The sequence below is a fragment of the Squalius cephalus genome (assembly GCF_949319135.1).
Source record: "Squalius cephalus genome assembly, chromosome: 1".
Taxonomy (NCBI): Eukaryota; Metazoa; Chordata; class Actinopteri; order Cypriniformes; family Leuciscidae; genus Squalius; species Squalius cephalus.
The window spans coordinates 22,134,360-22,206,448 of NC_137122.1; the positions used below are offsets into that span (position 1 = coordinate 22,134,360).

At 39.9% G+C, this 72,089-nt stretch overlaps 2 protein-coding genes across 3 annotated transcripts; one reads left to right on the plus strand and one right to left on the minus strand.

Annotated features, from left to right (window-relative positions):
* Positions 1 to 8,798: 8,798 nt before the first annotated feature.
* LOC307164890 (uncharacterized protein) lies at positions 8,799 to 14,720 on the minus strand. 2 transcript variants are annotated; one of them, XR_013822354.1, is made up of 6 exons: positions 14,440 to 14,720; positions 14,026 to 14,079; positions 9,416 to 9,480; positions 9,256 to 9,315; positions 9,077 to 9,174; positions 8,799 to 8,862 (listed from the first exon to the last, which is right to left on the minus strand). XR_013822354.1 is itself a non-coding variant. In XM_079882101.1 (6 exons), the coding sequence occupies exons 1-6, from the start codon at positions 14,347 to 14,349 to the stop codon at positions 8,831 to 8,833; spliced, it is 333 nt and encodes a 110-aa protein (XP_079738227.1). In that variant the 5' UTR covers positions 14,350 to 14,387; the 3' UTR covers positions 8,799 to 8,830. The 2 variants fall into 2 exon arrangements, 1 of the variants encoding a protein (XP_079738227.1); XM_079882101.1 differs by lacking the exon at positions 14,440 to 14,720 and adding an exon at positions 14,326 to 14,387.
* An 18,075-nt stretch (positions 14,721 to 32,795) lies between these two features.
* Positions 32,796 to 45,577, plus strand: LOC307171309 (E3 ubiquitin-protein ligase TRIM39-like; the record flags this gene model as incomplete). Its single annotated transcript, XM_079892850.1, has 8 exons — positions 32,796 to 33,653; positions 34,183 to 34,253; positions 38,516 to 38,645; positions 38,839 to 38,934; positions 39,147 to 39,377; positions 39,448 to 39,470; positions 39,552 to 39,670; positions 44,758 to 45,577. The coding sequence occupies 8 exons, from the start codon at positions 32,796 to 32,798 to the stop codon at positions 45,270 to 45,272; spliced, it is 2,043 nt and encodes a 680-aa protein (XP_079748976.1). The 3' UTR covers positions 45,273 to 45,577.
* Between the last annotated feature and the right edge of the window lie 26,512 nt (positions 45,578 to 72,089).

The following is a 72,089-nucleotide window of genomic DNA, read 5'->3' on the forward strand; positions in this document are numbered from 1 at the left end:
TGTGTTAAAAAACAACACACAAGATGTGTTGATAGCATTTTGACATGTGTGTTAAAATGTAACTCTGGATAGAATAGCACTGGGTGGAGGGCAGTTTTTATGAAAAAAAATTATAGGTATATTTTATTTGGTATCCCATAAAATGCTCTAAAATAAATAAAGCAATATATTCAAATAAATAAATTAAATCTTAATTCATGAAAACTTAAAGATTAACGGTTGTTTTTTTGCAGCCAATCACACCATGCCTCTTTTTCAATGTCTTTTTCAAATGCTGCTTTCACTTGTTATTAATAACCAGATTGACTTTATTTCTGTCAGACTCTACAGAAGCTCTTATTGAGAATTAACAGGTTTTGGTGTTGACGATTCATTGAATGTTTCATTTAAAGTCACCAGAATCGTGATTAGTGTCAGCTTTATTTGGGCTCTTTACCCTAGACTATTTAACATTAGTTTTCTCTGATTGCTGTAAATGTGTATTTAATTTAACACATTTGAAACAGCAAAAATAAACACGAGAAAAATATGCTCCGATGATAATATTATCATCATGAACATGTAAAATTGTTCAGCTGAAGCTCAGAAAGAGTTTTATATTTGAAAGAAGAGTGTAATACATAATAGATTAGCATAATGCGATTATCTTAAAATTAATTAATAAATACACAGTTCGTACTGAATTTTACAGTGTAAGGTATCAAACAGACATCAAGAATCAGCGTATGAATCTCAACAATGGTGACAAACAAAATGCTTCATGCAGCAATGCATGCTGGGTGCCACAATAGTGCAAATCTCATCCATGACTCCCAGCATGCATTGCGGCATGAAGCTTTTCATTTGTTACCATTGTTGAGATTCATACGCTGATTCTTGAGGTCTGTGTTTGACTAGTTTCTGCTGCAGATTAAAATTTTCAGAAAACATTTATTTTATTATTCTGCACTACTGGATAGCATGATGTCGTGTCACAGGATAATTATAACTAACAGCACATAAATAAATTAAATGCACACCATCCATTTACTCATAAACCTGATCAGATCTGCACTTGTTGATTATGACATCATCAAGAAACATCTGATCATATTTTCACTCGCCATAACAAATGTATTTGATTAAAATACAGTTAAAGCAGCCAGAGAAACACTAAAAGAAGAGTAAAGGGTCAAGAGCTCAAATAAAGGAGCCATTAATCACGATTCTGGTGACTTCAAATAAAACATTCAGTGAAACATCAACATCTAAACCTCTGTTAATTCTCAATAAGAGCTTGTCTATGTAGATTCATGATGTCTAAAACATCCAAATGTCCAAACAAACTCTTTATTAAACGTCACTGGACTCCATAAACACAAGTTAACAATACGTTTCAGTGTTCGTCCAAACACTCAGTTGTAAAAACACAGGAAGTAACTCTGGCAAATACACACCGACTACAGTCACATGTGACACATATCTGACACAAGTTGTGTAACTATAACACATTAGTGTGTAAAAGGTTTCAACACACTTCTGTGTAAGAGGAATAACACATTAGTTGTGTTAAAGGTAACACAAAATGTGTAGTCCTTATAAACACAGAGATGTGTTAAGAATCGACACAGGTTGTGTGTTAAATTTGACACAACATGTGTTGTCCCTGAGCACACTCACTACATGTGTTAAAATCTACACAACATGTGTTAAAATCTACACAACATGTGTTGTCCCTGAGCACACACACCACATGTGTTAAAACTGACACAACATGTGTCATTTTTAACATCTCTTTCTACAGGTTGTGTTGTTTTCAACTCCTCATTTTGAGCGCCGACACTCACCATCACTGTGAATGGTATGCAGTGTTTGCTATGTTCTCAAACAAACAGGCCAGTGGAAATACAAGTTATTTATATACATATATTTTGTCAGTTGCTACATTTTAATAAAATTCAAAGTGCAAACTCGGTTAACCTTTATGTCTTCATGAACTTTTGTCAAAAGCAGCATTATCAATTAGGGGTTGAAGCGTGAATAACTGAATAATGTCCAGTACAGTGAGTCTGTCCAGTCATTGAGCTTGAAATATTGTGTTGTACTTTGTGTGCACATGCATTCTGTACTCGACTATTGATTAAACGGTTAATATTGTTGCATCTGGCCCTTTCGCTTTATTTTTTAAAATGACACAATTTGTGTGTTAAAATGACTTACACATTTATTGTGTTAAATTTGACACAACATGTGTTGTCCCTGAGCACACTCACCACATGTGTTAAAACTGACACAACATGTGTCATTTTTAACACATCTCTTTTTAGAGTGAAAGATATCAACTTAAACCAGCTGAAACCAGTCAAGATGGTTTTCAGTAGTTGAGAATTATCTAAAAAGTTTAATGGCTTTAATGTTGATAGATCACTTCTGAAAGATTTTTATTCATCCTTTGTTGAGTCAATTTTAACCTTTGCTATGATCTGTTGGTTTGGCAATTTGAGTGTAACTAACAGAAACAGTAAGCATATGTCGGAAAATAATTGGCACTGATCTCAACAGCATTCAGCATGTACGAGGCCAGAGCTACACAGAGGGCAATGGCCATTTTGGCTAACATCACTCACCCACTACATTCTGAGTTTTGCCTCCTACCATCAGGAAGGAGGTATACCTACCGAAAACTTGCCAGGTCCAACAGATATTTGAGATCATTTGTACCGTTAGCTGTTGGGTTTTTCAACAAACTATAGGTACATGTGTATTTATGTTTTTATCTATTTATTTCTCATGGTTGTATGTGCTTCTGTGTGAATGTATGTGTATGTGTTGGCTACTTGTTGTGAACCAAATTGCCCCTTGGGGACATTAAAGATATTTCAATTCAATAAATGATTATCTAGATTCATTGTGACCACTGGTAAAGCATCTACTCTAATACTTTTATTTGCAATTCAAATATTTGCGATAAGAATAAATCACAGATCTTGAGGATCAAGTCAGAGAATGTGAAAGTAATTGTGTTGCTCATTGTGACTTTAGCACAAACTCAGTGCAGAAGTGGAACTGATGGTTGAGGTGAATGTGTGGAGGAGGCGGAGCATTACTGACACTGACAGTCAATGACAGAAAACACACTTTTACAGCAAGGGTGACTGAACTTCATCTCTTCATTTGTCTTCCATCACAAGATGCATCTCCACGTGTCCATTGCTCTTCTCTTCAGTATTCTCAATGAAGGTACAGAAAACATAAAGAGTTAAATATATGAATATTTAAGATATTTGGGATGTCAATAGGTCATTGAATGTTTATTTCTATTTTAATTTCAGGATTCTCTCTGGATTATAATATTTTTGATTATAATTATAATTATAATCTCTCTGATTATAATGATTATGAGCAAGATTTGACATTTAACAGAAAAATGAGATGTTACGATGAAGAGAGCAGGTATGCGAGTTCAAGAAGAGTAGAATATATAGGTAAGTCAAGGGTGCACATTTACTTTTGTTGACCTTGAAAATACTTCTTAAATGATTGGAAAATCTTATTTTAAATAGTTTTAGAAGGTTATGTGTTATAACGCTATGTGTTATGTCAAACAACATTTTTACAAAGTATTTCCAATTAGTTACCAATTTTAGAGGTATACTGATAAAAACATTTGGAGTCACAATTTATGTGCAAAAATGTATATATATGTATGTGTGTGTGTATTTTATCCTGAAAAAAATAATTCATTGGATTTACTCAATTGAATAGTGGACATTGGTTGCACACAAATTGTTTGCTTTGATAGCCACTAACACAATAGTGTTCCACCAACACAGATTATTCATGTTAAAACAACACAAACAATTCACGTTCAAACAACAGACTATTCACTTTCAAACAAATTAGATGAACACAGACTATTCATGTTCAATTAACAAAGTAAATTTTACTAAATATAAATTAATAAATCTTTCCGGTGCATGAACCAATCTTAAATGTTAAGTGTACACACTCTTTCAACCATAGCATTTATTATTAGTGTTAGCTGAATCAGTCCACAACCTAACCAAATGCTCCACTCTTCTCCACAATGGTAACCCTCTGTAATTTAAATGGTTCTAAAAATTTGAATGTAATTGAACATTAAACACAATTACACTCTATCAAGTCTTTCCCTTTTCTAATTTTCTCAAAAACACATAAAATAACACTTAATTTCAACATTTATTCTCTCTTAATTCAGCCATATGCAAAGCATGCTGGGAACTAACAAGCACCGCCCAGTTTCAGTTAATGCAACACAAATCATTCATGTAATCCAACACAAATGGATTAAGTAAACTTACATTTTACCTATATTTAAGCAGATTGAACACAATCAAATTAAGTATGAACAAAATGTAAAGCAATTGTGTTGCTTAAGCTCATTTTAATCAAGTAATTTGAACAAGCAGCAAAAATCATTTTTTTCAGTGTAGTGTAAAATGTTAGTGCAAAATCAGTTTTTGTGTGTGTTTTTAGTAATTGTTGGTTTGGTGTGTTTGAGTGCTCATTGTTACAATTACACAGCAAAAGTTCAGTGACGGACGGACAGTTCTCTCTTCTCGCAGTGGATCTGACGCCTATGAGATCAAAGATGGATATCGCGGGATTCACAGGATTCATTCATTGCTCGTGCACATTGTTGCTAATAAACTGGATGTAATTTAAGTTCTGTTGGTTTTATATGAAAATAATTATAATGAACAAGACACCCATTTAATTACATACCAAAGACGTGTTTATCAATCATTTTTACTTTAATTATATATATTTTTACAAATATGACTATATGATGTTATAAAAAACAATCAAATAACCCATAGATCACACTGTCCGAGAGTTTGGGAATATTAACACATAATTTATACACATAAAAACATGAGATGAGAGTTTTAAAATCAAACAGTTTAAAGAGAGTAACACATCACGGTTGTTTAAACCAATGAGCATTAAGCTGTGTCGTCAGCAAGTTGTTTCCCATCATGCTTTTGATCAGCGCAGTCGATGGAGAGCAACTGCGCTCGACTTCAGAATTCGACACGTGCGCCTTGCGCTCGCGAGAGTTTTTTGACATACGTCAGCATGACATCAGAGCAAGGCGGACCGCACTCGGACACATTTCTAACCGGCATGCATCTCGCGCTGATCACCGGTGATCAGTTCTGTGCAGATTTTGCTCATCTCAAACAAGCCTATTGAGGTCAAGCGCTATACTTGCAGAGTCTGAAACATGCTAGATTGAATGTATGTTTAGTCCAGTATTGACTGAGTTCAGAGGCTGTCATATGTGGATCAACTTACTTTGTTGTGTATTTTCAACAGTTTCAATATGAAAAATAACTTTTATATTGATTCAATGGATTAATTGCATTTTGAAAAAAAAAAAGGTGTCATGATAATTGTGGTTTTCATCTTGCCACTTTCTTGATAAAGAAAACACATTTTTACTTAAATTAATCAGAACGGATTTATCACGTTCTGGAACCAAACTCTAATATTCAGAAGTAAACAGTGTAGCTGACAGAGTGTTTATGTCAGAATGTTTATTTTTAAACCACAACCTTCTTGGGGCTTCTTTTACTGATATATTTAACGAAATATTTTGCATTTCACATCCAAACAACGTCAAACTTGGCACTGCACTTAGCCTACTCGTGCCCATAGCGAGACACCTGTCGAGTTTGACTAGTGGTTCGAGAGATATGCGAATAACAGACATACAGACACACACACACACAGTATTCAGGATATAAACTATAGAACTTGGATTTGTAAAAGTCTTCTGAAAAATGTCTCTTTTTGGGTTTTTTAATGAATGTAGTTCATTACAAAAACAATAAACTTTAAATAAAGTTGGTATCACATTTGTGTAATAACTTCATTCTTTTGTTTCCTGTTTTGTATTTAGCTGGTGTAAAGCATGAAACTATTAAAGAAGAGTGTGTTAGAGCAAGTGAATGTAACAGCTGGTCTATTACTGCAACACCCATCAGAATTGAACATTCAGTCCACACTCTAAAAAGAGATGTGTTAAAAATGACACATGTTGTGTCAGTTTTAACACATGTGGTGAGTGTGCTCAGGGACAACACATGTTGTGTCAAATTTAACACAATAAATGTGTAAGTCATTTTAACACACAAATTGTGTCATTTTAAAAAATAAAGCGAAAGGGCCAGATGCAACAATATTAACCGTTTAATCAATAGTCGAGTACAGAATGCATGTGCACACAAAGTACAACACAATATTTCAAGCTCAATGACTGGACAGACTCACTGTACTGGACATTATTCAGTTATTCACGCTTCAACCCCTAATTGATAATGCTGCTTTTGACAAAAGTTCATGAAGACATAAAGGTTAACCGAGTTTGCACTTTGAATTTTATTAAAATGTAGCAACTGACAAAATATATGTATATAAATAACTTGTATTTCCACTGGCCTGTTTGTTTGAGAACATAGCAAACACTGCATACCATTCACAGTGATGGTGAGTGTCGGCGCTCAAAATGAGGAGTTGAAAACAACACAACCTGTAGAAAGAGATGTTAAAAATGACACATGTTGTGTCAGTTTTAACACATGTGGTGTGTGTGCTCAGGGACAACACATGTTGTGTAGATTTTAACACATGTTGTGTAGATTTTAACACATGTTGTGTAGATTTTAACACATGTAGTGAGTGTGCTCAGGGACAACACATGTTGTGTCAAATTTAACACACAACCTGTGTCGATTCTTAACACATCTCTGTGTTTATAAGGACTACACATTTTGTGTTACCTTTAACACAACTAATGTGTTATTCCTCTTACACAGAAGTGTGTTGAAACCTTTTACACACTAATGTGTTATAGTTACACAACTTGTGTCAGATATGTGTCACATGTGACTGTAGTCGGTGTGTATTTGCCAGAGTTACTTCCTGTGTTTTTACAACTGAGTGTTTGGACGAAAACTGAAACGTATTGTTAACTTGTGTTTATGGAGTCCAGTGACTTTTAATAAAGAGTTTGTTTGGACATTTGGATGTTTTAGACATCATGAATCTACATAGACAAGCTCTTATTGAGAATTAACAGAGGTTTAGATGTTGATGTTTCACTGAATGTTTTATTTGAAGTCACCAGAATCGTGATTAATGGCTCCTTTATTTGAGCTCTTGACCCTTTACTCTTCTTTTAGTGTTTCTCTGGCTGCTTTAACTGTATTTTAATAAAATACATTTGTTATGGCGAGTGAAAATATGATCAGATGTTTCTTGATGATGTCATAATCAACAAGTGCAGATCTGATCAGGTTTATGAGTAAATGGATGGTGCACATTTATTTTATTTATGTGCTGTTAGTTATAATGATCTTGTGACACGACATCATGCTATCCAGCAGTGCAGAATAATAAAATAAATGTTTTCTGAAAATTTTAATCTGCAGCAGAAACTAGTCAAACACAGACCTCAAGAATCAGCGTATGAATCTCAACAATGGTGACAAACAAAATGCTTCATGCCGCAATGCATGCTGGGCGTCATGGATGAGATTTGCACTATTGTGGCACCCAGCATGCATTGCTGCATGAAGCATTTTGTTTGTCACCATTGTTGAGATTCATACGCTGATTCTTGATGTCTGTTTGATACCTTACACTGTAAAATTCAGTACGAACTGTGTATTTATTAATTAATTTTAAGATAATCGCATTATGCTAATCTATTATGTATTACACACTGTTAGACTTTTCAAGGGTTTTTTACGGTAACTTACTGGCAACACTGTTGCCAGTAAGTTACTGTAATTAAGAGTTACAGTACCAAACCGTATTTCAGTTTTGTGTAAATACAGTGCATTACTGTAAAAACTAAGCTAATCAGTACACTACTGTAATTATTTTTATTTGTACTAAATATAAATTAGATTTGATAATTTTGATATATGATTAATTTTATTTTTATCCTACATCCTATCCAAGTACTACTTTCATACAAACCAATTAGACAAAGTTATCACAAAATACCATTTTTTTATTTAAAACATTTCGTATATATCACAAAATAAACATGCCAATGCTGGAAATGATGTGTGAAATTTTTACACATTAATGGGTGAGTTTAGAGACAACATTTTTTTGTGTTAATTTTAACTCATTCATTGTGTTAATGATTTTAACAAAGTAAATATGTCAGAGAGGTTAGCACAAAGATGTGTAAACGTGTTAAATTAACACATTATGTGCTGTCCTTCACTGCAAACATTGTTAAAAACATACATAAAACCATAAACAAAACATTAGCATTTGACTAAATTAATGTAGAGTCATTGGTTGTTTAGCTTATACAAGTATTATAATGAAATATCAACCATTACATTCATAAAACTGCAGAATATAAATAAATTTTTAAGCATTCAAAAAGGAAATGTCCAAAACAGGACAAAACACAGTTCTTTTCACAATACAAGACACATAACCCCACCTTAAAAATAATTTCACTTATTTCCAAAAATGTGTTGGATTCATGTACACTGGTGGCCAAAAGAAGTATTTAAGTGTCTTAATGTTTTTGAAAGAAGTCTCTTTGATGCTCAAGAAACATTTCTTATTATTATCAATGTCTGACTGTCTACTCCATCTTTTCTACAGCATAGGAGTAAAAATCATCATCAAAATAATCTTTAAAAAGCCAACACAATGTTTTTGTCCACCTTTGTGAATAAATGAACTTCTCCAAAGATTGGTTCCTGTTCAGAACTTGATTGACAACATCAGAATGTTTCCTGGTCTGCATGCGTGTCCACAAACACAAATGTACTCAGTCCTTCAGAGGAGATCCCGGTTCCAAAACTATATGAGAGAGAGAGAGAGAGAGAGAGAGAGAGAGATAGAGAGAGAGAGAGAGAGAATATTAGTGTCACATTATTTTTAACCTCCTTTTTTGTTAATTTTTATTATTATTTTCACAAAAACTTAAGAATATTTATTTGTAAACAGCTTTTGTCAATAAATAGCATACAAAAGAACTAAATTAAATTATGCCAGATTAAATTTTAATACTTACAAATCCTAAATTCTGTCCAAAAATGCTGAGATCCATAGAAAAAACGACTGAAACCGATGATTTTAGCCCATTTTAGCTTGTCTGCAGTGAAGGAGTACCTGTTTGAGACAAATACACAGTAAGATACATGCAAGAAATCACTGTGTGATGATCGTTCTCCTTACTACAGTATAACCCACCTGTGCGCTGATATTAGGACCTTCCTAGTCAGGTGGGACTGCAATGGTAGAGTCTTCTGCCTAATAAAATATCAAAATAATGCAAAAATATAAACTTAAGTTGTTTAGAATGCTAGATTTGGTATGAATGAATTAGTGAGAGTTTTACTGCAGTGCTTACCTGGATACATTTAATCTGGTGAGACTGAACAAAGACAATGGTCCATCTTCTGATTGGTTCATTTGCTGTGTAATAAAGTTAGACATAATGCAAAGGTCACTTATTTGATATAAAGTTTATAGAGATTTTATAAGATATTAGTCTAGTAGCCAGCCCATAGAGCCCCATTGTGAACCCGGAAATGTTGAGTACACCAAAGTTTTATTGCAGAAATGTGAAGTATGGGTCCCCAGCATACATAAACTGCCGGATGCTAATTTACATATGTTGAGCAATTTGCATAATTAGCATAATTAGCATTATTAGCTTAATCGTCCATTTTGACCACATAATTTGCACTGTATGGGCAATTTCTACAATGTGTGAGTGGTTTTAGAGGTTTTAGAGGATGCTGATTTCATTTCTGGCACTTTCAGACTTCAAAATGGTAATTCTATAACAAATTTGGATAAATTTAGACATTTTTTATTAATTTCGGCCAAAATTTTTGGTTATTTTCATGGTAACCACAATTATCTCACATTTCAGAATCACAAGAGCTCTTGCTCTTTGATGTGAATGTTGCTAACCTAAATTTGTTTACATTTCTTGAGGTCCAGTTATGTTTTTATGCAAATAAGCTGTTGCAGCTGGTGTAGTTGTAATAAGTATGTTGTAAAGCAAGGGAGCATAGTCTAGTTTCAAATTCACGTCGAAATTCACCTTGCAAATATTTTTTTCTTATATCACCTTAATATTCGTAAAAGTCAGTCAGGGGATTTAATGTTGACATTTTAATGTTGATATTACTTATGTTTTCACATTAAGATAAAAGGTGGACAGAGTTATAGTGACAGTATTGTTCAATACATTGTAAATTTCTATTCAGATCCATTTTGTGGGTGAATCTGGTGTTCTAAAATTAGTTACCATTATTTAAAAATTTCGGATTCTTCTTTTTTATAAATTCAGACTTCTTGTGGTTTGATAAGGAAAGGATTAAAAACAGTGATATTCAGTGTTATTGCTGCTTTCTCAAGTTGTTGTGGAGGATTATTTAACCATTCAACTCTAGGGTTAAGTACTTTCAAAACAAAGAGAGATGGTTTGATCAGGTCGAAATGTCGGGAAAGAAGTGTCTGTTTGCTCCATGCAGTGGAAAAGTTGGCAACTTTAAAATATCTGGGTCCAAAGGAATCGCTACTATGCTAATTAAGAGCTCGGAGACACAGCCATACATGAGACTTTGTCAAACATTATTGCTTCTGATGGTGCTTCATCAGCTTCTGTGCTATATCACAAATCTTGCTACAGCTCATATACTACTAGCTCTAGAAACGTGAGCAAACGCAAGTCAGACTCATGTCAGAGTCAGCCAGGAAAGCAAATCATTCATTCTCAGCTCTCTGCCTTTGAGTATTCAAAACAGTGTTTGTTCTGTGGTCTTATTTGTGAAGAAAAAGACTCTAAAAATCCTAACAGGTGGAATCCAGTTAAAAAATGTCAGACTTTAGATAGGCCAGGCCTTCCACCTTGAAAGATGTGATTTTGTCTAAATGTGATGAACGGCTAGCCTAGAACTCTAGATGCACCCTAGCGGCAGCAAAATTTATTTTGCAGCCAGTGTAGTCTAGCAACTCTCCATTGACTTTCGAGCTGGAAAAACCAAACTCTAGTCAGGCCAATCAAATCATGTATAGAGTCGGTGGGCGGGCTTAACAATGACGGCAGAGTTGTGATGGTTCTGCGTGAATTCCCTGCTACTTGGAAAACAAAGAATGGCGGCTGCTGCTGGCGAACAGCGGTCTTTCCAATCGGCTTTGGCCGCGACTCTGGAGGACTTGGAGTTAAGCTTTTCTTTGAGAAAAGAACAAAGTACGACACTTAAGTCATTCTTAAAAAAGGAAGATGTGTTTGTAGTTTTGCCGACCAGATACGGCAAAAGTTTAATCTATCAACTAGCTCCGCTGGTGGGCAAACACTCTGGTTGGTTGGTTGTATCCTATTGCGTGAAGAGGGAATTTGAAAGACAACCATTTATCCCGCCCCTCGGATTGAGCCGTGCCAATGGTGAGTTGCCAGACCTAACATCTTGATGTAGGTCTGGCTTTCCAGGCTAATGAACGGCAGGATGATTGGGCAGAAGTTGTGAAGCTACGGGTGAATGGCATCATGGACCTACCTGCAGCTGATGCTCAGTATCACTCCAAGTGTTACAATGCTTTCAGGAAGGTACCTATTGACTCTAATGCAACTGCTAGTAAACCAATTGACAGCTGCCTAGCTTCGGTCACAGACCACATGAGTGCAAACAAGTCAGTGACTTGGACTGTCTCCAAATTACATGATGTTTTTGTAGCTAATTCTGGGAGTTTGTGCCGGAAACAAATGCTAGCACACCTGTGTGATTATTATGGTGATGCTGTTATTGTACTGAGAGTTGAAGGATGTCAGACGATTGTTGGCTTTAGGCCGTACATTGCTAAATAACTCAAATTAGTAGGACAAACTGGCCTCTTCAATGATGACGATGATGATGTCGACAAGTTTGTCAGAAAAGTGCGGGGAGAGGTCCAGAATATTCCATTGCCTCGTGAATACGACTTTGGCAGCTTTAGGCATGAAAGGGTCATTCAATATACAAGTCCAACTCTCCTAAGACTTGTCTCCAGTCTTGTGTCCAGGGTAGAAACGGTGACCAAACCAGCACTCACACTTGCTCAATGCATCCAGCAGCACATCCGTAAAAGCTGGAATCACACAACTTTGGGGCTAGCTGTAAAACTTCATCATAAGGTAGTTCAGAACTGTTTCAGTACCTAAATGAGCATGGTCTTGTTGTAACATATGATGAGGTCCTCCGGGTTCCGGAAATCAGCTGCCAAATACGCCTCAGATGATGCAGATACACTGAAATAAATGATTCGTTGAATTTAATCCATTTTTTTATCGTAAGTGGTTGCATTCAATTTATTTTACCTACATTTAAACAAATGCGTTAAGTTGAACTAAAATTGATTAAGTTCAATTAATCATTTTTTTCAGTGTAAGTACCTGTGGGTATGGACTGAAGAGGTGCATTGGCCCTATTCACAGTTGGGGTGATAACTTTGATCTTGTAGTCTTCACACCCAATGGTTGCCACACAAGACATGCCATGGCCACTCAGTTTGCGCAAAATCCTGCAGGGATCCTGTTCCCTGGAGTGGCGACTCCAGACGGTGGGTTTACGTCACTAAAAGTTCCCCGTCTGACAAAGCTCCAAGCTGAGAAATTCTGTCCGGTAGCTAACAGCAGTCTTGCCATTGAACATTATACAGGCCCTAAGAAGCTGACTCCACCCGCTCTGAAAGAAGTGCCAAGAACAGCTACTGTCCAAGAGAGCATCCAAGAGAGGGTTTCTAGAGCACAGAGGAGGCATGATGCTTCCATTCTACTCCTCTTCCCCTGGACTGGTAGGCCTACGATGTTGTGCAAGATCGTCACAGTGATGAAGGTGTCTAAAATGAAGAATATAAGTGTCTTTTGACCATTGCTCGACTCACCAGGACAGACGAGGATAGTGAAGATGATGAGGCTGCCTTTTGTTAATTACTTGTGAGGCATAGCAGTTTGCCTGAAGGTGGTAGCCAGTGTGTGCTTTGTGTGGTGCGGAGGTGAGGCCCTTTTGGTTAGCTTTTGGTGTGGCGGGCTCACCTGGGTTGGCCAGACTCAGTTTTAACTCTTGCATCTGGTGGAGTTTTAACTGGGTCCCCGTTGGATCTTGCGACTTGCGGACCAACCTGGACAGCCCTTCTGCCATTCGGGAGTTGCCCTAGCGACTTGCGTGGCCTGTCTTGAATGGCATGTATACAGTGAATATTTGTACATAGTTTGTTGATCACACATGGTGATGGGTTTAGGTGATGTCATCTCATTGGGTGTCTTAAAGAGCTACCCCATTAATATGTATCGTACAGTTGCAAGATCCAAGTTATGTCAAATACCCGCATTGGTTTTCCCTCCAGAAATGCATAACATTCAGCCTAACAAATATTCATCGTTTATCCAAAAAGCAATTTTGAATCTTCAAAAGTGTCAGGAGGGGATTCAGCCTCACCACACCCTAAACAATGCATTATTATTCACAAGAGCACTCAAGATTCTGAAATGTAAGTTATTTTGTATACCATAAAAATAACCTAAAATTATAACTGAAAGTAATCAGAATTTGCCTAAATAAATCAAAATATGTAATAAAATTAGCTCTTTGAAATCTGAAAATGCCAAAAATGAAATCAGCATCCTCTAAAACCTCTAAAACCACTCACATATTGTAGAAATTGGCCATACAGTGTAAAATATCTGCTAAAAATGGACGATTAAGCTAATAATGCTAATTATGCTAATTATGCAAATTGCTCAACATATGCGAATTAGCATCCGGCAGTTTCTGTATGCTGGGGACCCATACTTCACATTTCTGCAAAAAAACGTTGGTGTACTCAACATTTCCGGGTTCACCTAGTTGGCTACTAGACTATATTGTAAGCTACCTAGTCTGCACCAGTGGCTCAAAGCAATTTTCACATAGCGTATGCTAATCATTTCAGCAAACTTATCTCAAAATATATCACAAATGGGCTGCCTACCTCTGGAATCTTGCTAGAAGTCACTGGCGCGAATTGGCGCTTTGTTGCAGTTGCCTTTAAACACAAAAATGGAAGTATATATTAAATTCCATTAAAAAAAAACTATAATATGGTATAGTTTGAAAAATAATGCTAAAACTATAAAGGTTCTCATCAGTAGGCCAACATTAGGCTATAAACAGAATTTCACATTAGTTTATTCACATTTATTGTTTATGTAAACGCGTTGCTCGTTGGCATATTTTAACTCGACAATTCAATCTAACAAAGTGTGTAAAATGAAACGTTAGCTCAGTTTACCATGGTAAAGTTCGTTACCGCCATGTTGACGACGAGTAACGTTAGGTTATAACATAGGTTAAACTGGGCACAATCCTGTCAACACACACAGAAGGTTTTTTTTTGTTTTTTTACCTTGCTTGCTGATCTCTCTCTCGGTGAAGTGAATTCCGTCTCTTCCCCGGGCCAGACACGAACGTCGCGATCCAACAAAACACAGACCCCATTACCTACACTGGATGCTCTGACGCGACACGACAAATCCCAGACAGTGATGCGCCGCGGCCGTTATATTTCTGACGTAGTCCGATACGAGTCCAAGCGCTCGCGCTATTTCTGACAAGGGACAAACAGGTTTGCATTTAAAGGTCCGGTCGCTTCAATGTGTCCAATATAGACAGCCTCTGGCTATTATAGCGTTGTAGACACAAAAATTAGGAAATAAAAAGCACGGTGGAATGGTGCCAGCCAGAGAGGCAGTTACGTCAAATACAGTAGTATACAGCAAATTTAAAATATACAGTAAGTCTCTGTATGTGGTGTTAGACGTCACAGAAAATTCCCATGATGCAATGGGAATCACAGTTATTTACTGTAAAGAGAAATAGCAGTATAATACTGGGGGATTTAAAGTAAATAACTGTAGAAATTACAGAAAAGTCTAACAGTCTTCTTTCAAATATAAAACTCTTTCTGAGCTTCAGCTGAACAATTTTACATGTTCATGATGATAATATTATCATCGGAGCATATTTTTCTCGTGTTTATTTTTGCTGTTTCAAATGTGTTAAATTAAATACACATTTACAGCAATCAGAGAAAACTAATGTTAAAGAGTCAAGGGTAAAGAGCCCAAATAAAGCTGACACTAATCACGATTCTGGTGACTTTAAATGAAACATTCAATGAATCGTCAACACCAAAACCTGTTAATTCTCAATAAGAGCTTCTGTAGAGTCTGACAGAAATAAAGTCAATCTGGTTATTAATAACAAGTGAAAGCAGCATTTGAAAAAGACATTGAAAAAGAGGCATGGTGTGATTGGCTGCAAAAAAACAACCGTTAATCTTTAAGTTTTCATGAATTAAGATTTAATTTATTTATTTGAATATATTGCTTTATTTATTTTAGAGCATTTTATGGGATACCAAATAAAATATACCTATAATTTTTTTTCATAAAAACTGCCCTCCACCCAGTGCTATTCTATCCAGAGTTACATTTTAACACACATGTCAAAATGCTATCAACACATCTTGTGTGTTGTTTTTTAACACATCTCTTTTTAGAGTGTTTCCAGTGTTACATTTTAACACACATGGTGTGTTAAAAATCTACACAACATGTGTCAAAATGCCATCAACACATCTTGTGTGTTGTTTTTTAACACATCTCTTTTTAGAGTGCAGTGCTGCGACACCGACATGTGCAATGACAGCCCTGCCCCAGGTATGCTTCTTTATTTAACCATGACCTAATGCCCATTTAAGTGTACCTACTAGTTCTGGTTCTCGAAACTGAACCCTTTCCAGCCAACAGATATTTTACTCATATCACACGGGAACCAGTTTGTATAAGTTTCATAATTTAATATTTTTTAACTAGAATGCTGCCTTTGTACTTTCAAATAGTTTATTTTCTATTTCGGTTTGTTAGGCTTTCGGTTGTGATTTAACTCCGGATTTTTTTTTTTTTTTTTTAAACAGGTCTTTTTCTACACTCATCAGTGATGATGAAAGGATGTGCATCTGAATTTGTATGCGAGTCGTCAGGGATGTTTGGACCTGGTGTGAATGTCACATGTTGTGAGGGGAATCTGTGTAACGCTGTAGAGAGAGTCTCTCAGAGCTTCTTGTTTCTCTGCTGTTCTCTGATATTTTACTTCCTCCTGAACTGAGTTCAGATTCTACAGAAAGACCGCACAGCAGAGTCACATTACCACGCTTTATACACTTAACCACTTTAAATACACTGAACATAGTTTTGTTTAAGAATTTACAGATTCTGAACTAAAAAAAGAAGAAACTTTTGACACCCCATGGTTGATCAGAGTGCTGAAAATACTTAAATTCAGCAGTTTTTTAATTATATATATATATATATATATGTTTCACTCAAATTGTTATACTGATCTGATAATAAATTTGGAACCCAGTGTGCGTTTTCAAATGTTAAAAAAATATACAACAAATTATTGCATAAATATATTCAGACCACAAGAAACATGTTTAATATATAATTTTTCAAAGAAAATAAAGAAAATGAACTATGCATGTCCAGACAGAGCCTCAGAGTTTTTAAATCCACATTAACAAATGATATATTCTTTGAAATAAGCACAGACACTTACAAGAAACATAATGCATTTCCTTTGCTCATTGTACCCACACAACCACACACACACTCACTCTCTCTCTCTCTCTCTCTCTCTCTCTCTCTCTCTCTCTCTCTCTCTCTCTCTCTCTCTCTCTCTCTCTCTCTCTCTCTCTCTCTCTCACACACACACACACACACACTCACTCCTCCCCCCCCCCCTCTCTCTCTCTCTCTCTCTCTCTCTCTCTCTCACACACACACACACACACAAACACAGTGAGGACATTGCATAGACTTCCATTGGTTTAATATCAGGTTAATTATATTTTCTATGGCCTAACCCAACTCCTGCCCCTAAACTTACCCATCACAGAAATATGTGTGAAACACTATGTTTTGTATGAATTATAATCCTTTTTAAACTGGTGTGGTGCAGTAAAATGTTCCTCACTAATCAGTTGTCATAATTTTTGCAGTCATGGTGGGGACTTTCCATTTACTATTATTGATAGATATAGTCTAACAAAGAGATTTGCAAACTGTATTTGAGGTTGTGACCCATTTGTGGTGTGGATTGCAGAGGTGGGAAAGGTGGGTTGCACATAGTCACTTAAAAGCTAGCTAAAGCTAGTAAGCACTCTCCTCTGCTGAGATCTTTAGAGATCTGTTAGTATTTAATGTTCTGTTGGGATAAAAAAGTATTTCTGTTATCTGAGTTTTGTGGGTCTCCATTGTGCTTAAGAGTAGAGCCTGTGCTTCAGTCCAGAAGACCAAGAAACACTGATGATATGCTGCAGCTGCATGTTGCTTTAATTAAAAGGCAGTAGCAGTATTACAGTGAATGTATAACTACTGTACATTTATGTATTCTTTTTTATTATTTTATTCGGTCAAGCTTTAGATATGCACAAAGTAGGGATGCATAAATAAAGTCTCATGAAGCACTGAGGCTTTCTCCTGATTGAGCCGGAACAGAGTCAAAGCTTTGAGAGTGTTGAGAACAGCGCCATCTGGTGTTTGGTAGAAAATAAAGCAGTCAAAACCCTGTAAAAAGAAGCTTCGTCGGACGCAACATATATTCCATAGAGCATAGACAGTTTCATGTTACGTGCACAAAATAAAAGCCTAACAGTGTGTGTTTAATTTCTCTCTCTGATAAATTCATTTAAACATTAAGTTGTGGCAATTCAATGGCAGTACGAATATCAATATGATGTGATGAATAACGTACACGTATAGCCTATGAATTGCATATGGCAAATATTGTATTTTCCTGAAATAATTTGTATTCTTTATATTAATTGTATGACTGGGTATTTAACCCTCAGTGTGTGTTCAAAACCCTATAACATTTGTGATGTTCCCAGACAAAAATGTCTGGCCTATAAAAAATAGCTTATACATAACTTGTTATGCTATATTATCACCCAATATTGGATTCAATCTTTTTGTCAACTTGTTTTCTTTCAATTAGGACTATTCAATTTCTATTTGCATCTGATTAATCATAGGCCTCATTTATCTGAGAGTAGGTCTCTTTTTTTTAGTAAAAAAACAAACAAACATTATTTATGAATAATTTTCACAATATTAAATAAAATATGAAAAAAATTGCACTGTTGATCACACTAGTCTACTTTAATGTTTCACCAGGTACTGTTGAAAAAAACTTTTATTTCGTACAAAATGTTATACTTGTAATGTTCCCGGTCAAAAATGGCCGGCCATTGAAAGTGAATGAGGGACTGAAAATAAGAGAAAAATTACGTTTTCAGGAGCATTTTCATTATGTTCATGTACACATATGTGCAGATGTGCATGCACACATCGAGCCCTTGGACATGTGCACGTGTGGATACATGCGCGCGCGCGCGCGCGCACACACACACACACACACACACACACACACTACCCACACGCTACCCACTACCCACAACCCCCCTCCCCGTTACTTTTAACACACTACTGGTGGTTCCCATATTTCCGAGCAGTGTTAATTTAACATTGGGGAATTTACTGTGCAGACATTGCTTTTGTGTGTCTATATAAAGGCATGCAGAGACGGTTCAATTGCTATTGAGAACTCAGGAAATGGACAGACGCCACACAGAGAGCTACATCAAGGTTTGACTTTATTAATTAATAAGATACATGTTATTAGTTTGTTTTCAATCAATGTCTATACATTTTTTAAAGTTCAGTAAAATACTGCACACTAAAATTGTACTGTAGGTACAACCTTTTATAAAATAAACACATGTATAAAAACACAACAGGTTAACACATTTTACAAACTAAATAAATGTAAACTTATTACAGCTGTAATTTATAATATGAGGAACAGTTTAGTGTTACATTTGAATTTACACATGGTTTTAATATAATTTACAGAGTTAGGTGTTCTTCAAAATGTTTAAAAATTTAACTTTTTTTATTTGCAAATGTATTATCAAATGTCTGACTGTACAATATCGTCACCTTCCTAAAATAATTGTCTAAGTAATTTTTTGACAAAAATGATTTTTTTTTGGCATACTGGCCACCTCTGGTAAAATCGCCCACATCCTCGGTTGAACAGATCATGCAGTTCTACCCCTAGTGTAATGGCCTAGACTAGAGTGTGAAGTCGAGTTTCACGCTCGCGCATTGCATTTTGGGATTGACAGCATTGAGAGCGACCGAGAGCGTCAAAAGGTTGATATTTTCACTTGATATTTGCAGAACTGCCCAACCCTTTGGCGCTCTCGGTTGCTCTCAATGCTTTCTCCGGTCCGCTGTCAATCCCAAAATGCACTGCGCGAGCGTGAAGCTCGACTTCCATTGGAATGAATTGAAAACGCTCGCTCCTCTCCGCTCGCACCGTGCCAGTGCACACACACCATGGTAAGTGCTGTCACCACGCGTTTTCGAACATGAAAAACGCGTTAGGTGTAATCTTATAGTCAAAAGACAATGTACGGAGCCCCTAAAGGGATGCGGTGGTTGAAAAAATTTTAGGATGGGAGAATTTTTTCCCAAATCTTTTGCGTTCCCTCGCAAAACTTTTGCATTCCCCCGAGAAACTTTGCGTTCCCACACAAAACCTGTTTTGAGCTCGGACTGACACTTCCTGTTTAATGTCCCGCTGGCAGTGTTTCAGAGCTCCGTACGTTAAAGGGGGGGTACAATGGTGTTTCATGTATTCAGAGTTGTTTACAGTGTTAAAGAGATGGATTCTCATGCTTAACATGACCAAAGTTTTAAAAAAATATTTTGGATGAATAACGGAGAATTTCTGTGCCGAAAATCTTACTTCCGGGTTGGTACAAGTTTCGGCTGTTTTTTTTTCGACCGTGGATCTAATGACGTAGACCAGAGTGGAACTCCTTATATGAGTATTTCTCCCGGAAAAGCTCGCCCGCGCACACGTCGACCAGAGGAGAGCGAGACCGCGCACATCAACGCGCTTCAACAGGAAATCATCGGCAGCGCTGCATAGTGTCTCCAAAGTGTGTTTTTGGATGTGAGGGAAAGCTTACCATGTTCAACTTCCCAAAGAACCCAGCGTTAGGAACAGTGGATGCAGATTGTTTTTCCGGGGCAAAAACGAGTTGTGTGTAGACTGTTTGTTCCCTGCATTTCGACGATGAATGTTTTATAAACAAAGCCCAGATCGACGGATTCTCTCTATGGCTCTGGCTTCGCCCACACGGCCCGCCTCCAGACGCTCGTTTTTTTTCCGGAAAAACTCGGTACAGCCTATATTTCTTTTATAAATATAATAAAACTAAAGACTTTTTGGAGATATGAAGGATGCAATACTACTCTATAGGTACTCAAGATTAACAGGAGATTGAGTGAAAATGAGCATTTCACCCCCCCTTTAATGAAGCATTTCAGTGCTTGAACTTGGACTCAAATAAAGAAATGCAGTCAGTGCTTAAAGGGATAGTTCACCCAAAAATGAAAATGCTGTCATCATTTACTCTTCCTCAAGTTGTTACAAACCTGTATGACTTTCTTTCTTCTGCTGAACACAAAATAAGATATTTTGAAGAAAGTCGGTAAACGACTGATGGACCCCATTGACTTCCATAGTAGGGAAAAAAAATACTATGGAAGTCAATGGGGACCAGCAACTGTTTAATTACCAACCTTCTTTAAAATATCTTCTTTTGTGTTCAGCAGAAGAAAGAAAGTCATACAGATTTGGAACAACTTGAGGAAGAGTAAATGATGACAGCATTTTCATTTTTGGGTGAACTATCCCTTTAACTCAAGGAGTTCAGTGAAGTTGGCAATATTCACATAGGCTATTCGAACTTCCTGGATCAATATTCTTGAGCTAAACGTTGTTAAAACACAAATGATACCTATATACAATCACAGTAACCTAGACAATGAGCTACAACCCAATTCTCCTCGAAACAAGCTTTTATAATAATATAGCTAAATGGATCTCTATGAGCAGGCGGCTGAGAAACAAGTTCAAGGGACCATCTGCAAAGTGCAATATAACCCAAAAAACGACTACAGCATCAACTCATAGTCAAAAATACAAAAATAGCCATTAACTTAAATGTTACAAACTGCAGTGCCACCCAATTCAGTTTACACATCAATGGTGACCCACTGGTCATACTACTCTGCTTTTGCACATTTTATATTATGAAAAATATTCATCTAGTTCACACATCACTGCTCTAATGTTGGTTATAGGCCTACAACACTTACTGTAGTTTGGGAAGTAATTGCACATAAAAAATAAGTAGGCCTATTCTTTACACAATTTTTTTTTTTCTAAAAAGGGTGAAGTTATTGATTTTATTTCATAATAAATAATTGTAGCGTATGGACAAACTCACGATGACTTCTCATTTTTAAAATTCAGAACTGCCTTTTAACCATTAACCTCTTAGGTGTAAATTACAGCATAGTGCCAGGAGTCTGGACTGAATTGATCTCTTTTGACACGTTTGTTACCAAGTGATGTTGAACAGAAACATCTCAAAACTCAGGGAGATGGTTTCAAAGAGATTCTTATCGCACCTCTCTCTCTCCAAGCCAGAAACCCAGGTGGCCGAGGAAGACCACTACACACACACATACACACACACACACACACACACAAACATTCCTTGCATTTAATTCAGAATATAAGTGACTCAAAATCTGTATATGATGTTTTAAAGTATGCATGATTAACCCTTTTAATCCTACACAGCAAAATCCCCAGTGTTAAATTAACACTCCTCAGTGTTTATATGTGTCCACACTAGTGTTAATTTTTAACACCCTGTAGTGTGGACACATATAAACACTGAGGAGTGTTAATTTAACACTGGGGATTTTGCTGTGTATAGTTATGTTTTTCTAGTGTGTAGCTTTGAAGTGTATTTTAAAGAATGTTCCCCCAATACAACCATTGTCCTGTAACCCAAACCTCCTGCTAGATCGATAAGAGTTTACGACCAAAGGGAATTTTTAGAGAGCTGCTAAGCTTACTCCATTTCTTTTGAGGATTTTATATAAACCGTGTAATCCTATATTCTATATAGATATACCCACTTGAGAAATACACACACATATATACATATATATATATATATATATATATATATATATATATATATATATATGTGTGTGTGTGTGTGTGTGTGTATCTAATTTTCTCATCTAATGACTTTCCTGCTATGTGGTTTTACCTTTGTGTTCATGTAAAGTTTCAGATCAATGTTTTAGGCTCGGTTGCATATGGTTAGACAAATCATGTGTTCCGTGTTCTAGTCTCCAAAGAGTCCAATCCTCGTTGCCCATTTGTTAATGTACATCACATTTTGGGTTAACTTTATTTTGTAGCTTGTTAATTGAACTTTTAATGCTTGTTTTAAAGAATAAGAATGTATCTATATGTTTGTAGCTCTAAAGTGTTTCAATTTTGGTATCAAATTAAACCTCTCTGTGTGCTTAGGCTAAATATATGCATTAGGTTATGATAAAATGTATTCTACTGTGTTTACCTTCGTTTAAAGTAGAACTGACAAAATCCTAACACTGCCATAATTAAAACCCCATTATACGCTTTATTGTCTCTGTTTTCTGCTCACAGAACAAAAGCCTCTTTAATGTGTTCGATCTTAGCTACAAGCTCTATAATTTGTGAGTGACCTACGAGTTAATAATCTTGTAAACAAGAAAGTTCTTCTTTGTGGCCAAGAGAATAACCACACAGCAAAATCCCCAGTGTTAAATTAACACTCCTCAGTGTTTATATGTGTCCACACTACAGGGTGTTAAAAATTAACACTGAAGCAGTGTTGAAGTTAATGAGATAATTAAGTTAACACTGAAGCAGTGTTGAAGTTAATGAGATAATTAAATTAACACTGAAGCGGTGTTGAAGTTAATGAGATAATTAAGTGAGTAATTAAGTGATGATTGGCCATTAGTGGTGACACCTGATGTTAATAAGCAGAATCATTGACGGAAAGAGAAAAAAACAATAACAGAAAAAAGAGAAACACAAGAACTACTGACTTCGAGTCATTACACATTGTTGCATTTATTATTACCAGTTTGACTTTATTTCTGTCATACATCGACAAAAGTTCTTGAGAGTCAACAGAAGTTTAGACGGTAATATTTTATGGAATTTTTCTTTTCAAGTTACCATTGTGGTGGTCAGTGTTTGCTTTAGTTGGGCTCTTGACACTTTTCATTTTTTAATATTAGTTTTTCTCTGGTTGCTACAACTCTGTGTTTATAAAGCACATTTGTTACTGCAAGAGAAAATATGACCTGCTCACAATATGTTTTGATGATAAAAACATTATCATCATATAGTGACCTGATTCACTGATGTGAGAGTCTAAATTTTTGACTATATGCTTGATGTCTTGTTTTAGTATTGGTGGTTGTAGCTCTGAGATTCTACAGTTTGAGATCCAACAGCAATATCAAAAATTTTGAAAATACTTTGAGCAGAGAAGTTATTGTGTTTAAACACACAGACATCAAGAATCAGCATATGAATCTCAACAATGGTGACAATAAACAAACTAGTGACGAACAGATCAACTCTGAACATCACAAAACAAGCTACTAAAGTCAGAACAAAACAATAGCAAAATAAAAGCCAACAGAAAAAACAATGAAAATTACAGGACAATTCAGCTGCATAATTTATTCATGCTGCAATGCATGATGTCAGCCATTGATGCGTTCTGATTGGTGGCTCCCATCATGCACTGCAACATTAAGCATTTGTTTGATTGTCACCATTGTTGAGATTCATATGTAGATTCTTGATGTCAGTGTGTGATTTTAAATCCTTCAGATCTTTAAAACATTGCTGGAAGTAACTGCTGTAGTGAAACATTAATAAAACAATTAGATAATCAGTTTATAATGCTGGGTGACATCATCGAATCAGGTCACTAGTAATTTCATCATTGAAACATAACCAGGACTGCATTTCCAAAAGCATAGTTAAACTTAACTTGATTGCAGACCAACTGCAACATATGGTCTGTACGATCAAATTAGGATTGCGATGTTTTCAGGAAACACAGCCCAAATCATAGTTTCTCTTGCCACAACACATATGCTCTATAAGCACAGAGTTGGAGCAGCCAGAGAAATACTAATGTTAAACAGTAAAGGGTCAAGAGCCCAACTAAAGCAACCACTGACCACCATAATGGTGACATGAAACGAAACATTCCATAAAACATTACCATCTAAACGTCTGTTAAATCTAAATAAGACCGTGTGTAGATGTATGACAGAAATAAAGTCAAACTGGTAAAATAATAAGTGCAATAATGGCTCGAAGTCAGTAGTTCTTGTGTTTCTCTTTTTTCTGTTCTTGTTTCTCTTTCCTTCAGTGAGTCTGCTTGTTATCATCAGGTGTCACCACTAATGGCCAATCATCACTTAATTAATCACTTAATTATCGCATTAACTTCAACACTGCTTCAGTGTTAACTTAATTATCTCATTAACTTCACCACTGTTTCAGTGTTAACTTAATTATCTCATTAACTTCAACACTGCTTCAGTGTTAATTTTTAACACCCTGTAGTGTGGACACATATAAACACTGAGGAGTGTTAATTTAACACTGGGGATTTTGCTGTGCATCCTTGAGAGTTTATCAGAATAATCCTCCTTAAGAGTAGATAAGAAAATCGCATGATTCGTTTGGCAGACAAACTAATTATTCAATGGGACATTAATTTTGTAGGTATTCACAAAATCCGATATATAGCCCATCTGTATATTCATAATTAATTGTAATTCGTTGTGGTTAATTATTTATATATAGAGATACAACTATATGGGCTTTGTATTCCCTTTTTAGGTGATTTAAAGTGTGTAAGTGATAACCAGTATTATCAGTTATTGATTATTAATAGAGATTGCACTCTGATTTATAATAAATAATAATAAACATTATGCCTTTTTTTTTTATCAAACTAAGTAATGTAGTAACCAGCAGGAGAGCAGTGATGTGTGAACTGAATTTGGTGACAGTACAGTGCGTCACAGTGAAGCTATGGAATATGTTTAATAATATAAAATGTGCAGAGGGGTTTTGGGATTTGCACTTTACAGATGGCCCCTTAATTGGACTTGCCTCTCATTCGTCTGGTTAGAGACAAATTAATATTATAAAGCTCGTTTCAAGGAGAATTGGGTTGTAGCTCATTGTCTAGGTTACTGTGATTGTATATTGTATATGTCATTGTTGTTTTAACAACGTTTAGCTCAAGAATATTGATCTGGGAAGTTCGAATAGCCTATGTGAATATATTGGCAACTTCACTGAACTCCTTGAGTTAAGCACTGACTGAATTTCTTTATATTTGAGTCCAAGTTCAAACACTATGAAACGCTCCATTAACGTACGGAGCTCTGAAACACTGCCAGCGGGACATTAAACAGGAAGTGTCAGTCCGAGCTCAAAACAGGTTTTGTGTGGGAACGCAAATAACTTTGCGAGGGAACACAAAAGTTTCACGGGGGAACGCAAAAGTTTTGCGAGGGAACGCAAAAGATTTGGAAAAAAATTTCTCCCAAGCTAAAATTTTTTCCTTCACCACGTCCCTTTAGGGGCTCCGTAGACAATGAGACTTTTACAAGCTTTTCAAGATGGTAGTTGCATCAAGAAGAACGAAAATCTACTCTAAATCCAAGTTAGGTTCAGTTTTTTTGTGTTTTCTCAGAAACCTGAAAAAATGACTTTTTTTGCAACTATTTTAGGAAGGCGACGATATGCAGATAAGAAAACACTTAACAATTTTATTGGGACTGTGGACTCACATTAACTCACATAACTAATGTGTCATAACTGTTGTCATATTGTCAAACATGTAAGATGATACATGCCAAATTGTTTCATATTTGAAACCTTCTGTTCTCACCAAACTCTTCCTGTTAGCTGGTGGCTTTCTGAAATGTACCACAGCAGTTTCATTAATGTCACGTGATTCACTACCCAGCTAACAGAGTTTTGTTATAAGAATGCTCTCCAAATATTCAGTGTTGGTTTTGGGAATGTAAAAAATGTCCAGTTTTCTTGACGTTAGAGGAACGTGTTTTAAAAGGTATGATGTTCCTCAAACGTTCTTTCAACTTCATTTTGATTAACAATTTAACATTCTAGGAACGTTGATTTTTAACATTCCGAGAACATACAAATGTCTAGTTTCCTGAATGTTCACAGAATGTTATTTAAAGGTTAGTGTGACGTTCCTGAAACATTCTTTCAATCATTCAAACACCTGCTGTGAACAAGCACTGAAGGAAAGAGTAATAAGAACACAAACTACAACTTTATTCAGCCACAACCTTAGAGTAACTGGAGATAAAATACATTAAATCTCTGAAGATCTGATTAAACAACTCCACAAACAGCATTACAGCTTCACTTATTAACCAGACTGACTTTATTTCTGTCACACGTCTACAGTTCTTAATGAGAACTATACAGAGGTTTAGATGTTGATGAATGATCGTTTCATTTGACGTTACCATTTGGTGATCAGAGTTAACTTTAGTTAGGCTCTTGACCCCTGACGTTTGTCAAGATGCTATTTTTTAGTTATCGTAGGTGTTTTCAGAAAACATTTCTGCATTGATAAGATAAATCAAATTAACATGACACCATTATGGTGATTAGTGTTTCCTAGTTGGGCAGTTTGATTTTTGGCTTATTGTGTGGACCTTCCGACCCGCTATAGTAGCTTTCTAGTAATCCTGAAGACATTAATTAGCTGGTTCAGGCATGTTTAATTAGAATGTTTGCATGTTGGGAGCCACCAAAGTATAAAACCAGCATGTATTGTGGCATGAAGCATGTCACCATTGTTGAGATTCAAATGCTGTCTCTTGATGTCTGTGTGTTTAAAAAAGAAAATTCCTACTTTGTATTTAAAATTCTAAATTTTTAACATTTGATCTGTTGCAAGAAAGTATTCGGTCAAGTCATGTCACCTTAATTAATATAGCACTTTTAACAATATAGATTGTTTCAAAGCAGCTTTACAGTGATAATAATAGGAAATTATTATGGCTTTACAGCAGCTCTAGGATAAAGTTATTGTCCAGCTAAAGTTAGTTTTGATTGATTCACTTCTGTCGCAACGATCATTAGTTATTAACCTAGGGGCCGCTAACACCCTTAATGTGTTCAGGCCGTTCATTTGCACAAGACAGTGCCTGGTGGGTCGAGAATGCAAACCATAAAATAGGTTCCAAGGTACAAGCCTTGAAAAACTTTGAGAAAAAAAAAAGTTATCTCTGCACAAACTTCTAAAACATGAACCTGTGAGAATGCTGACAGCGTGCACATGCGCATTACGTGTTTAGTCTATAGGTGTGCGTGTTTGAATATATATGTGTGCAGGTGTGTAGTCCTTCTTTACAAACCAACCCTCAACAAACTACTTGTCTGGCCTTAAAAATGTATAATACAGATTTATTTTTCGCTTCCACATAGCCACATGACCCGGAATTATCCCATCAACGTTTTATCTGTAGAGAGGTAAAGGGAAAGGAAAGAGGCCTTCACAGGGGAGAGACTTGTTGACACTTCAGGACTGTATTGTCGTCGTGTCCAGTTGCAGATCACAGGAAGTTTAGACGATAATGTTTTATGGAATCTTTCGTTTCAAGTCACCATTATGGTGGTCAGTGTTTGCTTTAGTTCTTGGCCCTTATTATTTTTTATTGTTAGTTTTTCTCTGACTGTTTCAACATTGTGTTTATAAAGCACATTTGTGCACACAATGGTGACAATAATCAAACTAGTGACAAACAGATCAACTATCAACATCACAAAACAAGCTTCTAAAGTTAGAACAAAACAATAGCAAAATAAAAGCAAACCGGAAAAACCAATGAAAATTACAGGACAATTCAGCTGCATAATTTATTCATGCTGCAATGCATGATGTCAGCCATTGATGCGTTCTGATTGTGGGCTCCCATCATGCACTGCAATATGAAGCATTTGTGTGATTGTCACCATTGTTGAGATTCATATGTAGATTCTTGATGTCTGTATGTGATTCTGTCTCTTTTGCATTTATTTGATCAAAAATACAGTAAAAACTGTAATATTACAATTTAAAATAGGCTATCTGTTCCCTTTCGTCAGCAGGGAACTCCGACGCCTCGTCGGGGGAGTTCCCCTGACGAATTGGGATCACGCTAGGGAGCCAATTGCCTTCGAGAGAGTTAACAACGAGCCAATGAAAGAGAAACTGAATTGGCATGCAATATTTGCATTCCGCGGCCCGCCTACCAGCGCGGGTATAAAAGGCGGAAGTAAACATTGCGCAATGTTTATCGCCTCGGAGCCGAACAGGATTCAGCACTGAAGTTTGCTGCTGTCTCCTTCGCCTGAGAGTGTCAAAAAGAGTTTGTTTCAACGAGTCCTCTTCAAGGAAAGAGTCCTCTCTCTGCCGGTGTTACAGCGCTCATCAGCGATCGCCGCTTCCTGCTGCCAGCCGCGCTTGTTTTGTGTAAACAAAAGCCGTTTTCACGGCTGGTATTGAGTGCCCACACGGGCTTGCAGTTTCCCCGTGTGTGGCCGCGGTGGGTCCCTGTGTGCTTCGGCACGTAAAAGAGAGGTTCTCTCTCTTTTCTAAAAGAGCTTTTACGGGCGACCTGCGCCTTTGTCTACGTGACAAAGATGTCATCTCGCCCGTGCGTTTCTGGATGCGGTAGACTTCTGTCGCAGGGTGATGGTCACAAATACTGTGTCTCGTGTTTGGGCTTAGCACACGCAGAGGCAGCATTTGTGAATGAGTCATGTTCTCATTGTGGGAACATGACTCTGGCGGCGCTCCGCTCAAAACTAAGAATCCTTCAGCAGAAAGTTGCTGAGGGTGTCCCTTCAGTCTACACCCGTTCTAGTTCGTCTGCTGGTTCGTCAACGGCTGTGGCTGTTGGTGAGCGTATGAGGGTTACAAGTCAAGTCAAGTCAAGTCATCTTCATTTATATAGCGCTTTTAACAATGTAGATTGTTTCAAAGCAGCTTTACAGAGATAAGCGTATAATTTAAGGTAACAGAGATTGTTTCGGCTTTACAGCAGAGTTAAGTTATTTCCATCTAAAGTTAGTTTTGATTGATTTGCTTCCGTCGCAATGATCATTTGTTATTAAATTAGGGGCCGCTAAGACGACACCATTCCCTCTACACAGACTTTAAACGCGAACCTGTGAGAAACACTGATGGCGTTCACATGAGCATTTAGAGTGGGTTCTATAGTTATGTGCGTTTGAATATATGCAGGTTTGGAATTCCCTACAAGCCAAGCCTAAACAAAGTACTTGTCTTTCCCTATAAATTTTGATAAAGAATTTTATTTTATTTTGTTGCTTTGGGGTAGGAACGCGAAACGGATTTTCCCGACAACGCCTTATCTGTAGAGTGGTAGTGGGATCCTCCATAGGGAGAGACTAGTTGGCACTTCAGCACTGCGTTGTCATCGGTCCAGGCGAAGGTCCTTCGTCAGATCTGGATACGGCCTGGATCCGGCAGGCTGCAGGAAAACCTCGGGATAAACACAGACACTAAAATTAGCGTAGATGCCATTCTTCTCATGATGTAACGAGTACATCAGGATTTTTGGGAAGTGTTCCCGGTTCCGGCTGACCTAATCTATGCAGCCTAACATTAAATTATAGAAGTCTATAATGTATTATGTGAAAGCTAGGTCAAAGAGATGTGTCTTTAATCTGGCTTTGAACTGACAGAGTGTGTCTGCTTCCCGGACAATGGTAGGAAGACTGTTCCAGAGTTTTGGTGCTAAATAGGAAAAGGATCTACCGCCAGCAGTCGATTTTGATATTCTAGGTATTATCAACTGGCCGGAATTTTGAGATCGCAATAGACGTGACGGACTATAATGCGTTAAGAGCTCGCTCAAGTACTGCAGAGCTAAACCATTTAGTGCTTTGTAAGTGATCAGCAATATTTTAAAATTGATGCGATGTTTAATAGGGAGCCAATGCAGTTTTGACAGAACCGGACTAATATGGTCATTCTTCCTGGTTCTGGTAAGAACTCGAGCTGCTGCGTTTTGAACCAGCTGTAGTTTGTTTATTAAGCGTGCAGGGCAACCACCCAGTAGAGCATTACAATAATCTAGCCTTGAGGTCATGAACGCATGAACTAATTGTTCCGCATTTGTCAATGAGAGCATATGGCGTAATTTAGATATATTTTTAAGATGGAAAAATGCAGTTTTACAGATACTAGACACGTGACTTTCAAATGAAAGATTGGTATCAAAGAGCACACCCAGGTTCCTAACCGACGACGAAGACTTAACAGAGCAGCCATCGAGTGTTAGACAGTATTCTAGATTATTACGTGAGGAAGTTTTTTGTCCAATAATTAGAAACTCTGTTTTTTTCAGAATTTAGAAGTAGGAAATTACAAGTCATCCAATTTTTTATATCCGCTATGCATTCCGTTAATTTTGTGAATTGATAAGTTTCGTTAGGTTTTGAAGAAATATAGAGCTGAGTATCATCGGCATAACAGTGAAAGCTAATGCCATGTTTCCTAATGATATCTCCTAAGGGTAGCATGTACAGAGTGAACAGCAACGGTCCTAGTACTGAGCCTTGTGGTACGCCATACTGAACTTGTGATCGATGAGACATCTCATCATTTACTGCTACAAACTGATAACGGTCAGATAAGTATGATTTAAACCATGCTAGTGCAATTCCCGTAATGCCCACATAATGTTCTAATCTATTTAAAAGAACATTGTGGTCAATGGTGTCAAATGCAGCACTAAGATCGAGTAACACTAATAGAGAGATACAACCACGATCGGATGATAAGAGCAAATCATTTGTGACTCTAACGAGAGCTGTCTCGGTACTATGGTACGGTCTAAATCCTGACTGGAAATCCTCGCAGATATCATTTCTTTCAAGAAAGGAACACAGTTGTGAGGATACTGCCTTTTCTAATATCTTTGACAGAAAAGGTAGATTCGAGATCGGCCTGTAATTGACTAATTCTGTAGGATCAAGTTGCGTTTTTTTAACAAGCGGTTTAATCATAGCCAGCTTAAAGTTTTTTGGTACGTATCCTAGAGACAAAGACGAATTAATGATATTAAGAAGAGGATCTATGACCTCTGGAAGTATTTCTTTCAGTAGCTTAGTCGGTATAGGGTCTAACATACATGTTGTAGATTTAGATGATTTAATGAGTTTAGTAAATTCTTCCTCTCCTATAGCAACGAATGAATCAAATTTTTCCTCAGGGAGACTACAATGCACTGCCTGATGTGATACTGTAGTAGACGGTTGCATAGTTATAATTTTGTCCCTGATATTATCAATCTTATAATTGAAGAAGTTCATAAAGTCATTACTGCTGTGTTGCTTGGAAACTTCTGGGCTTGAAGCTTTATTTTTCGTTAGTTTAGCCACCGTTTCAAATAAATACCTAGGATTATGTTTATTTTCTTCTAATAGGGTTGAAAAATAAGCAGATCTAGCAGCTTTTAAAGCCTCTCTGTAAGCAATAGAGCTCTCCTTCCATGAAATGCGAAATACCTCTAGTTTTGTTTTCTTCCAGTTGCGCTCCATTTTTCTAGCTGCTCTCTTAAGGGCCCGAGTGTGCTCATTGTACCACGGCGTTGGACTATTTTCTTTAATCTTCTTTAAGGTTACAGTGCGGAATATCTCGCCAGGTGAAAGATCCTCACGAGGTTCCCACTCCTCAGTAGCGCCGTTGCCATCAGTGCCGCCGCTGGAGCCGCCCCGTGCGGTTCCGGTAGTCTCCTTCGGGGCGCCACTTGACGATGCGATGTCTATCGCTGCATCGGAGGGAGAGCGGTCATCCTCAGGTGACGACTCGGCGGGTCTACCCCCTTCGGGTGTGGTGGCTGCGGCCGAGCCGGATCCTGAGTTGGCCGCTATGCTTGCCTGGGCGGCCGCGAATGTCGGGCTCGTGTGGAACCCTCCACCGTGTCCCGAACCTTCGCGGCTTGATGATTGGTGTATCGGGGCGGCCCGCGCTGGTTCTCAGCGTCCCGCTCCGGTCCCATTCTTCCCGGAAGTGCATGAGGAGTTGACGAAGTCATGGACGGCACTTCTGACTGCCAGACATAGACCATCTCACTCCTCCTCCCTCACCACCCTGGATGGTGGAGTGGTGAAGGGATATGAGGGAATCCCCCCAGTGGAGCGATCGGTAGTGATGCAGTTGTGTCCGAAGGTCGCTTCCACTTGGCGGGGTGCCCCTTCACTCCCCTCCCGCGCCTGTAGATTCTCTTCCGGTCTGACCGCGAAGGCCTACACGGCGTGTGGAGAAGCCGTTTCCACCCTGCATGCCATGGCGTTGCTTCAGGTTCACCAGGCCAAAGCACTTCATGACATGCAGCAGGGTGGTCCCGACCCAGGGGTGCTGCAGGAGCTGCGTGTGGCGACGGACTTCGCCCTACGGGCGACGAAAGTCACCGCACGTTCTCTGGGACGGCTCCACTTTGGTGGTCCAGGAGCGCCACCTTTGGCTTACCCTCGCGGATATGCGGGATTCAGAGAAAGCCAGGTTTCTGAATGCCCCTGTATCCCGAGGGGGCCTTTTCGGCGACGCGGTGGGGGACTTCGCCCAAGAGTTCTCCACCGCCCAGAAGCAGTCTGAGGCGCTTCGGCATGTCCTGCCCAGGAAGCGGACTGCTGCTGGTCCGTCTTCTGCGGCCGTGGAACCTCAGACTGCTCGTCGCCGAGGGCGCCCTCCTGCGGCCCCCTCTGCTCCTCCTCCTGGGCAGCAGTCTAACCCCAGGAGGCGGGGTGCCGGTTGCAAGAGGGCTCCCCCGCCCACTCAGCCGTCTTCGACCCCCAAGAAGAACACCAGGGGGAAGAAGCGTTCCTGAGACGGGCGACCCGGAGGACCGAACAGCTGCTCTTCAGGAGGGGGCCTCTGCTCCTCTCCTTCACCCGGGGGAGGGCCGGGTGGAGAATCCTGTGTTTGTTTTTTCTGTTCCACCGCCGACCAGCCGGTCGGTGGTACCCAAAACTTCATTAAAAGAGCAGTTTCTTCCTCCTCTGGGTCATTCACGGTTGGGTCTGCTGAACAAGCAGTCTCTCCCGTTAGAGAGTCGGACGGCAGTGTGCGCCACCCTCGGGTCTCGCCACTCTCAGCCCGACAGCCCGCAGCAGAACACTCTCGGGTCTTCTCTGCCGTCTGTCCCTCGGTGGAAGCAGGTAGGTGTTGTTCAAGTACACACTCAGACCCCGCTCTCGGCCGCTACAATGCCTCCGGAGCCGTGTCCCTGCCTTCCGTCTCGCTGCCCCTCCGCGGGTACGCCGGCGGTGCGGGTGGGCTCGTTGCGGCAGTTTCTCGGAGCCTGGCTAGCGCTCCCGAGGCCGTCGCACTGGCTCATTCGCACCATCCGGCTCGGCTATGCAATTCAGTTTGCACGCCGGCCTCCCAAGTTCAGGGGCATCCACTTCACCCGTGTGCGTCCAGTGGATGCTCCTGTCTTGCGGAAGGAGATCGACGCCCTGCTGGCGAAGGACGCGATCGATCCCTCCAGCCGATATGAGGTCAGGGTTTTACAGCCCTTATTTCATTGTACTCAAGAAAGGCGGTGGGTTACTGCCAATCCTGGACCTGCGTGTATTGAATCGGGCCCTGCACAAGCTCCCGTTCAAGATGCTCACGCAGAAACGCATTTTCGAGTGCATCCGTCCCCAGGATTGGTTTGCAGCGATCGACCTGAAGGACGCGTACTTTCATGTCTCGATTCTTCCCCGACACAGACCATTTCTTCGGTTTGCTTTCGAGGGTCGAGCATATCAGTACAAGGTCCTACCCTTCGGGCTGGCCCTGTCGCCCCGTGTCTTCACGAAAGTCGCGGAGGCGGCCATTGTTCCCATGAGAGAGCAAGGCGTTCGCATTCTCAACTATCTCGACGACTGGCTCATTCTAGCGTACTCGCGGGATGTGTTGTGCGATCACAGGGACATGGTGCTCCGGCACCTCAGTCGGTTGGGGCTTCGGGTCAACTGGGACAAGAGCAAACTCTCCCCTGTGCAGAGGATCTCTTATCTCGGTATGGAACTGGACTCGGTCGCCCAGACTGCGCGCCTCACGGAGGAACGCGTCCAGTCAGTGCTCAACTGCCTCAAGTTTTTTCGAGGCAAGTCAGCGGTCCAACTGAAACAGTTTTAGAGGCTCCTGGGGCATATGGCAGCCACAGCTGCAGTAACGCCGCTCGGCCTGTTGCATATGAGACCGCTCCAGCACTGGCTTCGCGATCGAGTCCCGAGGTGGGCGTGGCAGAGCGGCAAGTTCCGGGTCAAAGTCACCCCGCACTGTCGCCAAACCTTCACCCCTTGGTCGGATCCTGGGTTTCTACGGGCCGGAGTGCCCCTAGTCCAGGTTTCCAGGCATGCTGTGGTTTTCACAGATGCTTCTGCCAAGGGCTGGGGGGCCACGTACAAAGGGCATGCAGTCTCGGGTCTGTGGACGGGGCCCCAGCTGCATTGGCACATCAACTGCCTAGAGTTGCAAGCAGTACGCCTAGCTTTGTGTCGCCTCAAGGGGTTTCTCAGACACAAACACGTACTGGTCCGTACGGACAGCACTGCGACCGTTGCGTACATCAACAGACAAGGTGGTCTACGCTCCCATCGTATGTCGCGACTCGCCTCCCACCTCCTCCTGTGGAGTCAGAAGCATCTGAGGTCGCTTCGTGCCGTTCATGTCCCCGGGGAGCTCAATCGTGTGGCCGACGAGCTTTCACGTCGGTCCCCTCTTCCGGGAGAATGGCGACTCCATCCCCAGGTGGTCCAGCTGATTTGGCGAATCTTCGGAGCTGCACAGGTAGACCTGTTTGCCTCTCCGGACACGACCCATTGCCAGTGGTATTACTCCCTGACCGAGGGAACTCTCGGCACGGATGCCCTGGCACACAGCTGGCCCCGGGACCTACGCAAGTATGCTTTTCCCCCAGTGAGCCTTCTTGCACAGACTCTGTGCAAGGTCAGGGAGGACGAGGAGCAGGTCCTTTTGGTGGCCCCGTATTGGCCAACCCGGACTTGGTTCCCAGAACTCATGCTCCTCGCGACAGCCCCTCCTTGGCCGATTCCTCTCTCAGAGAAGGGGCACCCTAGTGCACCCGCGTCCAGACCTTTTGAAACTCCATGTCTGGTCCCTGGACGGGACGCGGAGGTTCTAGATGGCCTGCCACAGGCAGTGGTAGATACCATCTCTTCAGCTAGAGCCCCCTCTACGAGGCGCCTCTGTGCTCTGAAGTGGAACCTGTTCGTCGGCTGGTGTTCTTCCCACGGGGAGAACCCACGAACTTGCCCGATCAGAGTTGTGCTCTCCTTCCTACAAGAGGGCTTGGAGCGAAGGCTGTCTCCCTCCACCCTCAAAGTGTATGTTGCTGCAATATCCGCACATCACGATGTAGTTGATGATAAGTCCGTGGGGAAGCACAACCTGGTCATCAGATTCCTCAAGGGTGCTAGGAGGTTAAATCCACCTCGCGATTTGCACCCTGTACCCTCTTGGGACTTAACTTTAGTGCTTAGAGTGCTTCAAAGTCCTCCTTTTGAGCCTTTGCTGACAGTCGAGCTTAATATCCTGTCCATTAAGACAGCGCTCCTGTTAGCATTGGCTTCCTTCAAGAGGGTGGGGGATCTGCAGGCTTTTTCGGTCGACGAATCGTGCCTAGAGTTCGGGCCTGGCTTTTCTCTTGTTATATTGAGACCCCGGCTCGGATATGTGCCCAAGGTTCCTACCACTCCCTTCGCGGACCAGGTAGTGAACCTGCAAGTGCTGCCCCAGGAGGAGGCAGACCCAGCCCTAGCTTTTCTCTGTCCCGTCCGGGCCCTCCGGGTTTATATAGACAGAACGCAAAGCTTCATGACCTCAGATCAGCTCTTTGTTTGTTATGGAGGCCAGCAGAAGGGGAAGGCTGTCTCCAAGCAGAGGTTAGCCCACTGGCTAGTGGATGCTATCACCAGGGCTTATGAGTCCCAGGGTGAGCCCTGACCACCCAGGTTTGCGGGCTCATTCCACTAGGAGTGTTGCCGCTTCTTGGGCTCTGGCACAGGGCGCCTCGCTAACAGACATTTGTAGAGCTGCGGGCTGGGTGACACCGAACACGTTCGCTAGGTTTTATAGCCTACGTGTGGAACCTGTTTCCTCCCGAGTACTTGCTACGGCCAGTAATTAGAGGGAATAGGTGTGTCGGCTTGTGACGCCATTCTGTGAGCGGATACGTGCGTCTTTTTGCTCCGTTTGGTTACCCAACAAACGGCTAACCTCGTGAGTTCCTCCATCACACCCTCCGGTGCCAGGTGTTGCGGACCGCCCGGCACCAGGTCTGCTACCTTCAGTAAGGAGTTGCTAGTAGACTGGGTGCCTTTTCCAGTGGTCCCTGCGGCGACCCAGGATTGCCACGTGCAGTTCAGCCGTGTCTTCCCCTTGACAGACTCATTCTGTCGTCCCTGTTGAGTACGCTCCTCACTCCTCCGGACTGGGACTACCTTCAAGGACTGCCATATGTTTCACTACCCTGCGTGGTTAGTACATGTGTGTATTTGAGGGCCTTCCTCTAGGCTGCCTCAGCTTCCGCAGCGTTCCCCCCCATTATTATTTTCCTTGGGGACGGGCACGCTTTCCCAGTGTTATCCAATATCCACTGATTGGGTCTTGCGGAACAGCAGTGTGATTCCCTAGCTAGCTCCCGCAAAATTTCTGGAAACTGCTGCAGGGTAGCTTAGCTGGGCGCTGGAAGGGGCCAGCACCATGGCGTTTTGGTAGGGATCCCAATTCGTCAGGGGAACTCCCCCGACGAGGCGTCGGAGTTCCCTGCTGACGAAAGGGAACGTCTCGGTTACGTATGGTAACCCTCGTTCCCTGAGTCCAGGGAACGGAGACGCCTCGTCCCGTCGCCATGTTGCTGTACCTTCGCGGAGGACTGGACACTGTTCGGCTCCTCAGCGAAAAGCATTGCGCAATGTTTACTTCCGCCTTTTATACCCGCGCTGGTAGGCGGGCCGCGCCTCGAGCTTAATATGCAAATATGCAAATATTGCATGCCAATTCAGTTTCTCTTTCATTGGCTCGTTGTTAACTCTCTCGAAGGCAATTGGCTCCCTAGCGTGACTCAGGGACTCAGGGAACGAGGGTTACCATACGTAACCGAGACGTTTTCTATGCCATAGTAAACTGTAATTTATTCATGTGATCAAAGCTGAATATTCGGCATCAGTACTCCAGTCATGATGATGATTCATTTTAATATACTGATTTGCTGCTCAGGAAACATTTCTTATTATTATCAATGTTGAAAACAGTTTCATATTTTTGTGGAAACAATGTTACATTTTATGCAGAATTATTTGATGAACAAAGTTGAAAGAACAGCATTTATATGAAGTAGATTTTTTTTTAACAGTGTAAAACCCTTGACTGTCACTTTTGATCAATTTAATGCATCGATCCTTGTTGAATAAAAATATTAATTTCATTAAAAAAAATCTTACTGACGTCAACAGTTTCAACCGTTATGTACACTTTTGGTTTGTTTATTGCGAAATAACTCCCGATTGTTTCTCTGTCATCTAAGCAAGGCTTCGTTTCCCAAACGCACTGGGCCTGTGAGCTCAGCGAAGCACCAGCATCGAACGCTCTCTGTGATTGATTGGTTTCGTCTTTTATCCAGATGACTAGGAGAAAAAGTTCTATCCTACACAATTATCCGCTAATATTCGCTTATTTTTGCACTTAGAAGCTTATTTAACGCACTGAATTGCGTGCTAAATTAATAAAAAAATACTGGTAAAAAAAAACACACATTTGGATCAATATTTTTATGTGAGGATCGATCCTTTTCGATACCACGTCAGTATTGATTTTCAGGATTGATTCGCCCACCCCTAGTGTGATTTTAAAACCTTCAGATTATTAAAGTACTGCAGGAAGTAGCTACTGTAATGGGAATTTAATAAAGCATTTGTATAATCAGTTTATAATGCTTGGTGAGATCAGTGAGTCAGGCCACTACAGAATTGTAATTTCATCATCTAAACATAACCATCATGACCTGGGCTGCGTTTCCCAAAAGTATCTTAAGCCTAACTTGGCTCAAATTAGGCTTCAGATGCTTTTGGGAAACGCAGCCCAGGTCATAGTTTCTCTAGCCACAACAAATGTGCTTTATAAACACAGAGTTGGAGTAGCCAGAGAAAACTTCTATTAAAAAGTAAAGGGTCAAGAGCCCAACTAAGGCAAACACTGATCACAGTAATGGTGACTTGAAACGAAACATTACATAAAACATACCAATACTTTATGAGTCGTTCCTGAAGGAGAGAAATGAGAGTCGTTCATCAGGGTCTGAGGAGATCTGAAGTTTACACAATGAGAAACTCAAACTCTTCTGTCTGGAGGACAAACAGTCCGTGTGTTTAGTGTGCAGAGATTCACAGAAACACATTAATCACACATTCGGGCCCATCGGTGAAGTTGTGCCATTATATAAGGTAAGATGGATTTAAATATAGAGTTGCTCAGAGGCACTGTCGCCTCACGGCAAGAAGGTCGAGTTTCGGTGGAGCCAGTGTGTGTGTAGTTTGCATGTTCTACCTGTTCCTGCGTTGGATGGATAGATGGATTAATTACAGAACACATTATAAAAATCTCTGGTATCTTATAGATTTTCTGTTGGAATTCTAGAGGGAGCTGAATACAACACTGAAGTCCTTACAAAAGAAACTTAAACACAATGAAAACATTAAAGAAGAGCTTGAGAAAACAGTTCAACATATCAAGGTGAGGATTGATATATAAAAATGATTGATTCTTTTGAGATATGTACAATGATTAGAACAGCTGAAGTGTTTGTGACATAATTACATGTTCCTTTATTGACTGAAAAGTTACAGTTGTAGTTAACTAACCCACATTTTCCCACTCACTCTTCATGCTGCTCCAGAATCAGTTGTGTCTATGAGATGATTGAAGTGAATGTGATTTGATTTCAGTCTCAAGCTGAGCGCACAGAGCGTCAGATTAAACAGCAGTTTGAGAAGCTTCATCAGTTCCTCAGAGATGAAGAAGAAGCTACAATCACTGCACTGAAGGAGGAAGAGGAGCAGAAGAAGCAGATGATGAAGGAGAAGATGGAGGAGATGAACACACACATCTCAGATCTTTCATACACAATCAAAGACATGGAGGAGATGATGAAAGCCAATGACTTCTGCTTTCTGAAGGTCTGATTTCACATCAGTGATTGATTGATTGATTGAGTTCTTGATGATAAATGGTGTGTTTGTTCTGCAGGAGTTTCCAGGCTCAATTGAAAGGTGAGTGATCTGCTGGTGTCTCTGGTCTCTCTGGTTCTGATCCAAAGCCACTGCAGTTCTGACTCCTGAATGTTCTTCCAGAGTCCAGATCTCACAGCTGGATCCACAGATGGCTTCTGGAGCTTTGATTCATGTGTCACGATACTTGGACAACCTGCCTTTCAGAGTCTGGAAGAAGATGCAGGACATCATCCACAACAGTGAGTCTGGAGAAGAACTGTGCTGTTACACACTGGAAATCATGTATGAGGGAAGATTTTAGCATGATGTTTGAATTACCAGATTAGATGCTCTAAATGAGCTGTAAAAAAGAGAAGAACATGATATTTATCAGTTATAGTGATATAGCAGATATATACAGTTTAGATTGATTGATTGTTTTTGTCAATACAAGCTCTGTTGACATTAGATTTAATACACCGCAAAATCCCCGATGTGATACTAAAATAATAATTAAAATAAAATAAATAAATAAAAAGAAACGGTGCTGAATTATATTTTAAACTCTACCCACCCAACACGTTTATCTCACAGTGATCTCTCCATATGACCACAATGTGAGTTCACAGTGAGTTAAAAGTGTAACCGCACTGTGCACTCACTGTGTGCTCATATTATGGACACTAGGGCTGGGCGATTTAAATCGCGATATTGTTATGCGCATCTCGTCAGTAAAGCCGGTTCCTTGATTAGTAGTAAATCACCATCACCTGCTTTCAGATGAAGCGGCATTTAGGGCTGAGGAGATAATTAAGTGATTAATTTAGTGATGATTGAGCATTATTGAAGACACCTGATGTTAACAAGCAGAATCACTGAAGAAGAAAATCACAAATTGTAAGTTACCATTAAGGTGATGGGTGTTTGCTTTAGTTGGGCTCTAGACCATTATATGTTTACTTTAATATTTACTGTTGTTTGTCTGCTGTTATTGATTTATAGCAGTTAAATGAACAAAGTAAAATGTTATGTTATAGTGTTGGTTATGTTTTGACATAAACATGCTATGATCTGAAAAAGGAAACTTATTGAGATAGTTTGGTTTAACTTAGCAGTAGTTTAGTGAGAGCAGCCTATGATTATCAATACTTTACTTATAATTCAAAATATTTAATAAACATTGTTCTGATCAAAAGACATTCAAATAAATTCATTTAAAACACAGACATCAATAATAAGCCTGTGAATCTCAACAATGGTGACAATAATAAAGCATGTTGCAGTGGCTGCCACCAATCACAACTCATTAATGGCTCCCATCATGCATTGCGGTATGAATAAATTACTTTTCCTAATTGAATATTCTGCTCCTCACCATTGTTGAGATGCATAGACTGAATCTTGACATCTGTGTGTGCCTAAAAGAATGATTTTTTTTTTTAACAAGTTTTAAGAAATCCTTTATATTATATAAAAAAATTCTGGGCATTTATGCAGATTCACTAACCAACAACATAAATCGAAGTCAGAAAGAAGGATTTTAATGAGTTCAGTGATCAAGTTCAAATGATGATTGTCATAACATAATCAACATCATCAGATCACTTTATTCTTTGTTCAACTGGTGATTATAATTCAGAAACAACAGCCAAACAAAATCTAAAGTTAATAATATATGGGCCTAGAGCCCAACTAAAGCAACCATTGATCGTCATAACGGTAACTTACAATTTGAGATTTTCTCCTTCAGTGATTCTGCTTGTTAACATCAGGTGACTTCAATAATGTTCAATCATCACAAAATTAATCACTTAATTATCTCATTAACTTCAACACTCTTGAGTGTGGACTCATATACACTCCCAGGAGTGTTAATTTAACACTGGAGTTTTTGCTGTGTACAAAGAGCCGTAGTTAACTGACAAGCTGAGCCATATCGCATTAATTATCGCTGGCGATACGTCCGCGATATTAGTGCGATATGGCTCAGCTTGTCAGTTAACTACGGCTCTTTGTAGTCAATGCCGCTCCATCTGAAAGCAGGTGATGGTGATTTACTACTAATCAAGGAACCGGCTTTACTGACGAGATGCGCATAACAATATCGCGATTTAAAGCGCCCAGCCCTAAGACCAAAGAGCCCAACTACAGCAAACACTGACCTCTACAATGGTGACCAAACTCTTCAAACAAACTTCAACATGTAAACCTCTTAAACATAATTTCTAAACATCGAAACTTCCCGCTATAACTGTCTAAGAATGTTAGGGGGGATAATGTTCTATCAATGTCATCACTAAACATGTTTGAAATGTTTATAGAGAGTGTTATCCTACCTTTTAGGAGAACATTCTGGTTACAAAAATCAAATTAGCTACAGAAAATATTACAAGAACATAACATAATGCTCTCAAAACATTCATAGAACAATAACATTTCTAGCTGGGATGAGCTCATATTGTGGTCATAGTTTGAGCACACAGTGAGAGCGCTGTGAGGTTACACTTTTAGAACACTGTGAACTCAGATTGCAGACGTTGTGACCACATGGTGACATCACTGTGAGATCATAGTGTTGACTGGGTATGCATCACTGTGTGGAAGAGACTGGGATAATTATTTTGATGAAAATCATCTATTATTAACCAATTACCACTTTTGGTCAGTGATGAGTTTAGTGAATTATTCTACCTTGTGATAATAGAAACTAAATCACCTGGGGCCTGTACCATGATGCTAGTTGAACAAACTCAGGGTTACAGGATTAGTTTTTAGTTGACAAAACTATACCAATCCAACTAGGCTTTGTTGGTACCATGATGCTGATCATCAGCTTTCTCTGTCAAGTCAGTCTTTGATCCTGAGTTTAGGAGTTTAGGTGTGACATCAGTAGCGAACAGCCAATCACATGCTGAGAAAAAGTGAAACTGTAATTTACTTCTCTTCTGCAGAATTTTTACGGGATTGAAAAATATTAAGAATTTAAACAAATTTACACCGCAAGAAGATAATGGCTGTCTATGAAAGAGGGCAACTAAAAGAAAAATTCTTGCTATATCAGTGAAAGTAAAGGTTTGTGAAGTTAGTTTATACAGTTGATAAAGGTATAGAGAGAATTTAACATTTAAGCTCATATGTACTCATTTGATAGCTTTATCTATTGGTTCTAAAGTGTATTTATATTTCCTTTATATATTTATTCATTTAAACTGTGTGTAATAATAATTGATAAACTAAATGTGTACACTGATTAAGGGTAATAGTTACATAAATAATATGTAAATCATAAAAAAATATTATTCTAAATAAGCATTGCTAAAAGCCAGACGATTTTGTCTTTAAAAATCATTTGCTATGGAGTGGCCTTTAATTCGGAGTAGAAACATGGGAAATACATTTATCGCATCAGACATGTTTAACTTTGCTCACAGCTGATTGGTCCAAGTTTGGTTTGCAAACTCTTACCTGGAACATCACCTGACCCGGACCAGGATAGCCGTGCAGCGTAAGTTACTATGGAGATGAACACTGCAAAAAGCCAAACCACTTTCATGGTGCCTAAAACCCAGGGTTGGCGCAAACTAAACTGAAACATACCTGGCTAGCCACCTAATCCGGCTTCATGGTGCAGGCCCCTGGTGTTTTTGGCTATTGTGATGATGCCATAATAATCCTGGACATGATTCACTGTTCTCTTCCTGTGTATAATTTTTGAATTTATGGGTATTTCATATTTATTAATCATATCTCTGTGAATCTACAGCATGAGATCCAACAATGTTTCTATAATCAGTAATTCTGAGGGATATTGAAATCATATAGTGCATTAAAACATTTTTAACTCCTGCTGGACTCAAGACACAGACAGAGATCAACAATCAGCATATGAGAAAATCAAAAGTTTCATGTCATAATGCAAGGATTAAACTCCGAATGAGATTAGTGAATGAACAGGCCATATGATGATTTTGTCGTCATCATCAACATAACAAACTGCATTCACATTCCATGTGTGAGCGTGTGTATGAGTGTGGCTTGCAAAAACATAGTTCTAGCAGCAAGAGAAAAACTAGTGTTAAAAAGTCAGCATCCCAACTAAAGCAAACACTAATCTCCATAATGGTAACTTCAAACCAAACATTTTAAATTAAACATCTCAAGAACAATTTCTGTAGATGTATTTATTATAGTGATTCTGCTTGTTAACAGCAGGTGTTCATGACTAATGCTCAACAATCACTTACATATTCACATAATTATCTAATTTCAACACTGCATCAATGTTACTTTTACTCTTTATAGTGTGGACATTAAATTATTTTCCTGTGGGGTTGAAAGGGTTAATAGTGTAAAGATAAAAAGACACTCACAAAATGTATTTTAACAGTAATAAACTGTAAGTAAAAAAAAAAAACAGTTATATAGATAATAAATTACTGTAAAATTGTGTTTTCTGAGTGTCACCATTGTGCTGAAGAGTAGAGCCTGTGCTTCAGTCCAGGAGAAGATTTAGATATTTATGAAATGCTGCATGTTGCTTTATTTAGGAAGCGTGATTGTATAGTTGCTGGTCCAGTGAAAATCTCTTTATTTAAAATGTTTTTAGTGGTCTCAAATAAAATAAATTCACAGAAATACTTTGCTCAAATTATTAATGCATTATCAATGTTATTTAATACATTTAAACAACAGTTGGTCAATTTAAGGCAGTCGATTTATGCAAATGAAAGTCGTTACCTTTTTTTAATTTAGTGCATATGTATTATTTTTACAGTAAGATACTGTTAATTAGATTACAGTAAAGAACTGTACAATTAAAAGTAAATTTTACTGTAAAAAAGCCCATGATCTAACAGTGTAGCCTAAAGGAATATACTGTGAATTAACAGCGCTCAAAGTCGACACTCAGAGGCTGTTTCAAATCACACGTTATACCCTCATTCACTATTATAGTCCACTTGACTGTGTGAATAAAAACAGGTGAGTAAATTCAGACACTGATGAACACCTGCTGTTAACAAGCAAAATCACCGAGCAAGGAAACAAGAAGAACAGAAAAAAGATGAAATCAACTGAAGATAAAATATATGAAATGCATTTTATCAGATTTGATGTTATCTTTTTTGTTGTTGATTGCCAGCATTGTTGAGATTCATTTGCTGATTCTTGCTGATTCTGTGTGTGTCTAAATGATGCCATATGAGTTTAAAAATCCTTCATAACTGATTGTGCAGCACTGCTTGATCAATAGGACAAGGATCATAATTCATAATAATCTGTGTTCGGTTCACTCTTGATCATTATATGAACAACAGAACAAAAGCATCTGTTGATTGTGTCTCATCAGCTCCTGTGATTTTGGATCCAAACTCGGCTCATCCACGTCTCGTCCTGTCTGATGATCTGACCACTGTGACATTCAGCTGGGACGAACAACCTGTTCCTGATAATCCAGAGAGATTTGACATCTTTGAGTGTGTTCTGGGTTCAGAGGGTTTTAACTCAGGAACACACAGCTGGGATGTGGAGGTTAAAGAGAGTGAATGCTGGAGTCTTGGAGTAACTACAGCATCAAACCAGAGGAAGGGACGTGATTTCTGTAACACTGATGTCTGGTGTGTGGAGTATGATCCGTATGGACTGTCTAGGTCTGGTTTTCGTGTTGAACAGGATCTTGATCGTGTGAGAGTTGATCTGGACTATGACAGAGGAACGGTGTCATTCTCTGATCCTGTAACTAACACACATCTACACACATTCACAACCACCTTCACTGACACACTCTTTCCATTCTTCTGCAATTTTGATGAAATTAAATGTCTAAGGATTTTACCAGTTAAACTAACAACAGAAAATCACTGAAACATAATCTGATCCTGCCAATTAATTACTTGTGCTGACTTATATTTAATTAGTGAAAGTCTGAATTTCATAATGTAACTCAACATATTCAGAAACAGACAGTTAAAGCAGCAAAGGAAAAAATCATATAAAAAAGTCAAGGGTCAAGAGTCCAAATAAAGTAAACACCGATCACCGATTTGTATTTTTTTTCAATAAGACATCAAAAACTAAACTTCTCAATAAGAAGTTTTGCTTGAAAGAAATAGTCAAGCTGGATTTTAATGAGTGAAGATGCTGAGATCTTGAGAGATCTGTTAGTGTTTAATGTTCTGTTGCTGCCAGTCATTTGAATTAATTCAGGAAATACAAGTAAGATATTCCTGTTAAAGTTTTTTGCACTTTATTTAAATTTGACTTGCTTTTTAATATTTTTACAGTCATTTGTCAGTTTTTTTACGATCAGTATTGAGGATGGAGATAAATACAAAAGCTTTCAATTTCAGATAAATGTTGTTCTTTTGAACTTTTCATTCATCAAAAACTCCTGAATTTTTTTTAAATAACTGTTTTCAACATTGATAATAATGAGAAATGTTTATTGAGCATCAAATCATCATATTAGAATGATTTCTGAAGAATCATGTGTGTTAAGATGTATAAGTATTATGCTCTCATTTGTATTTGTATTTGTTTTCCCAGTTTTGTTATTTTTGTGAGACAGGCAATCACACTGCAAGGTATAAATCATGCAGAGGTGGAAAGTCCAGGGGTCAGAAAGTAAAAGTCCTGCCATATATTTACTCCACCCATGAACTCACACAGCAAAAACTCCAGTGTTAAATGAACTCTCCTGGGAGTTTATTTGGCTCCAGACTCAAGAGTGTTAAAGTTAATGAGATAATTTAGTGATTGATTGAGTGATGATTGAGCATTATTGAAGACACCTGATGTTAACAAGCAGAATCACCAAAGGAGAAAATCTATTTTTTCAAGTTGCCATTATGGTGATTAGCGTTTGCTTTAGTTGGGCTCTTGACACTTAAACTGTTAACATTAAATGTTGTTTGGCTGTTGTATCTGAGTTATAACTCTCAGATGAACAAAGAGAAAAGCTGAACAGGTGGTGTTGGTTATGATTTGACATGATCATTGTTTTATCTGAATCACTGAACTCATTTAGAGCCTAATCTCTGACTTAAATGTATATTGATCATTACAGCATCACAGTGATTCCACGGAATAAGATCCAGATTTTTCAATTTAATCTAAATGATTTCTTAAAAGTTGTTCTGATAAAAAAAATAAAATAAAAAATCTTTCATTAAGGCACACACAGACATCAAGAATGAGTGTATGAATCTCAACAATGGTGACAAAAAGAATATTCAATTAGGAAAAGGAAATTACTAAGACAATTCAGATCATAATTTATTCATACCGCAATGCATGATGGGAGCCATGAATGAGTTTTGATTGGTGGCACCCAGAATGCACTGCAACATGCTTTATTATTGTCACCATTGTTGAGAATCACAGGCTGATTATTGATGTCTGTGTGTCCAAGTACAATACTTCTTTAAAGTCTTTTGATCAGAACAACTTTTAAGAAATCTTTTTGATTATATTAAAAATGCTGCAAATAGTATACTGTAGAATCACAGGCTCCTGTAATCAACAAGGCAAACCTAACTCTCTAAATGAGTTTTGTGAGTCAGGTCAAATGATGATTATGTCAAAACATAACCAGCAACACCTGATCAGCTTTTCTTGTTATTCATCTGAGAGTTATAACTCAGATACATCAGCCAAATAAAATCTAAAGTTAACAGTGTAAGTGTCAAGAGCCCAACTAAAGCAAACACCCATCACCATAATGGCAACTTGAAAAAAGAGATTTTCTCCTTCAGTGATTCTGCTTGTTAACATCAGGTGTCTTCAATAATGCTCAATCATCACTCAATCAATCACTAAATTATCTCATTAACTTTAACACTCTTGAGTGTGGAGCCAAATAAACTCGCAGGAGAGTTCATTTAACACGGGAGTTTTTGCTGTGTGAGTTCATGGGTGGAGTAAATACATGGCAGGACTTTTACTTTCTGACCCCTGGACTTTCCACCTCTGAAATCATGTGACCTAATCAGTGACTGAATGAATGCACGTGCCTTTTTTTTTTGTTTAAATAAAAATGTGCCAGTCAGAGCGACTGGATGCTGTGAAAGAGTACAACGTATTCCGTGTGTTATCTGGGTACTCTGTTAACAGGTTATGTGCCCAGCTAATGCCGCGTTTCCACCGAAATTACCCGGAACAATATGTCCCAGGAACTTTTTTTGTTGCTAGCCGTGTTTCCACCGCGGTCTAAAGTACTGTGAAGATTAGGCAAATAGTCTGGTGACGTAGGACTGTGCGCGACTTTACAGTTCCCACTGGATTTCATCCTCTGAATTTAAGCTTAAAGGTGCTCTAAGCCAGTGATTCCCAACCCCCGGTCCGTGGACCCGTTAGTACCGGGCCTTGAAATATTCCCAGAATAATGTTTCTTTTTTTCTTTTTTCTTTTTTTATAATAATAATTTTCTTTTTTATATGCTTTTTTAAGTGCTATGACGTCATGTTATTTAATCCAAAACCTAATCAATAAATAGATTAAAATGTGTTTCTTTGAGCGCCTTGCGATTGCTTAGCAACGCGTCATATCTGAACGGACTGCAAAAAAGCGCGCTGCACCAGAAGTGACAGGGAAGTGGAGAGATGAGCGGGCCGCGATATTTTTTTCAATGGCTAATTTCATTGCGGACAGTTCTGGTAAAAGGAAAGGCGATGACCAACTCGAAAATAGCGAGAGAGAAAAAGTCACGCTTCATAAATACGATACCTCATACATTAGGTATGGATTTATGACAACAGGCGTTTCCGTGGCGCCAAATCCGTTGTGTATTATTTGTGGTGAAAAACTGTAAGCTGGTTTTCGTTCATATTTGTAAAGCAGACCTTTTTAAATTTCGTTTTATTGTATCCTGGAATTTGTGTGCATTGTTTTGGATGCATATGTTTTTTATGGATGCTCAGGAAGAACAGCTTGTCTTGTGCACAGCTACAAATATAGTAATATCAATAAGCAGTTCATGCTCACATTAAAATAGTTTTGTTCTCATTGGTCTGATTTGGTATTTTTTGTTAAAGGTTAAAGTTTAATCTCTAATTTTATACTTTTAAAAATGATTGGCTGAAATCACTAAGTTATGTGTTTGCTATTGTATTCTGAAACTGATTGTTGAAACTGGCACTTATTTCATACAATTAGCCTTTGTTGTCACCTGTTGGTGTGTGAAAACACTAAGTTGCTGTTGAAGTGATTGTCTTTAGTGGTTCTGGAGAGATTTGACAGGTGAAATGGACTGGTATTTTCATACAATTTGCCATTACTGCCACCTGCTAGTGAGTGAGTGCTGTGTGAGTTGCTTTTGAAGTAGACCTAATTGTATGGCAGTAAAGGGAAATATTTTGTGAACCGGTCTGAAAGTTTAAAAAGATTGGTATATTCATACAAGTAGCCTTTGTTGCCATCTAGTTCATTATGCAAATAAATGATAGGCTGTTACTGTTTTACACAGTGATATGTTCCAAACGATGCATCTTAAAATTGACAACTGGTCCCTGGAATTTTTTTTATGAATATGCTGGTCCCTGGCACAAAAAAGGTTGGGAACCCCTGCTCTAAGCGATGCCACGCGTTTTTTAGGCCAAAACATTTTTTGTCACACACAGCAAACATCTCCTCACTATCCGCTAGCTGCCTGTCCCCTGAACACACTGTAAAAAACGTGGTCTCTCTAGACACCACAGGCTCCACAAACGGCAACAAAAACAAACTGCAGCTCACCCACACCACGAAAACATAACAATCAGTGCTCCAGCCAATAACCGACAAGTATTTGAGGGCGGGGTTTGGGGGGTTAGTGCGCGTACACATGAAGGGGGTGTGGAGGAGAGAGAAGCATGAAGAGGGAAGTTTGAATTATGGCCGACACACGACCAAAGAGACGACGTTCCGATGAACAAATTGCAAAGAAGAGGGACAAGGATAAGAAACGCGCGAAGTACCGAATTTACATCGGAAAAACCTTCGAAAGGTGGTGAGAACTCCGCCGGCAGAAGGGATTCAAATCCGACATTAGGTTGCTCTGTTTTTGCAGAACAGGTAAATCCGTTTTTCTTTCTAAACAGACGTTCATGACTACTTTGACTTTCCTTTATGCCGGAAGGGAGGGGAGGAGGAAGGAGGAGGGAGGGTCTACTAGCCTCCGTTTTGTTTGACAACAATTCGAATGTCAACAAGAAGTTACGACTCCGGCATCGCTTAGAGAACCTTTAATAAAGCCTGAACCTCGTTGTCGGTCAATCGTGGCATTTTTTAAACTCCATTGTTGATTCGAATAGCAGACGACTGTTACTGCATGCACCGCAACAGATGGTGGTTGAATAAGCTGTGTGGAATCGACCAATCAAAATGCGGCATGAACTCAACCAATCAGCATGTTCAGCGCCCAAGTCCCACCCCTGAAAGTTCCTGAACTTTGAAAAAGTACTACCTCGCGAGCAGGGACTTTCGTACGGGGAAATATTTACCCTGAACTTCATTTAGACCTGCGGTGTAAACACACCAAGTACCACCCCAAAGTTCCTAGTTCCTGGGGAAAGTTCCTGCGGTGGGCTCAGGGCTTAATTTGAGCTGGAACATGTTCCGGCACATCCAACATTGGATCTGGAACCTTTTTTATTGGATGTGTGTCATTATGGAAAATTACCGCCTGAATGAAAAAAAAAAAAACTCTTTGTGTAGTGTTCAATGTTGTTATCTGTCTTGTTAGTCTTTATTCCCCATTGAAGTTCCACAAAAATCTTGTGTTTGCATTTTCAATGTGTTTTGAGGTGAATTTTCAGGGTAAGACAGAGGGGGGAGATGGACAGAGGGAGGGGAGGAACTTCAAGTGACACATGCCTTGTACTTGTTGTGCTGTTTGAGATTGTTGTTAGCCTCGTTTCACTCAGGGGAAAAATATCAGAAAGACAACAAAGACAAACCACTAACCACTCGGTGAGTTGCACAGTTTTGAAAACGAACGTTAAGGGTTGTTTTAAGGGCATGTTTGTGCATGGCCATAGACTCCCATTCTAAACAGTCATGGGCAATTCTAAAATAGTAAAAAAGTCGAGACTGGAACCATCGTCAGAATTTCTTTGTCCACCACTCTTGTTCATCCAAAACAAACTACAAAATAGACTCAAAGTGTTAAATACCGGAATTGTCCTTTAAATATAAGAACTTAAATCAATCCTAAATGTATTCACAAAATAAATGGGCAGCAGTTTCTTCAAAAAGATCACAAAATGAGCAAGTTTAATCAATATCAAGATATTTACAGATAGATTAATTAAACGTGTCGTTCAAATCTTTTAAGTTGTTGCGCTACGCGTCGTCGGTCACATGATAACGTCAACATGGCAGATGTCCGGCTCGCATTCATATTCAACGAGATCTGGCTATAAAGTACCTACTCTTTTAGCGCTCGTTAAGTAAGTACTTATTGAAATTAAGTACCTACTCATTGAGTATGCGGTTTCGAACGCAGTCTGAGTGTTTTTTTCTCTACGAAGCTCCCCCTAGTGTCTGGTAGTAAATGCTTTCAAACACTCTGTCGTAAAAACAAACTGTTGTCCCACCCCCCTCGCCACGAGCAACCCAGCTGATCAGCTGTCAACCCAGCTGAGCAGAGGAACCGGCTATTTCAAAACCAGTTATGTCTACCGAGGCAAGTAAAGCAATATTTTCTTTCCAAGTGATGGCGATTTTTTTTTATTGTGTTGTCATGCATACTAGTATTTTTACCGGGAACGAACGATATGAACGAGGCGAACTACTGCTTTCGTGTTTGTTTGTTTTTGGGAGAATGGGCATGAGCATAAATATATATATATATATATATATATATATATATATATATATATATATATAGATATATAGATATCGGTGGCTAATATTTGTCTAAAGTTATATTAGCAAGGTCTATAAGTTCATCTGGTAGAATGACGGTTTACCTTTGCTTGTATAAGAAAACGTACTCGGTTACTAATGTAACCTCGGTTCTCTCTAGAAGAGGGAACGAGTATTGCGTAAGGTTAGCTTACGCATCGGGAAAGTCTTCTTTCTTCGAGATCTGAAGCCAAAAAATTATCCTTAATTTTGTATACATTGTCAACGCAGTGCAGCAGCCGACAGACCTAGGCAGGCTGTATAAGCGTGCTCATTGGCTGCTCGGCGGCAACTGCTTAAGCCTATCGGTGAGCGCTCTGAACGCGGCAACCAATGAGGGCGCTTCGCGCCCTCCACACCCTTCTAACCGTCAGAATGGGTGTGGCCAGCGTGTATATATTCAGCGCTCATAGGCTAAAATTCTGGTTTTCGCAGTCTGAAGCGCAAAAGCTCGTGGCGCGACACGGCAGGTTACGCAATACTCGTTCCCTCTTCTAGAGAGAACCGAGGTTACATTAGTAACCGAGTACGTTCTCTTACGAGAGGTCTCTCGTATTGCGTAAGGTTAGCTTACGCATCGGGAACCCTTTGTCAACGCCGTGTGCGCCGAGCATCCAGCCCATGAATCCCAGGGAAACCGGGGAAAACACTCTGCTGGGAAATGTGGCCGGTCGGAGAGACGGGCCAGCGCAGTACAGGCACTTCATGCAGCATATGAAATAGAGCGGCGCGGCCGGTCTATAAACATATAACAGTACAAACAGTAGGGCCGGCAGAGCGAGCCCATACAGTACATAAGCACTCATAAGGGTAGGAGAAAAACGACATAGTCGGTCTCACATGAAGGGAAAAATTCCCGCGCGACAGAGAATAATACGGGCGGCCAGCAGCACGGGCCAGCACCGACAACAGCGCGTAACGGGAAATAGGAAACAGAGCGGATCAGCCGGTCTGAGTCAAACACTTCACCCTGAGTATAGTACCAGAATAGCGCCAGCATATGAACGTAGTCTGCACACGAGAAATGGGCAGAGCATACATGTCACTTATGCTGACAGTATTTTTGCCTGTATGGCAGGAACTTCCAGGTTATAAAACCTCACGAATGCTGATGGGGAGGCCCAGCCCGCCGCCATACAAATACCGTGATTAGAAATTCCGCTGGACCAGGCCCACGACGAGGCCATGCCTCTAGTGGAGTGGGCTCTGATGCCCAGAGGGCACTGCAGGTGTCTGGAGGCATAAGCTGCCGCTATCGCGTCCACTATCCACCTGGACAAGCTCTGTTTCGAGGCGGCAAGACCCTTGGTGCGTCCGCCGAAGGAAACAAAGAGCTGCTCTGAACGCCTGAAAGCGGCGGAGCGCGTGATGTAAACTCTCAGCGCCCGGACAGGGCATAGGAGGTTATCACTGTCCCCACTGTCGGATGCTGGCAGAGCCGAGAGGGACATAACTTGTGCCCTAAACGGGGTTCCAATCGCTTTGGGGATGTAACCGTGTCTCGGTCTGAGAATGACTTTCGAGTCATTCGGCCCGAACTCAAGACATGCAGGGCTAACAGATAGCGCGTGCAAATCACCCACTCGTTTGACTGAAGACAGAGCTATCAGAAAAACGGTTTTAAGCGACAGATACTTTAGATCCGCGGATTCAAGCGGTTCAAAGGGAAAAGCCTCTAGGGCTGCTAGGACCAAGGACAGATCCCACGAGGGAACCGAGGGGGGCCGCGGGGGATTCATCCGTCTAGCTCCTCTGAGGAAGCGGATAATGAGCTCATTCCTTCCCATTGCCCGGCCGCGCGTCGTCTCAGCGAACGCTGCAATAGCGGCCACATATACTTTGAGCGTGGAAGGGGATCTGCCCTTTTCCAACAGCTCTTGTAAGAAGGAGAGCACCCGCGGGACCCCGCATGCGTGCGGATCCAAGTTTTTAGTAGCGCACCATTTAGAAAACACCGACCATTTAGACGCGTAGAGCCGTCTCGTGGAGGGGGCTCTCGACTGTGTGATCGTGTTCACGACCCCTTCTGACAGGTCAACGGGTATCCGTTGATCACCCATGCATGCAGCGACCAGCGCTCTGGATGGGGATGCCAGATCGATCCACCGGCTTGGGAGAGGAGATCCTTTCTCACCGGGATCGGCCATGGGGGTGAGTGCGACAGCCTCACTAGCTCTGGGTACCAAGTTTGGTTTTCCCATCGCGGGGCTATAAGCAGCACTGAGTGGTGCGTTTCTCTGATCCTCGAAATGACCTGTGGCAACAGGGAGATCGGAGGAAAAGCATACAGCGGGAGGCTGGGCCATGTCTGGGACAGCGCGTCCTCGCTCTTCGAATAAAACTTCGGGCATTGAGCATTGTCTTTCGACGCAAAGAGGTCGATTTCCGCTCTGCCGAATAGGCGCCAGAGAAACTGGACTGTCTGGGGGTGCAGAGACCATTCTCCCGGGGGAATGTTGTCCCTGGACAGTCTGTCTGGACCGACATTCAGGTGGCCCGGCATGTGCGCGGCTCTCAGCGAGCGCAGCGAGCGGTAAGCCCACACAAGAAGGCGTTCTGTCAGCCTGCACAGATTCCTGGATCTGACACCGCCCTGTCGGTTCACATAGGATACCACGGACGTGTTGTCCGAGCGGACTAGCACATGGTGATCCCGTATGAATGGGAGGAAGCGCCTGAGCGCGTTCTCGACCGCTATCATCTCCAAACAGTTTATGTGGAGGCATTTTTCCCGGTCTGACCACAGGCCAAAAGCCGGTTTGCCCTTGAACAGAGCGCCCCAGCCTGAGGTGGAAGCGTCCGTCGAGATAACTTTGCGGTGTGAGATAGCTCCCATTGTCACTCCCCGCTGGTACCAGTCGGCCGCTAACCAGGGCTTCAGAGCTGAAACGCAGCTCTGAGTCACTCTGATGCGGATACCGCCGGAAGCCCATGCTCTGTGAGGCACTCGGGCATTCAGCCAGCGTTGTAGCGGGCGCATTCGTAAAAGACCCAGCCGAAGCACTGCTGCGGCTGAGGCCATACAACCCAGTAACCTCTGAAATGTTTTGAGAGGTACGGTGCTGCCCGGCCGGAGGGACGCGGCCAGGCGTCGAATGCAGCGCGCGCGCTGTGTCGACAGGCGGGCCGTGTACTGATATATCTGACCGTCGAAGGCGAATCTCAAGAATGGCCTGTGACGGGGTATTATCAGGATCTGAAAAGCACGCGTCTTTTAGATCGAGAGATATAAACCAGTCCCTCGGGCGAATTTGCGCGAGAATTTGTCTGGTTGTGAGCATTTTGAACGGTCTTCTCATAAGAGCCTTGTTCAAACGTCTCAGATCCAAAATTGGTCTGAGAGCTCCGTCCTTCTTGGGAACGAGGAAATAACGGCTGTAAAAGCCCGACTCGCTCATGGAAGGGGAAACCGGTTCTATAGCCCTTTTGCACAGAAGTGTAGCTATTTCTGCTCGAAGTAGATGTGCTACTTCCCCATTCACTCTGGTCTCGATACGCGCTTGAAAGCGCGGAGGGCGGCGAGCGAACTGCAGAGTATAGCCCTGTTTTACTGTGCTAAGCACCCGTTCTGATGCGCCTGGAATAGCTTCCCACGCTTTTGCGTGTGCAGCCAGGGGCAGAATGGCCTCCGGGCTCCGATCGCCGCGCATCGCGGGCTCGAGAGCTCGAAACGGAGGGGCGGGCGCGGCACAGGACTTACATTCAGGGGCGGGCGCGGCGCGGGCGCGGCGCGGGCGCGGCGCGGGCGCGGCGCGCGCGCTCTTGGTGGTTAGATACGGCGGATCGCACGTAGCGATAGCTGGCCGTTTTACACACAGTGTCCCGGTGGCTTTGGACGGGGAACATATAGTGTGAGGCGCGACGCGCGATGTCGGCGTCGGGGCGAAAATGTTAGTTAGTATGTGTGAGCGCTCGAGGGCGGGCACAGGACTTACATTTAAAACATGACCGGTCGTGCGAGGCCGTGTGACAGAGCGGGCAGTGAGTAGGTGTGGGCACGGAGAAGTGGACACGTGACCTACTTTTAACACTAAAGCGGCTTTTGCCTGCTTCATGAGAGTGGGCTCTGTGAGAGACACGGGATGTATAGTGCTTGTGTACAGGGGTGAGCACAGAACGTGGGCACATTCACTGTACTAGAAACACATACGGCGTCAGCCGTGCAACCAGACATTATGCTCTTTTGAAATTTTTCTGGGTTGCCGTGAGAACGGCGGATGCGCGCAGGCGAGCGGGTAGATACCGGCTCGTTGACTGCGGGGTAAACAGCTCCAGTAGCCGTGGCAACGGGGACTGACAGAGCGTTAAGCTTCGACGGTGGTCCAGCCGCAGGGCTGCGGGATTTAACCGTCTTTTCTTCTCTCGTGTTTAGACGCTCAAAAATACTCGAGCACCCTGAGAAGGTGTGGTGCGAGAGGCGGGTTCGCTTTCTGTAAGTAAGAAAGACTGGCCGCGAGCTCGGAGAAGCAAGCAGCATAAATTTTTATCTTCTCCGAGAGCTGGGATCGAACGCGGATCTCTCGCATGAAAGCGTATGATTCTGCCACTGAGCCACAGGGGAAAACACATAAGCTTTCAGTTAGCGCGAGCATATAAAAAGCTACCTCATGTGTCGCGTCGGCGTTTGTTTGCAGGCGTGCGTGTGTTTAAAACAGGCTTGTTTACTGCAATAGTAATATTTCCAGTCGCCTGAACTTAAGAGGGGACTGAGAAATGTGTGAGGATTGGCGGTTGTCCAGCCGTAGCAAGACTAACACACTCTCTTCTCTTTTCGCCGGTGAGTGAGGCGCGCACGCTGAACGCTGCTCGTGACCGTCCTTTTGTCATCCCTTGAACGGCGCAATCTGAGCGGCCCAACGAGGGAGAGAGCGGGCTTGTTTTCTGTATGTAAGAAAAACTGGCCGCGAGCTCGGAGAAGCGAACAGAATAAACTTTAACTGCCGCGAGAGCGGGGACCGAACTCCGGTCTCTAGCTTGACAGTCTAAGATTCCGCCACTGAGCCACAGGGGAGAATACATTAGTACTCGGTTAGCGTCATCATGTCTTGTGACGGCGTTTGCTTGCAGGCGAGCGTGTATTTATAACAGGCTCGTATACTGCAATAGTAACAATTCCAGTCGCCTGAACTTAAGAGGGGACTGAGAAATGGAGGTTATAGTCCAGGCCACGGCGGGACGAAAACACTCTGTTCCCCTTTCACCGGTGAGTGACGCGCGAGGACGGAGTAGCTTTCTTGTAACGTAAAGAGAGCTCCAAGACCGTCCGCTCCTGCCATCCCTTGTGAGCGGCGCAGTTTGCGCGGCTCGAACAGAGGGAGAGGAAACTCGCTCCGAGACCGTCCGCTCCTGCCATCCCTCGTGAGCGGCTCAGTTTGCGCGGCTCGGACAGAGGGAGAGGAAACTCGCTCCGAGACCGTCCGCTTCTGCCATCCCTTGTGAGCGGCGTAACTTAGTTGCACGGCTCGAACAGAGGGAGAGTACGGGTATCTATCACATTCGCCTCATCTCCTGACGCGGCGGCGGCGCGGGCGAGAGCCGGCGGTTGAGCGGCCGGGAGGGAGAGGGCGAGAGAGAGCTCGAGGGAGAGGTTCCGGCGAGCTCCTCAGTCACAACAGTCTCCGGTGGTCTCTGCGAGCGGCGCTTCTTCTTGCGCGGCCCGGCAGGGACAGGCGGAGCGACAGCTTGGTCGAAAGCTTCAAGTCGAGCCCGCAGGGTCGACATTGAAAGCTCTTCGCACTCGGAGAGTGCGGTGGCGGCGTGCCCGCGGCCCAGGCGGAGAGCGCAGAGAGGTGGCGGTCTCCGTTGCTGAGCGGGGCGCGGCACGAGCCGCAAAAACGAGGCGTTTTTACAAAAACGCCTCGTGCTCTTTTAGAGTACACACAGAAACAGTAATAATGTAAAGGATATGTCGCCGGATAGCGTAGCAGGCACGAATGGCTGAAGGCGGCGAAGACGGCCGGCTTCCTCAGGCGCTGTCCTAAGCTTGCTGGTCGCTGGTTTCAACGGCGGCGGCTCTCAAGATCCAGCGATGCGAAGAGCGTCGCTGAAGACAAGAAAATCAGAATTTTAGCCTATGAGCGCTGAATATATACACGCTGGCCACACCCATTCTGACGGTTAGAAGGGTGTGGAGGGCGCGAAGCGATAGGCTTAAGCAGTTGCCGCCGAGCAGCCAATGAGCACGCTTATACAGCCTGCCTAGGTCTGTCGGCTGCTGCACTGCGTTGACAATACAAAATTAAGGATAATTTTTTGGCTTCAGATCTCGAAGAAAGAAGACTTTCCCGATGCGTAAGCTAACCTTACGCAATACGAGAGACCTCTCGTAAGAGAACATCAGAACGTTTTTTCTAGCTCGATCATGTGCAACATGTTTATTGCCTATTATCAGACGCGTTGACTTAGTGACATAAAATAAAAGTGTAAGTTACACAAATAAAACCGACAGACGAACGGCCAAACAACTAAATCAAACGTGTTTGCTAATGACAATGCTAACATCAAAGTTATATCTAGCGTACTAGTAAGCCCGTAACAGACAGCGATCATAATAAAAACCTTTACAGACAATAGCAAACACCCTGAGGTCACAATTACTTGAAATTTGGTGCGAAACCACCACCATTCAACCCGAAATAAGTAATATAACCATTCCACTGACTCCGAAGCTGTTCAGTTAAGGTTAAAAAGTTACTTAGAGCACATTTAAGTGCTTGAAATGGCAACTACTCACACAACAATATATAAACACTTATGTAGTGCAGCAAAATAAATCTTTGTTCAAAATAAATGTGTGTACACAAAATGTGGGACAGAAAGTGCAAAGGTGAATAGAAGTTAAAAATCAGCCAAGTACCAAAAAATTATAATTTAAATTACATTTACACTATAAACACATAAGTCCTACATATATTCATTTGATTATTTTAAAGGAGTCATATAATGCCATTTTTGTACAAGCTAATGTGATTCTTTAGGGTCTAAATTAAAAGTTTGTAATATACTTTCATTAAAAATTCTCATTAGTATTGTAAGAAAACACTAATTTTACCTGGTCAAAAACAGCTCTGTTTTCAGCACGCCGTTTAAGTGCATGTGTCTTTAAATGATAATGCTCATCCCGCCCCTCTGTTCTGTGCATACAACACAATAACACAATAACCATAACGCGTTGTTCATTATAAACTTGGGATTATGAATCATATTGAGAACGTCATACATAGAAAACATGCCGTAATGTACCCTGAGTGTAAACCTTAGACGCATTCATCGTGAAGCGTGCAGCAAGTGATTTGCAAAGATTAATATAAATATTAATATAAAGGTTAATAAAACGTTACACTCACTTCTTCTTCTGGAGGCGCAGCAGGAACACGAATAGTTGGTACCGATCCTTTTTTCAGGAGCAGCTTCTTAGCAAAACCAGCTTTATACTGACCTCGTTTGTAAAGCAGTCTGGTGTGCGAAATGATTCGCGCAAACATGAAAGCATTGACATTGATCGTGGGGAATATTCCCTTCGAAAACAAACTCAGCCACTGCGTCTTCAGCGGTTCGTATTTAGGAACATCAAAATGACTGCTGTGTTCCTTATTGCACCCAAGAACAGAACACCACAATCGCTTAGACGCCATTCTGCTCATAGACAGTTCTCCAGCGTATCAACAATGACCGCGGACTATGATGACAGACAGCTCGCTCATGAGCGAGGGCGGGTCTGTGTTGAAACGCTGCTGTCAATCAACAATCGTGGGAGGGGCTCTAAGACTCTGTTTTCCGCATAGTGAAAGCAAATTATTTTATCCTAATTCCCATGCCATACCACATCAGAATAACCTTTAGTTGTCTTACCACTTCTCTTTTGTGATGTGCAATGTATATCATGAGAAAATGAAAGTGTTTTTTTTTTTATCTTGCATGCAGATAAACCTACAGTAGAAGACCGCAAAAATAAAGTTGACAACCTTTAAAATAGCATAATTGGGCCACTTTAATCTAATAATCTGTGAAGACCTTCATATTCCCACAACAGCGAGATTAATCAGTCAAGAATTTAAATGACCACTCAGTCAGCATAAACAACTGTGGAGGGAAGGGCTCATTCAAATGGAAACTTGCCAATGACTAACACATTATGTTCAGTGTGCTTCATTTACTGGAGGACAGGACAGGCATGAATAAACCTCTTTGAAGAACTGTGAATCTATTGATATTTCTCTATGCCAATATATGTAAATTCCACAGATTTCTCTGGGACATTTACCGGAGCCAGTACTCTAGACTGAAGCTTGCAAGATTTTCTATGGATTTCTACTAGAACAGACAAGGTAAAGACTTTAATTCACTTCTGTTATATAACAAAACTACTTTTTATTGTCCTAATCCACTTTATATTAAATCCATGACTTAACAGTTTCAGATGGAATATGAAGATATGAATAATATGATATGCTACAAACAAGCAGTTGAAATTTAATGGTTGGTACAATGTTTTGGTTTCCAAAATCAGATGTAGTAATATATAATAATAATAATAATAATAAATAAATACATAAATAGAGTGCAATACAATGTGGATGAAAACATTTGTGTGAAGATGAAACTACACGCATGCAGCTGCTAAATAAGAAATGGTTTTATTGGTCTTAATAAAAAGTCTCAAAGTTGTTTTGTTTGAAGAGAACATTATAAAACCTGTTTGTGTGTGTGTGTGTGTGTGTGTGTGTGTGTGTGTGTGTGTGTGTGTGTGTGTGTGTGTGTGTGTGTGTGTTTGTTTGTTGTAGAACGGAAGTGAGTTAAAATCAGAGCTGCAGAAGTTCCTGTTTATCTCAGATCACAACAAACCTGTTGATGTGAGTACATTTTTCTTTTTCTGTCGAATGAGTCCTAAATTAAGGAGAATTTATGAGACAAATATATAAATATAAATATAAATATAATATATTTTAACATTAATTTATCCATGCAGGAAGAAGATAAGATCCTTAGTTGAAGCTCTTCAAGAAGTAATAAAACCAGATTGAGTCGAGGGTGAATTGTTTCTTAACTTTGTTCCTCTGCTGCATCAAGATGAGTTTTATTTGTGTACAAAGTCAGCCTCCTGAATCTTCTGGAAATGGTAAAACCACTCTTGAGAAAGGGGGAAGAGACCCACCTAATGTCTGTTTACATTACATAGTTTATGATTTGTTATCATATTTTAATGAGATCAAGCAATTACGTGATGCTGAAAAAGAGGCTGAAAATAAATATGTCATTAAAAAGGAGCATGATGATTGTTGGCCAGCTGATGATATCAAACGAGCCTGGGGAAAAACACAAAGAATGGAAAAAGAGTCACCCAGGAGACGACACTGGACTCTTGTGATAATGATGCAGATGATAGAAAGACAAAGAATAAAAGGATTGTTTGATATGACCGAGGGTGGACATTTAGTCCAGAGATGTGCAGAGTTGAGTGTGAACAATACGCCTGACCGAATGAAAGCTGAAAGAGAGAATGGAAGAAGGGAAGATGATCGTCGGTCAACTGTTGATATGAGTCAAGCTTGTGGAAAAGCACAACGCATTAAAGTAATCCCAGAAGACAGATCATCTCAAAGCAATGCTTAACTGGAGACAGTGGGAGCTGCTGGTGGAGTTAAACAGTGTTCTGGAGGAAAACACACAACAAATAGCCATCGCGTACAACCATATAGTCTCAGTCAGGGCCAGGCTGGGACACAATTTCCAGGCAGGAGTCAGGCCACTGGGATTTATCCTCATGGTCTCTATAGCCAGGACAGGCATGGTGTAGCATTACAAAATAAAGAACCAAAAAATATATGTGAAACCATCTACATACGCATCCCATTCTCACAAATGTTTATCAATAAACCAGAAGGAAGCTGGGAACCAGTCAGTTCTCCCTATAAATTAATAGATGGACTTCCTTCAGCAGCTGATATAAGGATAAGAAAATCTTACGCCATGTCATTCAACGATGTAACTAAGAATGCTGAATGGGTGTTTGAGATACTGAACTGGGATGCTTCAGTTGACAGTTGTAAGCAAAAAACATTTGAAGATTATGACAGAGGTCATCTTGCTGCCGCTGCCAATCACAGCCCTCAGTGACACTTATTTGAACAGCAACATAGTACCACAGAATCATCTGTTAAACATTGGCCCATGGAAAATGTCGGAGAATAGGTGTCGAGAGCTCCGAGAACGAACCGGGATCAACAATGTCCATGTGTACTCTGGACCACTTTACATAAATGATGGATCAGGACATACGAATTATGGGGAAAGGGAAGGGAAACTAGTGCCAACTTACTTCTTTAAGGTGATAATTTTGGAGAATGATGATGGGACAATAGAAAAGCCAGAATGCTATTTGATGCCCAATAAGAACCCACCCTATTCAGACCTGAAAAAGTATATTGTGGACATTGAATATCTTCAGAGAGTCTCTGGGCTGACCTTCATAGAACGCAGACCCAATGTGAGTGCAATGGACAGAAAGATAACGGTGACATGTCAGGGAGAAGATAATGAGGAAATGCCATTTTTTGTTACTAAAACAGTCCTAATAAGCTCATAACGGATACTAATGATAAGCTGATTATTTATAATGATGTTATCAATTGTCTACATCAGACAAGTAAATTACTGTATTACTCTGATGACACTGAAAGGCAGAGATTTGAGTTAGATCTTCCCTTATGAGTGTGTTTGGATGAAATGACCATCTGAAGATGAAAAGAGGGGAAGTTTGATTAAAGCCAGGCATTATTCCACCCATAAACTCAGTCAGCTGATTTCACTAATTAGTTCTCTCTCCTGTCTGAATAAGCAAATCCAGGTGATTGGAACAAAATACTGAGGAGGACTTTTACTTTCTGAACCTGGACTTTACACCTCTGCTTCAGACACAGCCTTAGATGAAATCAACTGAAGAGAAAATAAGACATTAAATCTGTGAAGATCTCAGAAGAGTATGAAGGTAAAATAGTAGCAAAACTCGAGAGCACGTAGATGTGAATTTGAGAACTTGTACAATAAATATTTGTACTTGTACATGAACATTTACACTCACAGCTCCAATGTGAAAACCTGTAAAATAAAAATCTGAAGTTGAATGTTGAAATTTGCACTCGCAAACAATAGTCACAAACCTGTATTCTGAATCTGAAGCTGCAGACAAGTAGTCACAAATGTATAAAATGCCATTCACAGAAATACAACGACAGACACAAACTTGTAATATATATTTTGCGTTTAATCTTACATTCACATTCGCGGTACTACCTCAATTAGGCACTTGCAACTTCTCAAATCTGTCACTGCAATTTCAAATTTCGCGCCTTGACTGTTGATACTCTTTTCGCGATATATCAGGTGCAAAACTAACTTGTGCACTTGAAACTCAGAGGCGGTGAGAGAGAAAGGGGGGCGGGAGCGGGGGGTTCAAATGAGCCGTTTTATTGGTTGGCACCTAGCCAATGAAATGGGACTTCGATGATGTCACGAAACCTGCGTGCACTGAAATACTGTCTATGGCAATGAAACGCTAACATGGCTTAATGCATTAGACTGATATTAAAAGAAATAAACGATATTATCAAACTCAGTAAACACCATGCTAATAATGCATACTACAGAAAAGCAGATGAGCACAGAATATGACGAAAGAAAGCAAATTGTGTGTTCAGTGCAAATAAACTTGCTGCCTGTGTTTTATTAATAATGTAATGAATTATGTGGTTTTTTTTTTTATTGTTTTTTTATTTTATTTTATAACTGTTGGTCCATTAAGCCTCATTAAGCGTTTTCTTGATTTATATGGGAGGAAAACATACAATTAAACGCGTTGAGTTCATATTCTGTGCTCAATTGCTTTTCTGTATGCTTTGTTTGTATGGTGTTTCCTGAGTTTTGGTCTTTTAATACCACTGTCTCAATTACACGCATTGCGTTGATATTCTGTGCTCATCTGCTTTTCTGTAGTATGCATTATTAAGTCAAGTCAAGTGTATTTGTATAGCGCTTTTCACAATACAGCTTGTATCAAAGCAGCTTCACAGTATTAATTTAAAATAATACAACAAGGTTTGTTCTAATGGAATTTATTGATTGATAAAATTAAAATTAAATATCCCCAAAATATCCCCAACTGAGCAAGCCAAAGGCAACAGTGGCAAGGAACCGAAAAACTCCATCAGGTGACCTAATGGAGAAAATTATTAGCATGGTGTTTACTGAGTTTGATAATATCGTTTATTTCTTTTAATATCAGTCTAATGCATTAAGCCATGTCAGCGTTTCATTGCCATAGACAGTATTTCAGTGCACGCAGGTTTCGTGACATCATCGAAGTCCCATTTCATTGGCTAGGTGCCAACCAATAAAACGGCTCATTTGAACCCCCCGCTCCCGCCCCCCTTTCTCTCTCACCGCCTCTGAGTTTCAAGTGCACAAGTTAGTTTTGCACCTGATATATCGCGAAAAGAGTAGCAAAAGTCAAGGCGCGAAATTTGAAATTGAAGTGACAGATTTGAGAAGTTGCAAGTGCCTAATTGAGGTAGTACCGCGAATGTGAACGTAAGATTAAACGCAAAATATATATTACAAGTTTGTGTCTGTCGTTGTATTTCTGTGAATGGCATTTTACACATTTGTGTCTACTTGTCTGCAGCTTCAGATTCAGAATACAGGTTTGTGACTATTGTTTGCGAGTGCAAATTTCAAAATTCAACTTCAGATTTTTATTTTACAGGTTTTCACATTGGAGCTGTGAGTGTAAATGTTCATGTACAAGTACAAATATTTATTGTACAAGTTCTCAAATTCACATCTACGTGCTCTTGAGTTTTGCTACTATTTTACCTTCATAGAAGAGGAGGATTAAACAACTCCACAAACAGCATTACCAGCTTCACTTATTACTAACCAGACTGACTTTATTTCTGTCAGACGTCTACAGAAGATTTTATTGAGAATTAACAGGGGTTTAACTCTAATGTGTTTCATCTGAAGTCACCATAACAGTGATTAGTGTTTCCATTAGTTGGGCTCTTACCTCTTAATATATCTTTTTTTGGCCGGTATGACTATGGAATTAATTTTGTGCAAATAATAATGAACGTAGCTTTTCAAGAAACTAATGAAAATATAAATTGAAACTGAATAAAATATCTTTGAAACTGAAAAATAATAAATCGCAGGCTAATTTTTTTACTTCGTTTTTAATACACTGCATGTTTTGCTAACTATTTCTCATATTTCAATCGCTGATCTGAACTTACAAATGCGCTTCCAGAGTTTTCATTTACGCTTCTGAAGTTTCCGTTCACCGTTCTGACACATTTCTCTCGTGGGGGCGGGGCTAGTGGCAGTGTGTTCTCATTGGCTACTGAGTTTTTGATTGACAGCTTCTTCACCTGGAAGTGAAGACGTCAGTGGTGTGTTTATGTGTGGATTTGAGCGTAAGTAATCGCAGCTTTCTATTTCATTTTAGTGATATTAAGTTTATATCTGTATTTATTTGCTGCTACACTAAATTGTTGAGATGATTTCTTATAGAAGGAATAGTACAGATGAATGATATCATTATCATTAGTCATCGTCGCTATCAGGATACTGTAAAATGCTGTCCCAGATGCATTTTACTTTCTTTCTACAGATAAACACGAATTAAGATTGTAAGGAAAGGAATCCATCTCTGCGAGTCCTAAAGACGCTTTAAAAACCACACACAGTGAGCGTGACGGTAATCCATGTGACCTCAGTGAATGCCTTCTGAAGTCAAACAATAGGCTAAAAGAAATACTAATAATGTAAACTGTTTTAACTATTAAAAATCACTGTCTTACGTACATGGGTTACAATCCACTTGTATTATGGACTCACAGAGATGGATTATTTCCTTAAAAATCTTTGTCTATGTTTACGTGAAGAAGAAAGTCATATACATCTGGGATGGCATGAAGGAGAGTAAATGATGAGAGAATTCTCATTGTTTGGGTGGACTATCCTTGTACTGCTTGTGTCCAGTCACTGCTTTGTTAATTGTACTGCAACAGGAACTGCTCAAAGAATCATTGCAACATTTAAAATGTATATGAATTTTTAAAATGTATTTTGTATTTGTAATTGTGCATTTTGTATAGTAATGTATACCACGAGAATACTGTGCATTACATGTATTATGCAGTTAATGTTTTGTGGATTCTTGGTCTTTCCTGTCACAACATAATTGCATCCAAGACTTTCACTCTGATACTTGTGCATATGCTTTAGTGACAATAAAGATGTAAATTTATTTGAATTCATATTTTCAATTACATTCATTTAACTGGTTGTATAAGTCACAATTGAAACGGTTGATTATTGTTAAAATATATTTACAATTTTAAATGTTAGAAGATAGTGTTAATTAAATGAAATAACTAAATACAATTATCAATTTAAAAAAAAAATGGCAACAAGAACATTCTTTGTGTGACATATGTAATGAAATGCCCTTTGAGGTCTGTATCATCTGACAGCAGGCCACGATTGTAATTTTCATATGGTTTAAATTCCTCTTATTTAAAGGGATAGTTCACCCAAAAATGAAAATTCTGTCATCATTTACTCACTCTCAAGTTGTTTCAAACCTGTATGAATTTCTTTTTTCTGCTGAACACAAAAGAAGATATTTTGAAAAATGTCTGTAACCAGTTGATGGACCCCACTGACTTCCATAGTATTTTTTTTTCCTACTATGGAAGTCAATGGGGTCCATCAACTGTTTGGTTACAGACATCTTTTGTGTTCAGCAGAAAAAATAAATTCATACAGGTTTGAAACTACTTGAGGGTGAGTAAATGATGACAGAATTTTCATTTTTGGGTGAACTATCCAAGCGGGAAGGAAGTCGACCGGAAGTTGAAGTCGGCCGGGTGCCGCCATCTTGAGCGGAACTTCACTTGCGTTAGCAATCCCATTGACTTCCATTCATTTTGGCGTCACTTTGACAGCGAATAACTTTACATCTGAGGCGTTTGAAGACTCCATTTGTCCATTTTTTATTTCTAAAGAAACACGACAATGTATAAAATGCTCCATTACCTTGTAGCTTATGTTATGGCCCCGTAGAAGCAGTTTTTGTAAAAGTAGGCTAACGATTGCGTCATAACCAAGCGACTCTTTGTCGCACATTAGAGAGATTACCGTATGGACAGGAGGAGAAGCTCGCTGGCAATCGGGGGGACCTAGAGGCAAAATGACAATATAATTAATCAGAATACCTAGCAAAAGTTGATCCTGCTCCATGCTCATGGACAATTCCTACTCACACTCTCCGTCTCTGCAAGATTCGGAAGGGAATGATTCAGATTTCTCTTGGCACAGCTACTAGAAGACAGACGGGTTGCTCACGTGGTCCGTGTAACGCTTTGCTCGGTTTGAGTCTGCGCGTCAGGAAAGGAAGTGCTAAGAAATCGCTAAAAATGGGCTTCACTTGTCTCAATTGAGTTCCAATGGGGTCGCTGTGTCCATTTCTTTTACTGTCTATGGAACTATCCCTTTAAGTGATCATTAATTTTGATGGTGTAAATGTAGGCTATATCATGCTAACAATGGGTTAGCCCGGATTTTATATCTAATAAAGAATTTAATTACAATTTAATTAAAATATTTAAGTTTGATTGTGCTACTAATAAAATTTGTTTTAACAAGTTCTATGGCCGTTTTTCCCGACATTTACCTTTTTATCGTTTCTTTGTTTTCCTCGAGAGTCTGTTTGTGAGCAGTGAAAATCAGTGTTTGTTTATTTTTTAGCTTGCTAGATTTCTCACTCGCGTGCAGCGGACATCGCCACGCTTGAACCCCTGACCGGCGAGTTCGACGTACGTTGTTTTTTTTTGTTTTTTTTTGTATTTTCCTTTCTATTGTTTCTATTTCACTGGCGGAGCTGTTGTTGAGACTGAGAGTGTAACTGTTTGAACCTCCGACCGGCGCCGAACAGGACGAGGATCGCGGCGCGAATACAGTGGTGAGTGCAATAATTTAACGACCATATTTTATTTCAACACGGCTATTGATTGAAAGAGTAAGTTAAAGTTAACTAATGGGTTGAATACAAATGTACTACTGTTTTATCTAAGTTCATAGCCCTCTTAACGACAGACTATCTTGTTTTGTGTTGCAGGTCAAGAAGAGATGCTTTGGACCTGCAAGTATTGCCCTCACAACTGTGAAAAGAGAGCACATCTATTTAAATATTGCAGGCTCAAACATGTTATGCATGAACAGAACACTTTCCTTGTTTACATTTGAAATTTATGTACATTTAAATCACTTTATGCACAATGTTCAACTTATCCTGCCTCCAAAGTATGTCATGTGAGTTTATTAAGACATGTTGTTCTGAGGCTGATTGGTGTCTTCATCTGCATACTGCACAGTGCACAATTACATGCAACTTAAACCAGAAAGTTAGGTGCCATTATAAAGACTATAACTTTAATGTTTGCTCCTCACAGAACGAAAATCTTTGATGGTACTTCAAAGGCCAGCTCTTTCTACAGTAAACCAGGTATGTATAGGTCCATTCACGCCATTTTGTAATTACCATAATTATGAGATTCCAGCTTGTAAAAAAGCGCTCCCGTTCTCGTAGAACTCGTAATTGCAACCTGTAAACTGGGAATTTTCTGAGAGCTCCTATTTTTACCACGTGACCGGTCTACCACCCTTCTGCTGCTGATTCATTTAGTAGTTGATAGTGTTGCCTTAAAAATGCATAATTCCCAGTCAAAGAACATCCATCATCACCTGATCTCATTTTCAGCTTTCTTTGCTGCTGTAAATGTGTTTAACAAACACACTGTCACAGCAGCCAAATAAACAATAGATATAATCAGAGTTAAGAGCCCAACTAATGGAAACACTGATCACTGTTATGGTGACTTCAAATTAAACACATAGAGTTAAACCTCTGTTAATTCTCAATAAAAACTTGTGTAGACGTCTGACAGAAATAAAGTCAGTCTGGTTAGTAATAAGTGAAGCTGGTAATGCTGTTTGTGGAGTTGTTTAATCCTCCTCTGCTGAGATCTTCACAGATTTAATGTCTTCTTTTCTCTTCAGTTGATTTCATCTGAGGCTGTGGCTGAAATTACAATTTTGTGGTTCAGATAAGGTCCAGTTCTGGTTTATTTCTTTGCTCTTGGCTGACATATAGTCAGAGGTATAAAGTCCAGGTTCAGAAAGTAAAAGTCCTCCTCAGTATTTTGTTCCAATCTCCTGAATTTGCTAATTCAGACAGGAGAGAGAACTAATTAGTGAAATCAGCTGACTGAGTTTATGGGTGGAATAACTATATGGCAGGACTTCTACTCATTGGCCCCTGGATTTCCCAGCTCTGATCCGGATACATTTTAAAATGGTGTTTAGGTTTATAAACGCTCTCCGTCCACACTAGCGTTTCCACTCTTGCATTTGTAGCTATAGATTATTTTTTTATTTTTTTTTTGGCTAACTGAGTTATGATGCCAGATGATCAAAGAGAAAAGATTATCAGGTGGTGTTGGTTTTGTTTTGACATAATCATTTTTTGGCCTCATTGGCCTCATTAATGCATCATGCATTAATGCATCATGCATTGCAGTGTGAATAAAATATGATCTAAATTGTCTTAGTAATTTATTTTTCCTGATTGAATATTCTGTTTGTCACCATTGTTGAGATTAATACACTGAATCTTGATGTCTGTGTGTGTCTAAAAGGAAATTGTCTTTTTTTTTTTTTTATCATCAGAACAACTTTTAAAAAAACCTTTGGAATATATAAAAAATTCTGGATCTTGTGCTGAAGAATCACAGTAATCAATGCTGTAATCAACAATAAAAATTTAAAGTGTAAATACAGCTCTGATTGAGTTCAGTGATTCAGGTCAAATTATGATTATGTCAAAACATAACCAACACCATCTGATAATTTTTTCTCTTTGTTCATCTGACAGTTATTACTCAGTTACAGCAACCAATCAAAATCTAATATTTATAGTTTAAGGGTCAAGAGCCCAACTAAAGCAAACACTGAATTATATTTATATTATATTAACACAAAAAAATATATATTTTCTGCTTCAGTGATTCTGCTTGTTAACATCAGGTGTTCATCACTAATTGTTAATCAACACTCAATGAATCACTTTATTATCTCATTAACTTTAACACTGCTTCTTGAGTCTGGACTCAAAGGCTACGTTCAGACTCTCAGTCCAAATTGGATTATATGTGTATCCGATTGGATCAACAATCAGTTGAACGTAGCAAAATAAATGCTGAGCTAATTTAACACTGTTTATTTATTTATTTATTTTTTTGCTGTGTAGTGTGCCTGTAGGTCTTGATTAGCTGGTCTAGATATATGTATTTATGTTATTTATTTATTTAGCCAAACTCTGCAGGACAGTGGCCCTCCAGAAACAGCGTATCAGAGTGATTTCTGAAGGATCATGTGACACTGAAGACTATAATAATGATGTTGAAAGTTCAGCTTTGCATCACAGAAATAAATTATATTTTAAAGTATATTCAAATAAAAAAACATTATTTTACGTTGTAATAATATTTCAAAATATTACAGTTTTTTTTTCTGTATATTTGATCAAGTAAATGCTGGCTTTATGAGCATAAGAGACTTATTTCATGGCATTATTTTTTTCGCTTCCATGTAGTTTGTGAGAACTAAATAAAGTACTATATCATTTGCGATGTGAAATGAACTAACTAGATATGTGATATTAGGGATTATTTTTTGCCCCAGGGTTACACCCCTTATAGTCTAGGGTTTATTGTAACCCTTTATTCAGTACAGTTTATGGTGACTGTACTGGGGCGTTGGCGAGATGTGCTGTAAGGACTATTTTACACCAGGGTTTCCCTTTATACAGTACAGCTTATTGCAACTGCACTGGGGCGTTAGGACCCACTCAGGCCTCAGGCTGATCAGACCTGTGCTCTCTCTAACACCTCTTCCAGCAGCAACCCAGTCTTCCAGAGATTTCACATCCAGATGAAGACTGGGCTCAACCCTCCTGAGTTTCGGTGGGAGTGCAGGCGAAAGCTTCAGGTTGATCGCTGCTGGCTGGTGCTTCAGATCTCCTCACCACACCTCTATCCAGCCACTGATGGTTGCAACACTGGTGACAGTAAAAACAAAAAAGCTTGGGAATCAAGGATGAGTTTGTATTATATATGAAGCCACCCATCATGCATTGCAGCATGAAGCTTTTTTTGTTTTGATTGTCACCATTGTTGTGATTTATATGCAAAATCTTGATGTCTGAGTGTGACTGCATGATCAACTGGATCAAAGTATTTTATCTTCATGATTTTATTAATGATCTTTAAAGTACATGTATGTTTTTCTTTGACTATATTCTAATCCAATCTTTATTTCTTTCATACTAACAATCTTGTTGTGAATTAACAGAAGTTTAGAAGTTGATGTTTTATTGAAAATGATAAAGTTTGATGATTAGTGTTTGCTTTAGTTGGGAATAACCCTTCAATTATTAACATTAGTTTTTCTCTGGCTGCTTTAACTGTGTGTCTCTGATACATGTTTGTTTGTTGTTATGATAGGAATCCAAGAGAAACTCAGATCAGATGATGTTGGTCACTTTTTAGTAGGGATGGGCGATATATCGCACGATATTGTTATGCGCATCTCATCAGTAAAGCCGGTTCCTTGATTAGTAGTAAATCGCCTTCACCTGCTTTCAGATGGAGCGGCATTTACTACAAAGAGCCGTAGTTAACTGACAAGCTGAGCCATATCGCATTAATATCGCGGACGTATCGCCAGCGATAATTAATGCGATATGGCTCAGCTTGTCAGTTAACTACGGCTCTTTGTACACAGCAAAAACTCCAGCGTTAAATTAACACTCCTGGGAGTGTATGAGTCCACACTCAAGAGTGTTTAAGTTAATGAGATAATTAAGTGATTAATTTAGTGATGATTGAACATTATTGAAGACACCTGATGTTAACAAGCAGAATCACTGATTGTAAGTTACCATTGTGGTGATGGGTGTTTGCTTTAGTTGGGCTCTTGACCATTATATGTTTACTTTAGATTTTGTTTGGTTGTTGTAGCTGAATTGTAACTGCCAGTTGAACAAAGAAAAAAAGTTGTCTGATGGTGTTGGTTATATTATAACATTCATCATTTGAACTTGATCACTGAACTCATTAAGATCTTTCTTTCTGACTTTGATTTATGTTGTTGGTTAAAGCATAACTGTGAATCTGCATAAATGCCCAGAATTTTTTATATAATATAAAGGATTTCTTAAAAGTTGTTTTTTAAAAAAATCATTATTTTAGGCACACACAGACGTCAAGATTCAGTCTATGCATCTCAACAATGGTGACGAGCAGAATATTCAATTAGGAAAAGTAAATTACATAGACAATTCAGATCATAATTTATTCATACCGCAATGCATGATGGGAGCCATTAATGAGTTGTGATTGGTGGCAGCCACTGCAACATGCTTTATTATTGTCACCATTGTTGAGATTCACAGGCTGATTATTGATGTCTGTGTTTTAAATGAAGTAATCTGAACATCTATTGATCAGAACAATGTTTATTAAATATTTTGAATTATAAGTAAAGTGTTGATAATCATAGGCTGAAGAATCACAAAACTACTGCTAACAAGTTAAACCAAACTATCTCAATAAGTCTCCTTTTTCAGATCACAGCATGATTATGTCATAACATAACCAACACTATCAGATAACATTTTAC

Excerpts from the sequence above, each read along its gene's own strand:
- LOC307164890 (XM_079882101.1), bottom strand. The coding sequence starts at position 14,349 with ATGGCGGTAACGAACTTTACCATG. Across the intron at positions 9,316-9,415 it reads ACCAGATTAAATGTATCCAG|GCAGAAGACTCTACCATTGC; the intron begins GTAAGCACTGCA and ends ATATTTTATTAG. Across the intron at positions 8,863-9,076 it reads TTGGACAGAATTTAGGATTT|TTTTGGAACCGGGATCTCCT; the intron begins GTAAGTATTAAA and ends TCTCTCATATAG.